At 36.4% G+C, this 72,089-nt stretch overlaps 3 protein-coding genes across 4 annotated transcripts; 1 reads left to right on the forward strand and 2 right to left on the reverse strand.

The window, feature by feature from the left end:
• Positions 1-17,328: 17,328 nt before the first annotated feature.
• LOC108987262 lies at positions 17,329-18,165 on the forward strand. Its single transcript, XM_018960151.2, has one exon. The coding sequence runs from the start codon at positions 17,329-17,331 to the stop codon at positions 18,163-18,165; it is 837 nt and encodes a 278-aa protein (XP_018815696.2).
• Positions 18,166-18,388: 223 nt separating this feature from the next.
• LOC108987263 (syntaxin-124) lies at positions 18,389-19,925 on the reverse strand. The gene has a single exon (XM_035689763.1). The coding sequence runs from the start codon at positions 19,697-19,699 to the stop codon at positions 18,791-18,793; it is 909 nt and encodes a 302-aa protein (XP_035545656.1). The 5' UTR covers positions 19,700-19,925; the 3' UTR covers positions 18,389-18,790.
• Positions 19,926-21,762: 1,837 nt separating this feature from the next.
• On the reverse strand, positions 21,763-32,350 carry LOC108987264 (B3 domain-containing protein Os07g0563300-like). 2 transcript variants are annotated; one of them, XM_018960154.2, is made up of 15 exons: positions 32,010-32,336; positions 29,931-30,012; positions 29,700-29,798; positions 28,619-28,973; positions 28,353-28,486; positions 28,153-28,256; positions 27,713-27,809; positions 26,536-26,710; positions 26,045-26,124; positions 25,635-25,682; positions 25,276-25,539; positions 24,249-24,298; positions 23,710-23,823; positions 23,068-23,138; positions 21,763-22,840 (listed from the first exon to the last, which is right to left on the reverse strand). In XM_018960154.2, the coding sequence occupies exons 1-15, from the start codon at positions 32,135-32,137 to the stop codon at positions 22,068-22,070; spliced, it is 2,574 nt and encodes an 857-aa protein (XP_018815699.1). In that variant the 5' UTR covers positions 32,138-32,336; the 3' UTR covers positions 21,763-22,067. The 2 variants fall into 2 exon arrangements, with proteins under 2 accessions (XP_018815699.1, XP_018815698.1); XM_018960153.2 differs by having other exon boundaries at positions 28,153-28,486; positions 32,010-32,350.
• Between the last annotated feature and the right edge of the window lie 39,739 nt (positions 32,351-72,089).

The raw sequence follows: 72,089 nt of genomic DNA on the forward strand, positions 1-72,089 counted from the left end.
ACAAATTTATGGCCAGACCCCTTATATAGGATGCAAGTGTTACTCATCTAAGTACATGAAGCATTGGTTTAGGTAAGATTGTTTGGAGTAGGTACATGTGTGCTCTAGTAATTAAAAAACAAAGGATCATGTGCATGACTCTAGTGCAAGTGGGTTTGGGATGAAAGCGTTTGAATGCATAAAAATGTGTATCATGTCCCATGATGGTGTGACTCAGGTTAATTATGATTTTATATGTCTATGAGTGTAGGTTATGGGTTTGAGGTTTGTGAACCTTGCATGGGATAGTTGTTGGTTAAACAAGTATATTTACAAGTGTGTATAGATTGTTCTTGGAAGCTCCTATTACACAAACCGTTATTATTAGAAAAATCTATTCTTGAGCTGGTGTGTAGAGCACATCTAATAAAGTACTTATATGACATAATTTGATTTGGAAAAGAAACTTTTAAAAATGAATATTACAAATCAAATATGATCATTTAAGTTATGTAAATTGTACGCCCTACACACCGACTTAAAAATAGAATAACTCTTATTATTAATGCGATGTATGTGATATGTGAAATGTATAGCTGTTGGTTGCCAAATATGTATATGGTGCGATGATGTATGTTTTTTTTCTAATCAGCGATGATGTATGTTAAATGAATGGATTATAAGGAAATGAAAGGCTAATTGAAAATAAATGAAATTGACTTAATGAATGGATGTTTGACTGTCAAGGAAAGTGAATGAAAATGGTCGTGATAGTGAAGACAATACCATGAGATTAAGGGGCGGATTGCAAAGTTGGAATGCATCATCGGTGGTGCTCCTACTGATATCCATTCCTAAGGAAGGGCTAGGTTTTTACTCACTAGCCTTGGATAGAGTCGAGACTGCAAGGGTCGCAAATACTAACACACGAAGGTTAATTGTGTGTAACGACCATTAAGGACATGAGGCTGGAATGTATGTCTTCATAAGGTTAAATATTACATATTGTACTATTATGATGATGATTGAGATTGTTGATGCTTGATGGGAAACTTAACTTGTTATTATGTTTACTGTATGATATAATTCTTACTAAGTATTGGACTCTTCTTTTTTTAGGTATGCCTATTCTAAGTGATGATGTTTATGAGGATGTTGTAGGACAAGATACGACCTAGGGAGACGAGACAGAGGCTTGAGGATCTGATTGCCATTTATTTATTTTATCTTCAAAACTGAGTATTGTAACACGTAATTTTAGATTCTTTTTCAACAGGTGCTACTAAGAACCTTGTTTGGAGTATTTTATTTAAATATTATGCTGATGGAACCTTTTATACTTGGCGCTAAGGAAGTGGGTTAGAGGTTTGTAGCATTCAAATCCTCTAACTTTTAAACCCTAGAGGGACTGAGTGTTTAAAAATTAATATCCAATAGCTCTAGAGCTTTTGATAAATGGTTGGGCCTATAAACAATTGGCATCAAATCAGTGTCCATATCACATGTTTGAGTCACGAAGAGGGCGACCAATAGGATAGATTAAAAGTTTTGATACTTTATATGGCCTTGTTTGCTCAATCAAACTTGAGTTCCGCTTGATTTTTTTATTAAATAAGTCACTTGTGAGTACAAAATTATATTCAGTTGTTGAAAAAAACAACTCATAGAAAACTCAACTCAACTCATGTAAACTTATACAAACTCAAATAACTTTGTATTTATTATTTTTTATAGTAATATTTGGACTTATAATGAGAATATTTTTAATATTTAAAGAAGTTAAAGGAAATCATGATTCTAGTCTTAAGCATGTTACTTGAGTCCTTATAAATGAAAAGGAATTGATCAATCACTACTTAATCAAACTCGGCTCGTTTACACCTTTATTGAATACTGATAAATGAGTGAAACATCCAAAAGAGAAAGTGAAATGGTTACCACGGGGTGAGTAATCGATATAATGGGTTGTCATAAATGTCAGATTTAGAAACATGATAGAGCATTCTGATCCTAACTGTTAAAGACTTACCAAATTAATATCAAGCCGTTCTATAACTTTCAGATAATAGTTAGATCCTTTGACATATGGAATATCAAAACCACAATAGCCAGCTCTGATAGATTCCATTCGGTAGCAATAACTCCTTATTTCTTCCATAGTAGGGCATCTTTTATAGAATTGCAAGGTGAATTGCCAGACTCCATATCTCTCACTGTCCCCCACCATTCCAATAAAAATAAGCCTCAGTTTTGTGACTTGCCCCATCCTGTACATGCCGGAAGTCGGGTAATCTCTATAACAACTAGGAAATTATAGCCACAATCTTAGTCTACTTTCCTAGAATAGAACTTGTAAATCTTGTATTTATGCTATACGAGTCTATGTATCAAGGTGTGTGTTGAAAAGATTGTTGATTGTGAGTAATAAAATTTCTATCAATATTCAAACTTCATCATGGTATCAGGAGAGCCATCCTTTCATGATAACTCGATCCCCAACTCAGAAATTCCATCTTCTACAACACACACTCCTACCACAAATCCATCATCTCCAACCGATACTCCCTTGATTGCCCTAAATATAATTGCTCAAATCAATGAAAAACTCACACCTTTAACTTTTCTCCAATGGTGTGCCCAGTTCGAAGCCATTCTCAATGGATATAATCTTCTAGATTATGTCACAAGCGAAAATCCATGTCCAAACCACACTGGATCCTCCATCTCCTTCCTTCAAAAAATCCACATGGTAAAGCAGGATAAACTCATTCTCAATGCAATTTTGGCCTCTACCGCCACCACCATCACCCCCTTTATCTTTGTTGCTAAAACATCTCAAGAAGCATGGCAAAAACTAAATACCATGTATGCAAGCAAATCATGCACCAGAACAATGAAACTCAAATAGGAGCTCATTGTGATTAAGCGGGGCAATCGGATGATTCAAGATTACCTGCACACTGTGAAGGTGCTTCTAGGTGAGAGTGCCCTCATTGATCATCCAATTTCTGATGATGATCTTACTCTCTATATTCTCAATGGTTTGAGTCCCGATTTTCGCGAGATCGCTGCACTGATTTGAGCTCAGGAAAAACCATTGACATTTGAGGAGCTCCACTATCTTCTCATCGGCCATGAAGGATATTTGTGCCGCCTTGAAGCCACCATGCAGCAGCTGGTTACCACTACAAACTACTCAAATCGCCGCTGTGGTCAAAATCCCTCAACGAGAAACAACTCCTCTTGGAGTTTCTATAAGGAACATGGGCCATTTCATTCTCTAGCCCCATCTCGCAACAATGGTGGCCCACGGGACAATAGAAGTCACCTAGCTCCACAGGAAGACCCACTAGTCAGCAACGCTTTCAGCCCAAGTGTCAACTTTGTGATCAATTGGGCCATACTACAAAAAATTGTCCTCAGGTGCATTTTTCTGAAGCCACTACAAATTGTGTATCCACCTCTCAAACGAATGATACTAAATGGCTCATCAACTCTGTAGCATCTCACAGTTACTGGTGATCTGGCTAATTTATCAGTCCACTCCGAATATGATGGCACAGATGAAGTTGTCAATGGTGATAGTTTAGGTTTGCCTGTCTCACATATTGGTTCCTTGGTATTTCATTCACCTACACGCACATTTCATTTAAATGATACACTTTGTGTTACAAGCATATGTAAAAATTTAATCTTTGTTCTTCACTTTACTAAACAAAACCATGTTTTTGTTGAATTTCACCCCTCTTATTTCCTTGTCAAGGATTAGATCACGGGGGCGATCCTACTTAAAGGTGCATGTGAAAATGGTGTTTACACACTCTCGGACTCACTGGTGGCTTCTTCTCTAAAAATCGTTTCAAATGTGAATGAGTGAACCTCGATTGATGGGTGGCACAAGCGGCTTGGACACCCGTCTCAAAACATTGTTCATCATCTTGTTAATTCCTTTTCTCTTCCAATAATAAAAAAAAAAAAAAAAAACAAGTGCATCATCTTTTTACTTCTTGTTCTAGTAATAAAGCGCATAAACAACCATTTCGTTCAACTAGTCTTCAAAGTCATGCACCTCTTGATCTTATTGACACAGATGTTTGGGGCCCCTCTAATACTATTGGTCTTAACGGTTCACGATACTATTTGATTTTGGTTGACCATTTTACCAAATATATGTGGTTTTATCCTATGGCCACCAAATCTAGTGTAAGTAGCATATTTCCACAATTTAACCATCTTGTTGAAACAAGGTTTTAAAACAAAATCAAAAAGTCTTTACTTGGATAATGGTAGTGGGTTTGTGGCTCTTAAATAATATTTTTCAATTCATGGAATCAGTCACTACACCACAACCCCTCATACATCACAGTAAAATGGGGTCTCCAAACGTCGTCACCGCCACTTAGTGGAAACGGGTCTCACTTTCTTACATGATGCTTCCCTACCATTATCCTATTGGCCTCATGCATTCCAAACCTCTGCTTATCTTATTAATTGTCAACCCACACCACTGTTAAACCACAAATCCCCATACGAAGCCTTATTCGACAGCCCCCAAATTATCTTAAATAAAAAAAAATCTGGTTGTCTTTGCTTCCCACTCACTAGGCCCTATAATACCCATAACTCTAGCCCAAAGCCACTCTATGTCTGTTTGTCGATTACTCTCAAACCCAAAATGCTTACAAATGCATAGACCTCACCACAAACAAGACATATCTCTCTAGGCATGTCTTATTTGATGAAACCCAAAGCCCCATCAAGACCCATAAGACTGAGAAAAAGTGCCCTTCTTCTCCAAAGATTGCTCCACCCATCTTAGTCTTGACTCTACCGTGATCGTCACCGGTGCTGTCGGATTGTGCCACCATTTTTGAATCACCTCCAGGTAACTTCCCTGATTCCTCCTCTTGTGATTTCCCAAATTTACAATCAAATCCATGCTACACTGACCCACTCGCACTGCACGACGGCAAGGTCTCATCGCCAAGTGCCACCACAGTTTTGCCCATCCAGGTCACCTCATCACCTGCATATTCACTCTCTGCACCCGTCGAAACACAAAGAACCCATTCCTTGACTACCCAATCAATGAACCAAATTTACAAGCCCAAACAACTCCACTCAGTCACAAAACATCTCATTCCACCCACCATCGAACCAAGTTGTGTGATTCAAGCACTCAGTGAACCTCACGGGTGAAAGGCCATGTCCAACGAGCTCACAGCTCTGATGTAGCATGGCATTTGGGATTTGGTTCCACCTCTAGCCACTGTAAACCAGTGGATTGCAAATGGGTATTTTGGGTCAAGAGAAAGGCTGATGGGTCTGTTGATCATTTCAAAGCAAGGCTTGTTGCCAAATGGTACAGTCAACGTCCTGGGTTGGATTACAAGGAAACATTCAGCCCTGTTGTGAAACTTGCTACTATTAGGATTGTTTTGACTATTGTTGTGATTCAGGGGTGGATTTTGAGACAACTCGATGTCAACAATGAATTTGTGATTGGTGAGTTGACTAAAAATGTGTACATGGTTCAACCTCCGGGATTCAAAGATTTGTCCAACTTAACTATGTTTGCAGGTTATGCAAGGCCATTTATGGACTAAAACAGGCTCCTAGGGCATGGTATTCGGCTCTAAAGAAAAATATAATGGAGCTTTGGTTTGAGAATTCCAAAGTTGATTCCTCATCATTTATACATAAGAGCAGCTTTGTTATCTGTTATTTCTTGGTTTATATGGATGATTTGGTCATCATAGGCAGTGATATTAACTTTGTTTATTGAATCATTGAAAAACTTAGAGCTCGTTTCTCTCTAAAGGACATGGGTCAGCTTCATTTCTTCTTGGGCATGGAGGTTATCTCTACTAAATCTGGTTTATTCTTGTCCCAACATAAACATATTCGTGAACTCTTATCCAAAAGTGATATGATTGGTGCCAATGATGTTTCTACACCTTTGTCTACAAGTACTACCCTCAGATTGGTTGATGGTACCTCCTCTGTTGATAGCACAGAGTTTCGATGTGTCATAGGTGCTCTTAAATACCTCTCTCTCACACATCCAAATGTCTCATTCACGATGAACAAACTCTTTCAGTTTATGCATAAACCAATCGTCACTCATAGACAGCTGCAAAGAGACTCTTTCGCTACTTGAAGCAAACCATTTTTCATGGCATCCACATCCACAAGAGCTCCAATTCAAATCTCACAACATATTCTGATGCCGATTGGGCTGGCAACTTTGATGATTGTGCATCTACTTCTGCATATATAAGTTTTCTTGGCTCTAAAATCATTTCTTGGAGTTCAAAAAACAAAGGGTTGTCGCTTGATCATTCACTAAAGCTGAATATAGAGCTCTTGCAAATGTTGCACCTGAAACAACATGACTACTGGCACTATTTACTAAACTTGATTTTCCACTTTCATCCCCACCAAAAACTGCTCTATGATAATCTAGGAGCAACAAAACTCAGTTTCAATCCAATTCAACACTATCGGATGAAGCATATTCAGATTGACCTCCACTTTGTTCATGACATGGTTCAGTGAGGCACACTTAATGTTCATCATGTTAATACTCAAGATCAACTTGCGGATCTTCTAACAAAACCATTGTCACGACAACGTACAAGATTGGCCTTGCCAATGGCAGCTTCATCTTGCGGGGGCGTATAAAGAATGATTCCATAAATCAAAGCCAAGATCACACAGCAGCTAATTAGGCAAAAATCATGTCTGTAACAGTCATGAAATCATAGAAAAATAGTCTCTGTAGTAGCTAGGAAATTATAGCCACAATCTTAGTTTACTTTCCTCGAATAGAACTTGTAAATATTGCCATGCATGAATATATGTGTTCACTGATTCTCTTACATGGGATTCTTCTCTCTATCTTTCCTAGTGGGAGGCTGAGGTGAAGTGGGGGAGAGGGGGGACCACACTTTTCCTAATGAAATTGTGGTGGGACGAGGGTACATACGCAACATGAGGGTGGTTATGTAGCAGAGAGGCAGAAGAGCACGGTGGTACACGGAGGAGCAGAGTTCCTTGGAGCTGCTTTGACATCGGGGAAATTGTAGAGGTAGCCTCGGGTGTGAAGGTGAGGGAGAGATTTTGTGATGAACAACTTAGAGGAACAATGGGGGAGGTTCTGTTTGACGGAGGAGGAAAGGGTGAATCTTGTGAGGGGTCAAGGAGGGGGGTTAGGAGATGGATCTGGTGTTGCAGGGGGTGGAAAAGGAGTGAGTTCTATATGGGGGAGTGGACGTTCTTTTGTTCAGGCCCTTCAACGTCCTCTATCGAATGCGAAATTAAGATTGCCTCTGAGAAAACCTGAACTGATCAATGGGGTTTTGGGATTCATTTTCTCGGATGTAGAGATGGATAGGGCGATGGAGGAGCTAAACTTTGCACTGGTACTGAAGTTTGTGTCAAAGAGGCCTTCCATTGATGTTTTGTGGCTTCAAATCATCAAGACTTAGGGATTTACGAAGGTACCAATGATCATTTTTATGGATGAGGTTCATGTGTAGCATTTGGCTAATGAGAAAGACTATCTGCATGCTTGCAGGGGGGAAGGTAGAATGGTTACAGGCAGTCAATGCTGGTTGTCAACTAGTCGGTGGAGTTTGATGTGAATAAGGAATCATCTATTGCACCGCAGTGGATTTTTTTTCCAGGCTTGTCATTGCACTTATATCGTATGGACTGCCTGCAGAGTTTGGCTTCTCGGTTTGGCAAATTTCTTGGTTCTGATAATGCGACTTTATATCGTACTCAAGTGACTGGGGCAAGAATTTGTGTGGAAGTGGATCTCCAAGATAAACCAGTTGATCATTTTCCAATTTTGGTTGGGAAGAAGCAAGCTTTGGCAGAAAGTTAGTTATGAGAAGAGGGGCTTTTACTGTCAGAATTGTTTCCGACAAGGACATACGGCCATTGTGTGCCAATCGGGGGATCGAGCACGGGTTAATATTGGTTAAAAGGATGGGATGTGAGGACTAGGAAATGAGCGTGTGGAGAATGTTTGGAAGGAAGTGGGGCGAAAGGAGGCAGGTGGGAATTCATCCGATGATAAAAAAAAAAAAATAGGGTAGGAGTGAAACAGAGGCTGTTGTGGAAGAGGTACAACTAGAGGGTGTAGTAATGCATGAGGGGGTGGGAAATGAGGGGAGTGTGAGGGAGGAGGAAACTGGTCTGGTAGAGGAGGGAAAGATAGTTCCATCGGAGGTGGTGGTAGTGAGTCATGAGCATAATAAAAAGGTGGTGGAGGAGAATCAACTGCCAAACTGCCCCGAGGTTCCAACAAGGTTTTTTATTTGAGAGAAGGAGGGACCTGCTGAAATGGTGAATACTGAAGAATAGAATAAAAGTGTGGCGCCAGTAGTGTCATAGAATCGAAAAGTGATGAAGAGGAGGTTGAGGAAGTGTGGTGTGATGAGGATATTCGATTTTCACATGATAAGTCTTTGGTGAGCATGAAAGAGAAGGGTGAGATCTGCCTAGATCAGCCAATTGAGGGGCAGCGGGCCTCTAGTCAGAGGAAGGTATCGTTGGACTATTCCTCTGAGCGGGAAGTAGGTGAAGTTTCAGTGTTAAGGGGTAAAGGAAAACTGTATGATTCAGATACGGAGCAACACCTGTCATCAAAAAAGAATGTGGAGGAAAAAGTGCGAGGAAGTCTCAGAAGGCTCATACCTATTCTCATAAGTTGGATTTATGATTGATACAATTTTTTTCTGGAATATTAGAGGGTTGGGCAGGTCTAGAGGAAGGCTAAAAAATTTAATTAAGAAGTTTAAAGTGGAGATGTTTGCTATATCAGAGCCGTTTGCGGCTGAGGATCGTATGGCAACACTGGGTTCTTTTTTGAGTTTCCAACATTTTCTTTCGAATGAAAGTCAGGGTGGTAAATTGTGGATTTTTTGGAATGATTTAAATGCCTTTGAGGTGGTTTCAATGACGGCGCAGATGGTGTCAAGCTGGTTTAGTAAGGACGGACAAAGGATCATGGTGTCTTTTGTCTATGCAAAGTGTTCTTATGTAGATCGAAGGGAGCTAAGGAGGAGTCTGGTAGAGTCACAAGTTTCAGATGTTCCTTGTTTGGTTTTAATTGATTTTAACATTATTCGAGTCGATGCGGGAAGAATTGGTGGAAATCCAAGGCCTCTTGTATTGATGGTTGATTTTAATGATTGTATTCATCACTATGGGCTTTCTGATTTATCAAGCGCAGGCCAACTTATGTCGTGGTGCAATGGACATGAAAGGGTGTCGCATAGCTGGGCGAAGCTTGATAGAGCTCTTATTAATTCAGCTTTCTCAATTTTGTTTGGTTCAGCTTATCTCAGATATTTGGGTCGGAAGTCTTCAGATCATTGTCCGATGGTGGTCTATGTGAATCGACCGTTATCTTTATATGGTCCGCCTCCATTCCAGTTTCAAAACATGTGGTCCTCACATGAAACTTTTTTGTTTTGTGTGAAGGACGCCTGATGTAGGATGGACATGGGATTGGGACTCTTTAAACTGGCTACACATTTGAAACGCAAGAAAATAGCATTACGGGCGTGGAATCAGTGCGCATTTGGGTGGTTAAGGGTGAAGATTCAAGCCCTAGGGGAATGCTTGGATGTTCTTGAAAGTCAGTTACAAGCTAGAATTTCGGTGGAGGATGAAGATGATTATTTGGCTACAAAGTTGGAGTCGCAGGTTTGGGAAAAAAGAGAAGCTAACTGCCTGGGTTAGCTTGCAAAAAAAAATTGGTTAATTGAGGGAGATCAGACTCCAACTTTTTCCATTCTATAATAAATCAGAGGGGCAAGAAGAGTCGACTGGACAAAATGGTGATGGACGATGGAAGGATCTTGGAAGGTGCGGAGGTGGTTCACGAGGAGGCAGCTAAATTCTTTCAGAGTCTATTATCGGAGACGTCCCCCATCATGGCCAGTGACCTCCCAGCTTTAATAAATCAGTAGATTTCAAAGGTTGATAATATTTTCTTGTGTGCAGTACCGAAGGAGGAGGAAGTCAAAAGAGCAGTATTCTCGATTCCGAAATATAGTAGTCTGGGGCCCGATGGTTTTGGATCAGAATTTTATATAGCTTGCTGGGATATTGTTAAAGAGGATCGCAGCACAAGATTTTTTCCAGGGTACCCATCTCTCCAGGTTTTATTCGTCCTCATTTATTGTTCTAATTCTGAAGGTGGATAATCCTTCGAGTTTTGATAAATTTCATCCCATCAGTTTGTGCTCAGTGGCTTATAAAATCTTTTCAAAGATTATTGTTTTCAGACTCACAACTTTCGTTGAGAAGTTGGTTTCACATGAACAAGGTGCTTTTATTCCTGGGCGTAGTATTTTTTAGAATATTTAGCTTGCACTAGAAATGATTCGTTCTTTACATAAAAAAAAGGACAGGTGGTAATGTGATGGTGAAGCTGGATATGGCTAAGGCCTATGATAAAGTTCAATGGGGATTCTTTTGGAGGTGTTGAGAGCTTATGGGTTCTCAGATTGTTTTTGTAAAATCATAATGAATTGTGTGGAGGCCCCGTGGTTTTTGGTCATGATGAACGGTACTTCAAAGGATTTTTTTCAGTCAGCGAGAGGATTGCGACAGGGGGATCCCCTCTCCCCTTTTCTATTTATTCTTATGGAGGAGGTTTTGACGAGGTTACTAACGAGGAATTTTGAGAATGGTTCGTACTGGCAAATTTTATCATCCACTTGGGGCACCTTTGGTATCTCATTTATTATATGCGAATGACATCCTTATATTTTCTAATCGTGGGAAGAGGTTGATAAAAAATTTGATAAAGGTCCTTAAGCTGTATGAGAATTGCTTGGAGCAGAAACTCAGTAAAGCAAAATCTGCAGTTTTTTTATCCAAGCATATATCTCACCCGCTCGCAAAAGGTGTTTTTGCTACGTATTACAGGTTTCGCGGAAGGCAGTTTCCCCGTTACATACTTGGGCACTCCATTGGTTTCTGGCAAACTGACGTCCCGTGTATTGGAACCATCGGTAGATAAGATCAGCAAGAAAATCGCCGGTTGGAAATTTAAATTGCTTTCGCAAGGTGGATGGTTAGTGTTGCTAAGGCATGTCCTATCTAGTTTGCCCATTCACTTGATGTCAGTTCTTAATATTCAGTTGGGCACCTTCAATCGTATTAATTCTCTTTTAGCCAATTTTTGGTGGGGAGAGATGGAAGGGAAGAACAAATTTCATTGGCGTTCTTGGGAGAAAGTGTGTAAACCAACTTACGAAGGGGTTTGGGTGTAAGAGATCTCAAGGAAGTTCAGAAATTGCTACATATGAAACTTGCATTCTGGTTGCTCACCTTTAATAATTTATGGGCGGATTTGTTTAGGGCCAAATATGGTAGTAACAGTCATGTTCTTGCCCAAATGGAGAGGCCAGCATATTCGAGGTTCTGGAGAGCTATGTTCGTTACTATGCCGGAAGTTATGGATAATAGGAAAACGTTGGTGCGGGGTGGGAATTCCTCTTTTTGGTTTGACAGGTGGCTAGCTTTGGGCCCATTGTCGGTAAGCACAGAGGTCATATCTAATATGAAGCTCTGCATTCGTGACTGTTGGCAGCAGAATTCTTGGAATTCGGAGGTTTTACTGGAGTTGTTTGGAGCTGAAAAAACAATTGAAATTGTGCAGAATGTCCCAATTGGTAAAATAGGTGTGGATATTGGCATTTGGAAGCCATCTACTAATGGGAAGTTCTCAACGAAATCAGCGTGGGAGGTAGTGCGAAGTAGAGGAGAAAACCTGGTTTGGCATTATTGGTTGTGGCACCCTCTGCTGCCTAAAAGAATTTCCATTTGTTTATGGAAAGTATGGTTCCGATGTTTGGCTGTGGATGATAGAGTGAAGACAAAGTAATACAGTTGGCTTCGGCTTGTGACTACTGTATGCAAAGGTGTCGGGAGGATATGGATCATATTTTATCTACAGGTGAAGTTGCTACGGATGTTTGGCGTCGAGCTAGCATGTTGTTGGGGATCCCGTTTCACCAAGTCGTTTCTTGGAAACCAAAATGTCTAGCTGGTTTGTTTATGCCAGGAAATCATCTATTAAAGGACTGCTAATTGGGATGATATCGTGTGTGATTACATGGTGCATATGGAAAAGAAGGTGCAAAGCAAGAATGGAGGGTGTGAATTGGAGTGCGGTTCAAGTTTGGAGGCAAGTTAGATACTGGGTGAGTGTTGTGGTAGAACACTCCAACACCTTGCGGAAACTCAAGCAGCCAGATTTGGAGATTGTGAGGGAGTTACAATTGCCAAATCATATTTCTTATGCAAGACCAGGTAGGCTGGTTTCATGGGTTAAGCCTCATTCTGGTTGGGTTAAATTGAATTGTGATGGTAGCTGCCGAGGTAATCCCGGTAATTCAGGCGGTGGTGGTGTCATTCGAGACTGCCATGGCTAAGTAAGAGCAGCTTTTTCTAGGCATTTTGGGCAAGGAATGAATAATAGTGCTGAATTAAAAGCTATCTTGGAAGGAATTCGGTTGCGCAAACGATTTCAGTACCTGAATGTGGTTATTGAAAGTGATTCGCGCATTATTGTGGACTGACTGCGAAAAGGCTCATGTTCTCTTTGGTATCTTTGAAATTTTTGGGAGGATGTTTGGGCGGAATTAGAAGGGGTGAACTTCATGGTGATAGATCAATTTCGAGAAGGTAATAGTGCGGCTGATTTTCTTGCTAGAGAGGGGGGAATTGGGTAGGAGCGTGATTTACGAAGGGGGCCTACGTTACCTTTTCTCCTTAAGGAGATTATTCTTTTGGATAGATGGGGTCTTCCATCCTTTCATAAATAGGATTGAGAGTTTGGTTGTTTTTGCTTGGGTGGTCCTTGTTGGGTTAGTTTTTTACGTATGTCTGTTTTGTTACCATGGTATTCCTCCGCCACAAGTGAAGGTTTCCTAATAAACTTGGGTCGGGGTCACGTCGCAAGTGGCTACCGGCTATTAAAAAAAAAAAGAGTAGAAGAGGTGGATCTGAAAGAGGATGGGAGTGGGTGGGGCAAGTTTCTAAGGGTCCTTATCGACATTGACCTTATGAAACCTCTGGCCAGAGGTAGGACAATCACAATAAGCTGTGAATCCCTGTTAAATATGAAAAGTTGCCCAGATTCTGCTTTGAGTGTGGCTGCTTAATGCATGGCACAGAGGATGTAGGGAAGGTGGGTGAGAAGCTGCAGTATGGAGTGTGGCTGAGGGCTGAAACAAAAATGGGGTCCAAGTAGAAAATCAAAGAAGGTGAATTGGATAGAAAGTGGAGAGTAGAGAGTGAGGAAGCTGGTTGGGAAAGGGTAGACAAGAACAAGGCAGAGGGTGAGAATACTAAACAATGAAGAGGAGCTAAATGGTAGGGAGAGTTCAGAGATAGAAGGTAGGGGAGAGGAAGAAAGCAATGAAGGTGGGATGAGTTACAATGAAGGCACAACTATAAAGGGAATGGAAGGGGTAAATGGAAGGTTGGTAGAAGCAAGTGGGGAAGATAGGTATTTGAAGTTAGAGGAGTCTGTGAAAAAAATCATAACTGATAAGGGCAGGGTTACTAATAACATTCAGGTGAAGGGTAGGTGGAAAAGGAGAATTAGAGAGAATGGGGAGGAAACAAACAAGGGTGGTGGGTATATTACTCGAAAAAGAAGGAAGAAAGAGGAGTTGAGGGGAGAGACAGTTTTAAAGAAGATCAAGAAAGGGAAGCTATGCAATGAAGGATTAGAGAACAATTCTCAATAATTATTGGTGGAGGGTAGTCACCAGCCTCGCCAATCTCAATGAAAATCTTAAATTGGAACTAATGGGGGCTTGAAAACTCTCGGATAGTCCAAGATCTCTACCAAATGGTGGAGAAAAAGAAACCCGATATAGTTTTCTTAAAGGAAACTAGGTTGAATGCTGTTAAGTTTTAATGGTTTGAAGAGGAGACTGGAGTGTGAAGGATGCTTTGTGGTAGAACCTATGGGACGAAAAAGGGGTTCAGCACTTTTATAGAGCAGTAGAGTCCAGTTAGAAGTGATGAATTACACCCAAAGACACATAAATGCATGGATATCAGGTGAGGTGGATAGATTGAGGTGGTTACTGACTTGTTATTATGGCCATCCTGAAGCTCATAAGAGGGCTGAAGCTTGGGATTTACTTTCATCTATAAAACCAAGAGGGTCCCAAGGGTGGTGTGTGCTAGGAGATTTCAACGAAATCTTAACCCATGATGAGAAGGTAGGGGGCAGACCTAGACAAGAGAAACTCATGGAGAACTTTAGAAGGGTACTAGAGAAGGGGAACCTGTCAGATTTAAAATGGATGGGCAGCAAGTTCACATGGAGCAATAGGCAAAAGGATGCTTCTTTCACCAAAGAAAGGCTAGATAGGGCAGTAGCTAACTCATATTGGGTTCAACTCTTTAAGGATTGCTGGGTGGAAGTGTTAACTAGCAGGAGTTTTGATCATAGGCCCATTTTGTTGATCATGAACAGAAGGGACAGAAACATATGGAAGGGATGCAAAGTCTTTAGATATGAAGCAAGCTGGTTTAAGGAAGAGGGATGTGAAGAAGTAATTGAAGGGGCATGGATGGAAAATGAAGGAAGGAGAGGGCTACAAAAACCTATAACACAACAACTAGAAAGCTGCAGAGGGGGGCACTCATGGGATGGAGTAAGCAATTCAGTAAGGATAAAAACTAGGAAATTAAGGAAACATCTGAGGCATTGAAGAGGTTACAAGATGAAGAGAGTAGCCAAAATTCAGCTGAGATAAAGAATCTTCAGAAATAAGTTGGAGAGCTACTTGAGAAGGAGAATATCAAGTGGAAACAAAAAGCCAAAAGAAACTGGTATGCTCTGGGGGATAGAAACACAAAGTATTTCCATGCATGTGCAAACCAGAGGAGACAAAAGAACAATATTAAACAGATTGAAGATGGGCAAGGGAGGATTTACAAAGGTCAATATGAGATTGATAAGGCTTTCAAAGTTTACTTTGAGAACTTATTCTCGTCAACTCAGCCAAGCACATAAGAATTGGAGGACAGTCTGAAACACATAGAACCTCGAGTTTCAAGGGAAGCAAATGGCAAACTGCTTAGGCCATTCTGCAAGGTGGAGATTGAGGAAGCTATTAAGAGCATGGCACCATTGAAGTCACTAGGTCCAGATGGCTTTGGAGCTTGTTTCTACCAAAACCATTGGGGAACAGTTGGAGATGATGTGTGTGCAGCAGTGCATGATCACCTAAATGGTAACACTCCTTTCCAACCTATAAACTTTTAACTACATTGCTCTAATCCCCAAGGAGAAAGATCCCAAAGTAGTCACTGAGTTCAGGTCCATTAGTCTTTGTAACGTTTTCTATAAAATTGTTTCCAAAGTGCTAGTCAACAGATTCAAAGGAGTATTAACAGAAATCATCTCAAGCAATCAAAGTGCCTTCATTCCTGGAAGAAACATTACTAACAACATCATGATTGCTTATGAGGTCTTGCATACTATGAAGGTGGGGAAGAAGGGGAAGGAAGGGAATATGGCCATTAAGCTTGACATGTCCAAAGCTTATGATAGAATAGAGTGGCCTTTTGTGAAAGTAGTTATGAAGAAGCTTGGTTTATGGGATGAGTGGACAGATTTAGTTATGAGTTGTATCACCTCAGTTTCATACTCTGTGTTAATCAATGGAAAGACAAGTGCAAAACTCCTCCCTTCGAGGGGCTTGAGACAAGGGGATCGATCCCCTATCCCCTTACTTATTCATATTGTGTGCTGAAGGACTAAGTTCATTGCTTAAAAATTCATATTTGTTAGGGATTATTACTAAAGGGGTCATAGTTGTGAGAGGGGGCCATAGAGTAAATCAATTGCATTTTATTTGGGAGAGCTAGTGTGGAGGAATGGAGGAAATTGCAAGAACTGTTGTTAAGGTATGAAAGAGCATCAAGGTAATTTCTGAATAAAGAAAAGATAGCAGTTTTCTTTAGTTCAAACACACCATTGGTAGACAGAAATTTGATCCTAAGGGAAGGGGGTCCCTGGTACAAGGTAGCTAAGAAAAATACTTAGGATTACCCACCATGGTTGGTAGATCTAAGTATAACACTTTCAGATGTCTTAAGGAGAGAGTGTGGCAGAAAATTAACAACTGGAAGAATTGCTTCCTTTCGGGGGCAGGCAAGGAGATTATGATCAAGGTAGTATTACAAGCCATCCCCTCTTACACAATGAGTGTTTTCAAGATGCCCAACAAACTTTGCAATGAGATCAATGTTATGCTTTCTAAATTTTGGTGGGGAAACCAACAGAAAACCAATGGGATTCAATGGAGGAGCTGGGAAAAAATGGGGAAAGCCAAGGGAAAATGAGGTTTGGGATTTAGGGCCCGTTTGTTTTCAGAGATGAGATGAGATAAGTTGAGATTAAAGTTAAAAAGTTGAATAAAATATTGTTAAAATATATTTTTTAATATTATTGTTGTTTTGGGATTTGAAAAAGTTGAATTGTTTATTTTATTTTGTGTGGGGATTTGGGAAAGTTGTAATGATGAGGTGAGATGAGATGAGATGAGATGAGATGTTTTTGGAAAACAAACAAGGCCTTAGAGATTTGGCAAGTTTTAACTTAGCCCTTCTTGCCAAGCAGGCTTGGAGATTGCTACAAAGTCCTCATTCAATGGTTGCCAAGATTTACAAAGAGAAATATTTCAGGAACACCTCTATTACAGAAGCTAGTTTAGGGAATGCTCCCTCTCTGATTTGGAGGAGTATTTGGAGTTCTTTGGGGCTTCTAAAGGAGGGGGTAAGATGAAAAGTTGGGAATGGTGCAAAAATCAACATTTGGAGACAAAAATGGTTGCAAACCCCTTCAACCTTTTTTATCCAATCCCCTATCTCAAATCTGGAAGCAAATGCAAAAGTTATAGACCCAATTGATGCTGAATTAAAGGAATGGAATGAAGGGCTAATCAAGTCAGTATTTAATAAAGAAGAAGCTGAGCACATTTGTAGTATTCCAATTATCACATGGGGAGGACAAACTGATATGGGGTCCCTCAAGAAAAGATGTCTTCTCAGTTAAGAGTGCATATTTTTCAAAGAAAATAGAAAGAAGGAAGTGAGGGGGGAGTCTTCAAGAGAGGATGAGAGGGATAGCAGATGGAAGACCATATGGGATATGAAAATTCTTGGAAAGGTAAAAAATTTTATATGGAAGGCAGGGAATAATCTTCTTGCTACCAGAGGTAACCTTTTTGCAAAAAAAAAGTTATTGAAAATCCTTTATGCCCCATCTGTTTGAGAGGTGAAGAGATAGTTATGCATGTCCTTTGGCACTGCCCTACTGCTAGTGATGTGTGGGTCGAGGCTCTTCGAGCAATTCAAAAGTGGAATGTAAATGAAGTTGACCTACTAAAGCTATGGGAGGATTTGGCAGGGAAGTTGAACAAGAATAAGATAGAGGAAGTTGCAGTCATCATGAGGGGTATGTGGTTACGAAGGAACAGATTTATTTTTGAAAATAAATTCTCTACCCCGAGAAGCATCATTAGAACTGCCAAAGATTTTCTGATAGAATACCATGAACTAGAGGAGGGGACAGCAAATCCAGGCAGGCCTAACAATCGAATTTCATCTGAAGATTCCCATAAATGGTTACTACCAGGAGAAAACAGTTTTAAAGCTAATTGGGATGCAGCATGTGATATCAAGCATAGGCAAATGGGGAAAGGAGTCATCATCAGAGATGAAAAGGGGGAAGTCATTGTAGCTTTCAGTGGAGCAAGAGGTAATGTAGATCAACCAGTAATAGCAGAGGGACTTACACTCAGAAAAGCCTTGGAACTATGCAGTGATTTGGGACTTAACAAAGTGACTTGTGAAAGGGATGCTCAGAACATTGTGAAAGCCGTATATACCCTAGATGAAGACCTGTATTACTATGGTAGCATTATTGAAGATTCAAAATCTTTTCTATGTACTTGGTCCAATTGGACAGTTCAATATACACAAAGAAACACAAACACAGTAGCACACAATTTGGTTAAGGCAGCTATACATTCAAATGTAGAGAAAGTATGGATAGAAGAGGCACCAACTTTTATTTCTTCCTGTTTACAGAAAGACAAGGAAGGCTTTGTAGACACTAATATATGAATGAATGAAAGAATGAGGTTTATTTTCAAAAATAAAAATAAAAAAACTTGTAAATCTTGTATTTATGTTATACGAGTCTATGTATCAAGTTGTGTGCTGAAAAGATTGTTGGTTGTGAGTAATAAAATTTCTGTCAATATTCAAACTTCATCACAACCCATAAAAAGGGTTAAAAGGTCTCGGTAACAAGAACCTGAGAGTTTCCATAGTCTGCGCATTTGGATATAGAATAATATAATGCATGTTAAAATTCACTTCGGTATCATTTCAATCTGCGACTAAAAAAATGAGAAAAAAGGAGATGGAAAACTAGTACATGAATGCAAATTGCATTTCAAGAAACGTATCAAATTGCCATTACATTAATGTCTTCCTAGTGTTAAATATGTCGACGCATCCTCATTTCCCTTTGCCATGGCACCTCGATGTAAACAAATGCAAAATAGCTCTTAGGAAAGAGGGGCTGCAGACGAGTTTCATGTAGATCACTACGCAGTACTAGCTCGATCTGGATAAGAAATTCCTTTGTGACATACCTGAATGTTGTAGACTACGCAGTACATGCTTTCTCAGATCGATTGACAAAAAGAAAAAAAAAATTGTTTCTTTCTTTTTCTTCCTATCACTATTGATGCAAAAAATATTGTGTTAAAATTGGAAATAGGAGGACGACTATGACAATAGCAACAAGGGCAATGGCGATGCATGTCCACTTCCGGGAGCTTTTCTGATACTCCCTGGCCTCCTGAAGATTATCGGTGCCTCGTCTCACAAACGAATTAGCATGCGCAACGTGACTCTCTATGTCGTTGAGCTGGTGACCCTGAGACTCCACCAGAGCAGCCATGTCCAAGAATACCTGATGGAGCTCCATCAAATTCTTCTCTATCTCCTTTACAGCATCATGTCTTTCTTGAATCTCTGATATGGTATCCAAGATCCGACCTCTCCCCTGTTCCTGAATTGCCTTTTGCAGAAAACTTTCGCTTTCCCCACTTGATATCATATTCTCAATAGTTTCTTCGGTTGCTTTCTCTCCTGTGATGGTGAAATACCTGCGTTCCACAGTTTCCTTATATTCGAGTGTCATTCTGTTTCTCAGTCCCTGAAAATCATCCATCATGTTCTTGAGCTTCTTCCCCAACCCGTTAACAACCGAGGTCCTGGTTCGATCTGCAGAAGAACCTGGACCGCATCCTGGCAGTTTTCTGTGGGCTACGTTGGAACGTTCTAAGCCTTCGAGTTTCCCCTTGATAACTTTGACGCGCTTGAGGACCTGCTCAACGTCTGAGTCCATCCGGGCTCGTAATTCTTTCATGGTTTTAGCATTGTGGACGATCTTGCACTCTTCATTTGCGTCTTGTAACTTTCTGTACTGCCTCTCAACTTGGCTCATGTCTTCCTTGACATTCTCGACATCTTCAAAGAACCTGTCGAGGTTGATACTCTCTTTGCCGGATTCCATGTCGTCCAGGTAAGCCTGCTGCTTCAGGTCAGTATATTTTTTGAACGAGCTCGAGAACAAGTCGTTCATCTTGGCTCAAGTTTACAAACCACTGTTCTCACTTCTGCAAATGGGGTTCTTTCGATCAAAAAGAATTGAAGAAGTGATCAATAATATGGTCCTTTTTTCTCGTATAACTGAAGTTTTTGAGGGTTTTGGAAGGTGGGAAAAAGCAAAAACTGTCGCAAGAAATGAATGTACGTACGTACGTAAGGCGAAGTTTCCTTATTTTTGGCGGTGTTAATGGATGTATTAGAGGCTTAAGTTTATTTGAGATTAGAACCAGCCAATTTTATCACAGGTTGTTCGTTCATTTATCAACAAGTGGCATTTTTTATTTCATTGGACACCAGTAATCTTGTTGACATGGTCGTCTGCTATCCTAGCAACCTCTCTTCTCTCTCTCTGTTTTTTTCTTCTCTCTTTTCTGCTGGTTTCTTGTTTATTTTCCGGGAAAACCGGCTTGGCGCTGCTTCCAACCTCAAAAATCCCCGCTCTAATTGCAAAAACATCACAGGTTTTCCTTTCGTCTTCTGGATAGTACCATCACAAAGCTAAAACGAAAAAAAAAAAAAGCGTTAGATTTGGTGAAGAAAGAAGCTGAGCCTCTTTAAGATCTGTGAATTGTCTAGTAAGAAAGAATAAAAAATCAGAGAAAATAGTAAAACTGTAACAGCAGCTTGATCTGGCTACACCCTCAATGCACCCGAAACCAAGGGGGAGGGGTGGCAACGGCCAGCAGCAGCCACCGCGCGCCCACCCGTGGCTGGCTGCTCTTTTTTTTCACAGAGTTGTCAAAACCAACTTATTTCTTACGAGTACGTATTACAAGTATCAAGTCTATTGACGAGTCTTAATTGTGTTATTGAATATCTATATTTCAAAGCCTTTTTGAACGACTGGATTTAATTCATTAATTTATTTCAAAGCCTTTCATGAACGATGGTTGATAGTTGTATGTGTACTCATACTAAGAAGACTGGTTATCACTATCATGCCCATGAATGCTAAAGTTCTATTTAGTTTCTATTTGAACATGAACTGGATTTTTAGCTACGAGATTTTTCACGAGCTGTTATTATTTTATTATTTTTTAAAATAAATAAATTAACATTACTTAAGTCTTTTACATTTTCATTAAGTTCCACTTAATAATAAGTCAATTTTCAACCCCAAGGGTTTGGTCCAAGTATTGAAGGTCTTGGTCTTGAGGTTTCACTCCCTTCAAGATCCAAAATTCAACACCTCATGTGTATACAATCCTTTGGGACTACACCTCTTGGTGAAAAGTTAACAATTTAACCACTATCGTGTAAGAAAACTTTTAAGGATGCGGTGCACAGAATCGGGATTTACCTATAAGGATAAATCTGAAGGGTCCTGCATTGAAGAGGTTCCCCGACATAAAAAAAAAAAAAAACTAATTATCATCTTAAAATAATAACAATTAACCTAATTAGGTAGACTAATATATATAGACATATTTTAAGTAGGGGGCAATTTTATAAAATAACTTATAAAAGTAATGTCATTTTATATATATACCCTCATTTTAAAGTAATTGTACCATTTAACAATCTATTACAATTTTTGTACATAATTAGTTCATTTCATAGATGATTCATTCTCAAGCAACTCCTTGAGTAGTCTTTTCATTTTTAACCCTACCTACGCATGGACGACTGAGAAGTTATACAACAAAATGCCAACCAGAAACAAACATCAGAAGACATATGCTACTAAAAAAGGAATGACTGTTCTATTTGCAAGGGAAAAAAGAAACAAAAAAAAAAGGGTCTGGTTTTGGACTATTACTAGCCTGTTACCTGAAGAGGTACTTTCAATCACTACCGAACCTGTGTATGAGAGAACCATGCCAACAGCTAATAGAGTGGGGACTTCTCCATTGCCAATGACTCCCAAAATGCCACCAACTTCAACTTTTCCTATGCAGTTGAAAATTTTTACTTGGTAATAAAATACCAACACACATGAATTAAATTACCAAAAAGCTTTTTTTTTTTTATACCGAGCCGAAAAAACACAAAATAATTACATCCTCAAAGTATGTAGATGAGGGTAGAGAAGTGAGCTTCTAAAAAAGAAACTATATTAGCTTCAACCCACAATAGACTACCCGCTTAAGTTGCATTAGAATTATCTCCCTACCTGATCATTTTTGGTGTCATAGTTATATTAGTGTAGAGAGGAGGAGATCGTAGCACATTATTGGTTTCTCAACCATATGGGCGCTCCGCTCCCTACCCCTCTTCTTATGTACAGACCCGAAGATGGGAAGATGCATGAAGTTGGTATGGATGAATTTACAACAGAAACTTCCCCATCAACCAACAAGAGTTCCACATAGCCGCTGATCAACATCCACAAATGCGAAAATCTAACCAGTTGCTGGAGTGGATCCAGATGATTTTAAAGACAAAGTTGCAGGAAGGTCTTCTTCCGCGTCGGAATGATGGTTGCCAAGGGTGACGAGATTGTTGAGTTTTTCTCCCCCTGGTCCATCTCCACTAGGCTGTGACTGATTGCCAGATGAGTTTCCACTGCCACCAGAGCTTGACAATTTCTGCTGATACCTGTCAGTTGCATCTTGCAGTGACTTCATCATGCTGCCAGAATCAGAACCTGGTGAAAGCTCTTCCTCCCGCTCCGGCTGGATATTCAGGTCAATTTGACCTTTAAAAGGAGAAGAGGACTTCATTCTGTTAGGCTCATCATCAGAAACATCATTGACCTCTCTGATGTGCTTTGGACTATTATTTCCAGTATTACTACATGGCAGTGAATCATCATCCTGCAGTTTCTCAGGCGATGGTAGCTGCTGTTGCTGCTTTTTCCGTGTTGTTTCTGCTTCTTTCTCTGATTGCTTCTTCTCACGCCGCAACATTAGGGTGCGGAAACGGCGCTTCACTGTTAGGCAGACATTACAGGTGCAAGTCTGCTTGTGTTTTGGACCCTTTCCACTAGGTGGCTGAATGCACACAATGCATGAGCAGCCAGGTCTATGTCGGGGGTGTTTTGTCGTGGCTTGGGAGGATGCTGGAAGAGATTCACCCTCTCCCAATATTGCTAGGTTTGCAAGAGTGTCAAGCCCCTCCAAAGCTTCAACATTATCTAGGTCCTGTTTAGTAGCTTTCATTTTCTTGGTAGCAGCTGCCATATCATAATGCACATTTGATGATTGGGAATTAAAACCAATCGACTAAAGGAACACGGCTACACACACAGATAGTGAGAAGGGAAAAAGAATTGGACTCTAGAACCCAAATCTTGAACTCTGGTACTGTGCACGACAATAAACCTAGTTGGTGTCATGCATGGTTTGATGAGCCGTCTATATTGGACAAAAAGATCCAATATTTGTTTCAAGTAATTCATACCTAAATTACAGTGCGGTAGCAGATCTTCAAGTTGTTCTGCCGTCAATTCTTGGGCTGCCGAACACAAAGATCTGATAGCAGAGAGAACCACGGACATATCAAGGGAATGCCAGTGTCAACTCATATTTTCAAAATTTACTATAAGTTTCACTTTTTTAGCTTTGTTGTGCATGTACTGGTTTCTTACACACGAGAAGATTGGCCAACATTTAAGACCAGGAATAGTAGTCTCCTTGCATAGATAAAATGTAGCGACACTTTGTGCAACATCATAATATTTAGGTATAGCAACACTTCCCTAATGATTTAACGAGAAAGATTTAGCTGAATGCCTGGAATTGACATCTTTGCCAAATTTATGTATTTGGAATATTTTCAAGCAGTTCCGACAGCACACTGAATCGGAAGTCCTCCAATATAGAACCAAAAAACAAAAGGCCCACACAATATGATTTTATCCTGGAATGTGCCTCGTGAACTAGCAATCCAATAGCACATAACCCAAATAAATCCTTCATTTGATCAGAGCCTCCAGGCTATAAGATGGTATAATATGCCAAGTGAAGTAGACGGGATGGAAACACAAGTGGCAAAGTCAAGAAACAGATAAGTTATCAGAGTTATGAGAAATATTAACCGTACCTTTCTGGGTCCCACGAGTTATCAGAACAGGTCCACCTTGAGGGAAGCAGAGCATTGGCAGGCAATTTGCGCCACTTGAAACAGTCTTCACATTGAACCCACTGAATCTTTTCACTGACACAGATGAAACACAGCATTGGAATTTTCCAGGCTCAAAGAGTGAACATAATTAGTCCATGTCTATAATGATACAGAGAGAGCTTACAACTGAATAGCTAAAAGGAAAAACAGCAATCACTTTGAACTAATATTCTGTTTAACTGTTTTCTAGAACAGCAGTTAGAAACCAGTTTGACTGCGCAAAAAAAATTGAAATGAGACACGATGCCTAAAAATAATATATATATGCGTTTCCTATCAGAAGTCTAACAGACATTTTCACCCAGGAAAAACAAGTTGAAACAAGGCAGGCACAAAAATTAGGGAAAAAAAAAAAAAAAACACACAAGGTATGCTTGAACTCGATAAAATAACCACAGTATAGGGGGGCATTAAAGGATTAACATGAGACTTAGGAACAAAAGATATAAGTGATTTACCCCACATTACTGGTAGCAAAAATAGATGGCTTCCCAAGTATTGGTGCGTCCTGTAATAATAGAAGTCAGAACTCAAAACATAGAGGCACATAACTTGGAAAACTTTCCGTTATTAATCAAAACAGTGGGAAATGCCAAGGAAAAGTAGCACTTAAAAAAGACAACGAACATGCTACAGAAGCCATTAGAATCAATTTCTATCTTTTCCTCCTCAATATTGGGAGTGTTACCAGGTGTTTTGGCCCACTCTGTTTTTTATAGTAAAATTTAAAATGAATACCAAATCAAGATATCTGTTCTTCATACAAATGAGAAATGATGGGGATCGTTGGTGGCAATACCAAGTTGTTTGAGGAGAAGTCTGTATGAGGGGATATGACTAACACCAAACTGTTTCAAGATTCTTCATTTTTTTTTTTTTTTTGGGATAGGTAAAAATAAAAATTCTTCGTCTGTTGTTTTCTTTGTTCTTTCTTTTCTTCTCAATTCCTTCTTTTTCCTCCTAACAAAGAGTCATGTCTGCATCAAAATTAGTTAATTTAGCAATTTTACATCACTAATAAGGAATAGTAATTATATAACAAAGCAACTACATTACTAACTAGACACTGAAAGTGAGAATCCTTGTGAATCACGGAACAAAATAAAAACAATAAATAAATCCAAATCAATCATGTTCTTTACTTGTCAGATCTTCTAACAAGTGGCCAACCACCAAACTTCTTTTTTTTTTTTTTTGATTGGCACTGGGTGTCTTGAACAAAGTCCCGACTAGGTCAGCCACCCAATTATCAGGCCCAGCAGAGCATGTCACAAATCATGCTATTCAAGTTGGAAAAAGGAAAAGGATATGGTTATGAACACCATAGTTTAAAATAAATAAATAAAAACTTCTTCAAAATTGCAGTCAGAAGCACAAGCGATCATTGACGACCATAAAGAAATATTATTTGGCTAAAGAAAATGTACAAGCAATCATAGGCACTCCTATTTCTTTCTCCATAGCAACAAACATTGACTAAGGTACCTCGTACTCCTCAAACTCAAAGCCTTCAATCACCACTATACTGGGGGCATGGTTAGGAGAAGGGCGGAGTAATCCTTGAGCTTCTTCCCATGTTAGCTTCAGCTCAATCAGGTCCTCATTTTCAATCCTTAGGCGCTTGCTCTTTGGACGCAAGGTGCTGTTTTTCCTCTTCCTAGAGATTGATGATTTACCGCCTATTACTTCTTTAGCTATGTATCCCGACTTATCAACTTTATACCATGAACTAGGATCCGCCAATTCAGCCTGTTTGATTGAAGAAAAGAAAGGTGATTCCGAACTACATCTTCCAAGATGAATATTAAAGCAACTTCACCAGTCTTGGTTTTTGTAACACTTACATCTCCATGCGTGGAAACTCCATTCACCGTCTTACCTGTTTCATTGTCCTGTTGACAAAAATACATATACAATTGATGATGAGAATTGTAAACTAAACCCGTTAATCTTCTGCAAAAAAGATATTTACAGACTACAAAATATTACCATACCAAACTTATGTGACAAAGAAAACAGATAACATAATTGAATTTCTGAATTTGGTCATTGGATTAACAAGTATGCAATTAGATAATCATCCAACAGAAGATCAAGAGCAATAATGAAGTTCTGAAGCACAAAGTAGTCACTTCTAACTGAACAGCTGAAGAACATTTTAACCACCATGTCATAATGCCTAATTGTCTTTACATTCTTACACAAAGATGTAACTAAGAACATGGTGGTGCTAGGCTATTGTATAAGGCAAAACCTGATCAGATGATTGAGCAGTTGAAGCCTTTCTGAATCCCATAACCAATTTTCCTTCTGGCTCTAACCGACTAAATGTTACTGAGAAAAGAAAATTAGTTATCAGTCCAAAAGCAAGAAAATAAAGAAATCATACACTCCATATTGATGAGTTTACACCATGCCAACTAGGGAGATGAACTCAAACATAAAAGCATGAATCTGGTACATAGAAGGCCAACATCTCCTTCCCAAAAAAAAAAAAACATGAATTAAAAAGCAGCCTTTAGCACATAAGTGCTAGACCAAATTGCAAAACTATGCTTGAAATGTAGACTGCAGTAAATCAAAGCCAGCAAAAAACCAAGTCCAAAATAACTACAAGGAAGAAAATTGGCCACAGGTAACATTTAATCCTGAGCTAAAGCATGTTAAGATGCTATTCAGCCCATATAAATTTATCAACCAATCATCCAAAAGCTATAAATTATCCATTGATGTTTGGTTAAGTACCTATATCGCCTGCTTGCAATTGCATGGCCTGTATGCAAGGAGTAACCCCCTCCAAAACATACATTCTGCTATTGTTGTTGGGCCAGAAACGGAACTGAAATATCCACTCCTTGCCCTTTGCATCCTGGACTTTAAGAGGTAATCCCTCAGGCTGAGAAATTGGTGGAAAGTAGGCCTGTCTCAAGGTGAGTAAATATGGTTATAAAAGGATCATCTGCATAAAAAAGTTAACATATATAACAAATACGCCCACTTAGAATAATTTATTCTGTAAATGTGAACTGCCAACAAGCAATCAGTTTTTTAATAAGTGCCATCAAGCAATCCATGATGTGCACACCTAGCCACATACATCTCATGATAAAGAACAAATTTGGTTAAGGTCAAAACTGCCGTCATACCAAACATAATGTAAATCTTTTGAAACAATAAGTTACACTAAATAACATGGTACTAGGAATGACAGCCACCAAAAAAAGCCCTGCTAATTCAACGATATGAAATAGAACTTCTATGCTATAATATATAACAGCAAGTCAAGTATCATATAACTAAGTTCCCTACTGCCCTTATTACAGTTAGTAACTGTCCATGTCCCTACCAATACAATGTTCTGTATACTTCACTAAGCAAACAAGAATAAATAAAGAAGAATACTACCCTAGCATATTATCCTAAAATGGAGTACCATCATAACAGCAAAGAGTATGGTCAAGCAAGGGCACTGTCAGACTGGAAGCCTTTGCATCCAACTGTTACTCGTTTGGTTACACAGATCAGATGAGATGAAAGTTGAAAGTTGAATGTTGAAAGTTGAATAAAATATTGTTAGAATATAATTTTTTAATAATATTTTTGTTTTGAGATTTTGAAAAAGTTGAATTGTTTTTTGTATTTTATTTGGGAGTTTAGGAAAGTTGTAATGATCAGATGAGATGGTTTGTGAAAAGGCCTTAGAAATTGAAACAAGATCACCAATAGATGCCTATTCCTTATAACATTTTATTTCACACAAAGAATAAACAATTTATTAGTTTCTATAGATTGAACATAACAAACACATCAACAGCAGCAATAGTAAACAGAGAAAAAGAGTATTTCTGTCCAATATAAAGTGCTTTAAGAATAGACATGCTGAAAAAAGTCATGGCTTCAGCAGGGGAACCATCAGACTCACCTCTGCACATTTTTTTGGAAGAACTAAACGCCCAATACGCCCAGCATCACTGGCACTTAACATTTTTTCAAATAAAGGAGTGATTACAGAATTCGAGCTTACATGGTTAAGGCTTACATGATACTCAAATGGTAGTACAAAGTATAGGCAGGTATTGCATCTTAAACCATAGACTGATGACACAGACACAAAGACTTGCTTTGCATAAAGGACTTTATTATTTTACAAAAATGCCCTCAATTGAAAATAGAGTTTTAAAAGAGTTGTAAAAAGGGTTGTATCTTTATCACTTTCTTAAACCATACAAAAACAAAGCCAAGCCCATATTCAGAAATCACAATAGATTCATTATTTGAATCTGTAGTCCAAAAGTTTAAGATTTTCGTTTCATTTTCAGAGCTTTAAAATAAAAATAAAATGTTATTTAGTCAAAAGGATACTCTCCAGATATTTGCTGTAGCTCTTGATCAGTAAACCTGGGCCAGTACCGAGAAAGTAAGTGATTCCTTCCTCGTGCATCTACTCTAGGCCTTCCATTTCGAACCTGAGCTTCACCAGACAAGTCAACTCCACTATGTAAATTACCATGAAATTGCTTTGGCAGAGGCGTAGAAGTTGTTCGCAAATGTGTTCCACTAACCCCGATTTGACCATTTGTTTCATTTGAAGATGCATGAGGTACGGTCAAACTGAATTTTGGGGTAGATGGATCCTCCTTTAAAGTGGGGGGCTGTTGAGACAAACATGAACTATGGTTTTCCTCACACTTGATTCCTGAAAAAAAAAATGTTCACATTATTTCTACTGGACAATTCTTGCCAGTAGTATGCAAGCAGGAACTTCACAAATCATCAGAAAATTTCCTGTTTCTTTTTGCTTATTTCTTCCACTTTTTTTTAAACATACCAATAAATTGAGCACCTGCATTCCCATTTTCAAGTATTTCCCGGGCACCAAGCTTCAGGCTTCCATTCATCAATCTTTCAGAAAAATCATCAGTTTTCTTTTTTTCCAGGGGAGAGCTAGGCAATCTTTCACTGCCATTAAGTTTGTTGGTGCCACTTGATATGTCAACTTCATAGGGCACCCTTGACTGTAATTCCTGTGGAGGTATAGAAGAATTGAACAAACTCGGTGCTTGCCGCCATGGTACAGGACCTGATCCAGCCAAATGACTCCAACTTTTGACAGATAGGTCTTTAAGTCTCTCAGGTAAAAGGGAGTTAAAACACAAAGATGTTGGCCATGCTGGATTTGATGTCTGAAATATATTATAGAGTGCATAGTTATAACAAAATCGACAGTACATCAAATGCATCTGGCACATATTGAATATCACTTCAAATGTAAGTATTGTTGCTTGTTACCGATTGTAAGGTTGCCCTATCGAATACAGATGTAGTAGTAGGGCTTCATTTGCTAATTCTTATCAGACAGAATAAGGAAAACTAATTTCAATTCTCTTAACAAATCAAATTTTGTACACAAGTTGTTCATATTTTTTTCCGTTTGCCAACCTTGACACAAATTTTGCACAAGAACCTTAAATTACTGTCACTATCTCCTAGATAAGACATTTCTTCTCCTATTCTGCAAGCAATAAAAGGAGGGACGTTTCTTGAATGAATGTAACAGTTTTAAATTCATTGCTCAAAGCTAAAATTTAGTGCACAAAGATCAATCATGCATACAAGCATCACATTGAGGAAGTCCCATGCTTACTTCTATAGGCCGTCCACTAGTCTGACTAGGGGCAATTTTTTTTTTCTGAACTTGACAGTCGTAAAACATCAGTCAATGGTCTGAATAACAAAAATTAGCGAAATACTCTCAATCAAAGGCGATTAATGATGCATTGTCAAAATTACCAAGGGAAATAATTGGAGAGTATTAAAAAAAAAAAAGGCACCATAAACAGTGAACGAAAAAAGAAAACAATCGTAAAAGCACATAATATATAGATTAGAAAAGCCAAATAAATCCGTACCCAAAGGACATTTTTTCTTGCACACTTCATGCATTCAATCCCTCCAGGATCCAACATTGTAAATACATGACTCGAAACAATACATCCACAATGAACTTGCTGCAAAATAAGATTACTTATTAGAACTTATACAAGAAATCTAAAAAAGGGATTTTAAGAACTCAAAATACAAATTTGACACCTACCACTCCACTAAAGAATATTAATAACCAGAGAAAACTGCCAGCTCACCTTCCCACAAGTCTCACAACACCTCCAACCATTGGCAGTCACGTGGAAAGTCTCACAGAATCTTCCTTCGTCATAAATAGAACTAGTGTCACGTAGAACTAGAGTTAGGATAAAGATATCACAAAACATTAGATTAAGTGATCGTTTTTATATTACTAGATAAGGAACATAACAAAATATTAGTTAGGCTAAGGGCTTCTTTCAAATCAAATTCTTCATGATTCTCCATTCAGAAAACTACCAACAACCATCCAAAATGGCTACCTTCCTTAATAGAACAATTATTCATCTTCACAGTCAATAATTTATAAGTAATTTAAGATTTATCAAAAATAGGCATACAAAGTTAATGGTAAACATAAAATTACAAAATGATTTGCATATCTTATTCTGTCAGAACCAAGACTTTTGCTTGTAAATAGATGCATCCAATGTAGTAGCTAAGTATAAAATCTCAATAAATTCCAGAACTTGTGCTGTGCAAGAAAAATAATCTACTATAAATGCAAGAATTTACGATGTAATATCATGGTATGAAGAATTAATAAAAAGGAGTCAAATGCTCCATGATAGAAAAAGGAAAATAAGTGGGCAGGAGAGGTATGATGTACCCGAGATAAATTATTCTACATATACTAGCCACTTCCTACATCAATTTTCACACTACAGACAGTATCAGCTTTGTTCCCCCTTACCCTCCCCTCGAGATAAAGAGGAGGAAAGAAGAAGAAGAAGAAGAAGACAGGAGACAATTCTTAAAGAAACAATCACACTATGCTTGCAGGGACCAAATTATCGTTATCCCCAAATACTGGAGGAAAAAAATATAATATGATAAGCAAAGTCTTCGATTTCAAAACAAGAAGTGTCCCAGAAGAAGCATGATTAGAGATTGGATTGGTTTCATCCAATCACAATATACATTCCAAGAGAAATGGACTCAGTTAAAAACATTTTGAGGATTGAGACGGGGAATTTCCTGAACTTCAAAAATTTTATATTGACCTTCCAGATACAACTCAGAATACAGAATCCTCCAAGAGAACAAAAACAGGGCGATAATCACATGCCAAATTCAAAAGCAGAAGGACAATGGTTAAGGCAATGAATGGTCATCTGGGAATTGGAGCGGGTCATCTGAGAATTGGACCGATAAAAGGTGCATCTGCTAGTTTCTGCTCATCAAGTACTGAATTAATATGAAAATATTTCAAACAGTACACCAAACTACTTATAAAAAATAAACCAGTGCACCAAACACAAACAAGATTATACTTTTGGAGAGAGCTTCAGAATTAACAAAAACCCTTGAGAAAGAGAAATTTATAGAAGCACTTGCATTAATTAAAAACCACTTGGAATTATGCAGGAGCAAAGCACGCACGCAACTATTGATTGCAATACAATAAAAAGGGAAATATGCCGTAAGAGCTTCATTTTTTAATTCTGTTCACCGACTACATTTCCAGAGAGAAAATCTCAAGGGAATTATACAACTACACTCACATATGGATGATCTTCCTGGACTAAATTATACACATTGACTAGTTACCATATAGATATCGCATCAAAAAGTTCACAGAAGTAGAAGTCCCTTTAAAAGTTCCAGAAAATAACGACAGGAACTATTTTCCCGTTAAGACAAGCCAGTCTACGTAAGGAGTATTTTGCCCAAAAATAACTTTTCCCGTTCTTCACGTAACCTCGCGAGTGCACTGTCGTAAATACAAAAGTCGATTATTCAGATTTCAATCAAACTTCACACCAGCAAACACATAAAACCCAAACCTAATTTCCCGAATTTTCCTTCCAACAAGCCGAATCTCCAGCTCGAAAGTAGTGCAGAAAACCACAACCACATCCACCCAACTGCAACAGAAAGAAAAAAAGGATCCCCAAAACCACTATACAAGAACGCCATCACCACGCAACAGACTCGAAGCTCAAACTAATCCACCACACTCAAAAAACTCAAAATTACTGCCAGCTAAACCTTAAAATCCAAAAAGAGGTGAAAAAGGAGCAAAGGCAACTGTACCAGTCAACAAACAGTAAACAGAGAAAAAAGAGTTCGCTTACGCGCATCGATCACAGAGCTCGGCGTACTCGCCGGTTCGGAGCCTCCAGCCCTTTCTCGGCCGCTCCGATTTCAACTCCTTGCAGTCCAAATTGTAGCACACCTTTGAGGACGACGAAGCAGACGACATCGAAAATTAGGGACAAAGTACAAGTAAAAATGCTACATAAACCCTAGAAACTCAAAGCCCCATAGAACAATTTAGCTAAAAAGTGCAAAAACTCGTAATGGCAATCCCGGCCTGATCTGTAATCATGTGCGTGAGTGAGAGAGAGAGAGAGAGAGACACAGACTGAGAGAGAGAGAGAACGGTATTTCTGACGTGAGACAGAGTAAATGCGCTGCTCTTCATATTATGTATGTATCGATTCTTTAATATCACGTCGAGACGTGTGTTTTCTTATTATTAAAAAATAAATAAATAAATTTTCCCTAACGGACCCGTCATCTCTTCTTTCTTTTTTTTTTTTTTAATAATAATATTAATGATTATCTCAATTCTCATATTTTTTTTATTATATTAGACGATTAAAAATTATTTATTATATTTTATTTATAAATTTATTATTTAATATCTAATAAATAATAAATAATAAATAGATTTACTCTTTTAAAAAAGATAAAAAAAAAAGCACAAAATTAAGTTTTTTGTTATTAATTTCTTTTGAGAAATGATGAGCTTACGATCAGTTTATAATTGTTTTATAATTTATTTTAAATTAATTAATAAAATTGTATCATTTATTAAAAAATAATTTTAATATTATAAAACAATCAAAGTTAGAAAATAGTTGTAGAATATTCAAAAAAAAAATCTTACATTTTTTTAAATATAACATCCTCTTTCTTGAAAGTTGGAAATGCATTTACATGAATTAGCGAAGAGTTCACGTGAAATCTATCAATAAGTTTCGTTAAATGATAACTATTCTTTAAAATTTAATGAGCTTTTGGCTCATGAATTGTTAATTCCTTCTTATGTAGGTAAAAAAATTAAAGATAGAAGTCTTAAAATTTAATTCCCCAAAACCATGCATCCCTTTGTAATAAAAATTAAAACGACGTTAGTAGCAGCTTTTCTAAATGCTTTTGCATAACATACATCATCCAAAAAAACAAATATGTTTAAACTGTATGATAAGTGCAATGTTTCTTATGATATATACTATATTTTACTCTATCGTGTAATGTTAGATGTAGCTGTAGCATGCGTACGTCTCTTTAAAAAACAAAAAAGAAGATAAATTTAAGACTTATTCCAAAAAAAAAAACCTTAAATTTAACTTGTGTCATACTTTTTTTCAAATAAGGTATGCGAGATTTATAAACCTTAAGACTGTATTTAGTATTATTCTATTACATGATCATAAGATATTTTCATCAATTATTTAATGAATTATTTTTTAAAATAATATAATTAATATATAACTATAAAAATCATGAATTTAATAAAATAAAAGTGAATACATAGTAAGCTTTATATAAAATAATGAGATTTTTACCATGCCAACATGATATGACCACGAAATTAATTATGAGAATGATATCATGAATGACAATATGTAACATGACTCATAAATTCATCATGAATACGATATGAAATTAATGATTTTAGATTTGATATAAATATGTTCGAGTCGAAATGAGTTGACTCGTTAAGATATGATTAATAAATGGGTCAACTAGCAATATGCTTACAAATTCTAACTTATCACTCATCTCTCATTCTCTTACACCGCTCTCACTCCTTAATATGTTTATATTTTTATTATTGAGATTCTAATTTTAGACCTATGCTAATATTTGTTATTGTTAAACTTGTAATATTAATGTTATTATATGTTAAAATCTTAATAATATTGATATTTTTTGTTAATAGGTAGTCTTCGGCCCCATTTGGTTTCACTGATAATCTCATCTCATCTCAACATCCAAACACCAATAAAACACAAATACTTTTCAATTTCAAATTTTTAAATTTTTAATTTTTTCATCTAATCAATTACTTAATCATTACAACTGTCCCAAACTTTCAAATAAAACACAAAAAATAATTCAACTTTTTCAAATCCGAAAATAAAAATTATATTTTAACAATATTTTAACTTTATAATATTTTTATTCAATTTTTTCTCTATCCTTTTCCAAAATCCCATAAAATATCTTAATTCAAATAATTTTACTACTATTCATAAACTATCTCCCTATTATTCACAGATTTTCATCTCATTTGTATAACCAAACGAGACCTTATTATTATTTTTAGATATTATGACTACTAATAAATATGGATTTTAACTTTTATGGTAAATTATGTTAATTGGGTTAAATGAATTATATGGATTAATTCAATTCATTTACATAAAACGGATTGAAATTGGTCATGTTGTGTTGATTCATTTCTAATTAATTATTAAATAGGTCAAAACGAGTCATGTCCTGTTTTTCGTTATTTAAACGGATCATGTTAAGACTTGAATGTCTGACTCATTTAGCTTAACAAATTGTATTCAAATTAAGCTATACAATCGAATGTCCATGACTTGACATAACACAAACATAATTTGTGAATACAAATTGCTACCCATAAATAATAATACACATATAATTTTTTATACAATCATGTTTTAAGTTGAGGATATATCTGTAAAAAATATTATTTTTATAAATTATTTTATAAAATTTGATTGCCTAAAAAATTATAAAAATGGTTCTATCTCTATATTTTTATTAATTAATTATTGTATATTTTTTATACAATCATGCTACGGCCTTCCAAATCTTACTGATGGGTTGATTGCTAGTTTACTTTCTTTTTTTTTTTTAACATCTTTTAAACATTAAAAAAAATACACAATTTTACTAATGATAACTTCTTTGAACATTCGAAAAAAAAAAAGGAAAATTAAATACATTAACGGTAAACTTCGGACCAAATACAGAGAGTAACTAGCATTTTCCAATGAACAAAATTACAACTTTTTGAATCATCATATGCATCCGTACACAACCAATGGAATACTCTGCTGACGTAGGGTCAATTTATAGTAAGTTGGGGTCAATAGTAGAAGAAGAACGGATAGAAGGCGAGTGTGGAGGTTCGTGTGCGGTGCGAGAGTAGGAGAAATATCGGGAATATTGTTTTAGGTCTTTTGTGAAAGCGCGCAAGCGAGAACAGTTTTTATCTTTTATCATTTGCATGGGCCCCGCGTCGGGCGAGGGTCATGCAGTCACTACGTAACGCTTACTTCTTTCTGGTTCCGTAAAGATACACGCGCTTTTGTGCCTTTGACGATTCCTAGATCTCCTCCAGACAATTTTGTTTCTTTCTTTCTTTTTCTCTCTGTTCAGACGATTTCTTCCCTTTTTTGAGGTAAAGTTCAGACAGATCAAAGCTAAGCTACAGTAATCAACTAACCTATAAGCTAGTAGTCTATTCTGTGAGTAATTTTTTAAGATTAATGTTACAGCTAGAGAAATTACTGTAGCAGTACACATTTTATACTCACTGTATAGTTATTTTTAGTTGATTATTTCAAACACTCACTTGAAAAGATATGTGATCTAGATGATGCAATATCATGTATGTAAAATAGATACTCTTAATAGTGACTTTTATCTATATTTATTTATTTTTTAATTCATCTCAATTTAACTCATTTTATCTCGTCTTATTTTATTAATATAATTTTTTTAAAATTTTCGTATAAAATATCATAAAAAATTTAATTTTTTTAAATTCTAAAATAATATTAATATTATAAAAATAATATTTTAATAATATTTTATTTAATTTTCATTTTCATTTTAACTAATTTCATCTCATCTCATCTCAACTCACTAATCAAACCTCAACTTTACTCTCAATATATTTTTTTTTCCAAACTTATTGATTAAAATGTGACATTTTTATTATTACGAATTCAATCTTACATTAAAGTTAATCACATGGGCTTTTATATATTTATAGCATGGATTTGCTTCCTTAACAGGAGTTTTCGAGTATCAAATTTCATAGTGGGGGGTATAATGATGTTCGGTTAGGCCCTGCCAGTGACGAGGCCAAGGGGTGGTGTACGTATCAAATTTATTTTTTTATTTCTTATTTCTTATGAAAAATTATTCTCCATTATTTGTCACTTCACGCTCTATATTTTATAAAAAATACTTCCATACTTTATAAAAAAATTATAAATATAAAATATGAGAATAAATAGTGATAAATATATAACATTTCTCATTTCTTATTTATTCTAGAACTAAAAATATTATCTCTCTCCAAATTTATAAAAATGAATTCGTCCCTAATCCCGCAAGATGGTATAAATAACTTATTAAGAAATAATTATAATCGTAATAAAATTAAAATATAAATATTATTTAATGCTAATTCAACTTAATCTATATGCACTAAAAAAATTATTTATTTATTATCAATTATTTTTTATTAAAATAAGTCTATTTTTATTATAAATAATTATTTTTATTATAAAAAATTATTATAAATATTTATTTTTCTTTGTTATGAATAGACTCCCATGCATGCACTCATTTAAGTTGGCTGTATTTGAGAAAACAAGGGGCTTTTTTTTTTTTTTTTTTTTTGAGTAAGAGAAAACAAGGGGCTGATGATAGAAATACACCCAGCATAAAATTAGTCACTATATATATAGTCTGGTAGTGAATTATCATATAAGTACGTACCATTTATCCCTATCTATCTTTTCGTTGAAAAAAATGCTCATCGCAAAAAAGACGACAAAAAGTGCTTATCGTAGCGGCGCCCCCATCTTAGCTTAGACCAAGGGGTACGTTTGATGCAATTAGCAAGTAGCTTGGTTATACGTACGCACACGGATAAAGACAGATATGCTTGAAATTATGGTCGGAAAATGATAAGTTTACTATTATGTCTTTATTTGAATTTGAAATTCACTTCAATTCATTTTAATTTATTATTATAATTTTTTAAATTTTTATATAAAATATAATAAATAATTTAATATTTTAAAATTTTAAAATAATAATAATATTAAAAATAATATTCTAACAATATTTTATTTAATTTATCTAAAATCATCTGAACTCATCTCTAAATTCGAATGAGAAAACTAGTTTGGACAGTGAAAATAATATCATTTTATTTTATCTCATCATTATATTTTTTTTAAATTTTTACATAAAATATAATAAATAATTCAATTTTTTAAATTTTAAAATAATAATAATATTAAAAAATAATATTTTATTTAACATTTAACTTTGATCTAAAATAATCTTAGTCTATAATTAATACTTTACTATTTTATTTAAAATGAATGATAGGTAAATAAAATTGAAATTATATATAGTGTCATAATTATATTGATTAATTTAAAATAAAATATAAATTAATTATAAAAAAGTTGTTGATGTATGATTACTATTAGTATGATCATGCTTCATTCATGTCCACGTACAGTACATGACACAAGTCGTGAATAACTATCTATCTGATCGAGCATGCAAAGAGATTACGAGAGAGACACGCAATGTTGTCGACGAAACAAGACAAAAGAGTGGATATGTATACAAGGTAAGTTTATGATTTATTTATTAATTATGATGTTGTCGATCCATCGGTCATGTGATAAACACTGGACACATAAACAGATTGAATCTCGGCCACATCTAAAGAAATGAAGTAATTTAATTTCCTTGTTGTTTCGTTGCTAGCTAGGAATTATTAGTTAACGATGATGAGATCAGTGCATGGCGGACAGGCACGTGTATGCATGTCTCCTTAAGTATTGCTGTCCAGTACTTGCTACTTGCCAAACTATATGAAACGACGACTTTTCCGCACTTCTTCAACACCACATGTTTGATACGTATGCGAACAAAAGGTAGTAGCTAGTACTGTGGCTACATCCGACACGAAACCGAAACATACATAACGAGGATCCTTCTCATATCATTAAAAAAACGTTTCTCTAGCTGCCAAAACTCGAACGTGTAGAGAAAACTCTTGTTGGAATAACTAACGTCAAAAACAAGTTTTAACTAATATGAAATAAATTTATATTTATCTATTTCATTCGTATCCAATTTTTATAATGAATTATCTATATATTTTTTATATAATAAAAAATAATATTAATTTATTTTGTTTTAAATTCTTATTTTATTTTATTATATTTTACTATTCTACCGATTATATGTTAATTAGTAATAATATTATAGCCTTCAAAAAACTGTTGTAACCAAATCACGGTAAGAAGTAAGTAAGAAGGTAAAAAAAGGAGGAAAAACAAAGAATAACGAAATACAAATTACCGCTGAAGAGGAAGAACACGCGGGAAGAAAGGAAAAGAAGAGAGTTCGATAGAAGCCAAAATCTAGGGAAGAGAGAGGTCACATGGAAGAAAATATTTTTTGTTCCTTTTGCTCATGCTATAGTGACTATCAAATTTGACCTACAATATTAACTTACTGTGGTCAAAAGTCATTGCTTTTACTATATTTGCATAATCCAATGCAGCATTTGTATAATCCAATAAGAGTGCTCTTATTAACTATTCAAAAAGTTATGTGTGATAGTAAAGGACAAATACGAAGTTTGAACACATAAAATATGTGTGTGTGTATATATATATTTAAAAAAATAAGAGAAATACTATAAAGAAGTCTTACACCACAGACTTACACTTAACTAAGATGTGATTTATCATTTTATTTAAACACACACATATTTAAACATTAAGATAGAATGACAAAACTGATAATTAATCGTTGTCTTTTTTCCCATTATAGTCTTACCTGTCGTTCAGGCTCAGTCCCTCGCTCCCGCTCCTGCCCCTAAACTACAATAAATAAGGTCTTTTGGGACAAAAATTTTCGTCCCAAAAGACTGGCATTTCGTCCCAAAACATATTTTGAGACGAAAAAAATGGTCTCAAGTACGTCCCTATAAAACCATCCCAAAAGGTATTTTGGGACGAAAATAACAAATTCATCCCAAAAATATCTTTTGGGACGAAATTAAGCTGGACCGTTCGATCGCATTCGAATGGATTTTTTTTTTGGACAAATTAAATTCGTCTTGGAAATACGTTCGAATGTCTGAAAATAACGTTTGAACAATGAGGAACGGTTCAAACGGGGTATTTCATGACCAGTCGATTGATACCAGTCCGTTCTACCAAATACACATGAAGAAACGTTCGAACAAAAAAATTGATGATCGAACGTAAATAGTGAATTGCCTGTTTGAAAGCGTTTGAACGGCGCGAAATTTTTTACCGTTCGAACTCTAAATTGTGATGTTCGAACGATTGTGTCTGATTCATCTTTGTTCGAACGTTTGATGAGAGTTTGAACGGTTATTATTTTCTTGGACAATACTAATTTAAAACCAAATAGATATTTATATTTCAAAAATACATTATAAATTGTTCAAAATAAATAATACCAATCTAATAAGTTAGAACTAAATAAATAAAAATACTAATAATACTAATAAAATTATCAGTACGTGATATATAATTGTTCAATATGCAAAAACAATTCTAATGAAATTCAATTGTTTTGAGGCCTAAATTGTTGCATAAGCATTTGCATTTGAAGTTGCATCTGTCTTTATTGTTCTTACATTTGGAATTGCATCTCTCTTTATTGATCTTCTTGTTGTTTATTCGCATCTCCATATCTGTTTGCTTCGTCAATTGAGCCTCTAACTCCTGCTGTTTTACCATTAATTTTTCGATCCTAGAATTTTCATTCTCTAACGCAATGACAATAGTGCTTGACGTTGATGAAGAGCCTAAAGGCTTTACACAGCGACCAAAACCCCTTAAGTAGCCCGAACGTTGACTCAGAACTTGTGTAAAAATTTCAACATAACTTGTTAATGAATTATGATCTGATGCAACTTCAGCACGGAGGGCAACCATTTTATCCTACACACAACATATAAAATTAATATTGATCGTGGTTGGACACCAATCTTAGATCAGCGAGAAGAAGGAATGTAGCTCATTTCTTACATTGAGATCGTTACTGAGTTCTATAAAGAGCTTGGCGGTCCCAGCCCAGACGATGGAGGGGCATACAGGATTTGTGTCCGATGAGCTCCTGTTATATTTTCAGCGGACAGACTTGCTGCATATCTGGGTATTTCTAGGCTTCTTGATGCCTATCCGAACCTGCCGCTTAGAGAGTCTGATCTTTCAAGTGATGTAGACTTGTCTCAGGATGAGGGGCCAGTTTACACAAATGAGATCGATACACTTGCTGATCATAAGGTCATAGACTTGATTGTTGGGTGTTTTGATAATTTGCTTTATTTGTAAATTAAATATTTTGTCTTTTCTGGAATAATTATTAATTTATATTATGTGGTATATGGTTGATAATATTTATTTAACTAAAACTTTTATTTAACATAAAAGAAATTATTAAAATATTTTTAAATTAATTACATAAAATTAATTAATGAATTTGTATATATGATATATATTTTTTTATATTTTGAGTTTCGTACTGAGATTAATATTATACTTTCGAATGTATAAATGTGGTACTTGAATATGTTCTAACTAAATATATTCCGTTTGAACGGTTTAGAAACATTCCCGCCAGGTTTTGCCAATAAATATTTTTCATTCGAACACGACAAATTATCGTTCGAACGATTGTGAACTTTTCCTGTCATAATAAATTACTTTCCCGTCAAGATATTACTGTTTGAATGGAAAAAAATTTTTGAGATTTTTTAATTCGTCACAGAAAAATTGTTCGAATGGTTATTTGACCATTCGAATGATTTTGTAAAGTCATCAATTTTTTAAGATGAAATTTAAATTTCGTCTAAAAAAATAGAGCAATGCTAGGTACAGTCCTCAAATGGGGACTGCAATGTAAGCCTAGGCTATTTTAACTTTAAAATTTTTTAAAATTACAAAATTATCTCTCTTAAAATGAAGATTTCTCTCATTTAATAATGTGCCTGCACATGAATCCCCACTTGAAGACTGCAAATAGAATTTCTCAAAAAAATATCTTTTAAGGATGAAATTTTTTTTATTTTTAAATAATTTCGTCCCAAAAACTCAAATTTGTTGTAGTGCTACTAGTGACCAAGGTATTGCCTATGTGCTGATGTTGGTGGCGTTGGCGCTCACGTACCTGATCCACGCTGCGGACCTGTTCTACAGCTTCTAAACTCGACACCAATGGCAACGGTATTATGGGGAATTTAGACATGGAAGGAGTTTTCAGTGGATGTGTTCTACCCTTTTCACTTGATGGGTCTGGGTGTGTATGCAGCGTTCTGACTTTTGACAATTGGTGTTGGGATCTTTGGCTCTTTCCGAATTAAAAAATTTAGTCGAATGCGCAAGAATGCGCGGTTATAAAAGTGATTGAATGTAGTAGAACTTTTGTTGACTCCTGTCTCAAAAAACAATATATATATATATATATATATATATTATATTTGAATATCTATATCTTCATAGAATCATTTATTTACGTATATTTGGATGACCCTCACAATTCACTCCCACATCATGATTCATGATGTACAAGTTTTCAATATTTCATAGGTAATAGATTCCTTAGAAACTCTTGTGGACCAAATTCATTTTCATTCTTTGATCTTATCGCGATGAGAAAGACTCTTGTGTTCACTTTTGCTTTTGGTACCGCGTAGTACAGAATATGTTTCTTGCCAAGGAGAAACAATTATATTTTACACGTGAGATTCAAATCAAGACTCGTGTTTTTGATAAAATTCTGAATGAATACATTAACATCCTTAAAATTGTTTTTGATAAGAAACTATGGATCGTTCTCATTGTTAATCACAATATGACGGAATGTCGGCGGGCGGGCGGGCGGGCGGGCGGGCGGGATTTAAGCCAAGGTGTGGTTTAAATAATTTCTTGCATTTTCTGCACGTTGCTAAAAATTTATTATTTATAAACAGTTATTTTCTATTAAAATAGTTATTTTTTATTAAAATAAATTTATTTTCGTCGTAAATAGTCATTTTTATCATAAATAATTCATCATAAATATTCATTTTAGAACAATTTTTAATTATTTGTCTTCTCCTTAGAGGGACAAATTCTTGCTAGACATTGCATGATCACGTATCATGTAACGTGGCATCCTAGTACTGTTCGTTCTTGTGCACCAGCTAGCGGTTCCGAAGTAATTAAAGAACAGTACATATGTACACATGATTGTGGGGCACGATCTGTGCATGCATATGTCTCTTCATTTAATGCAAAAAATAAGTAACTAAATTAGAAAATTTTAGACAATTTATAATTATGTACGTTGATGTGCATGGCGGCCACTTCAAAGCTTGGAATTAATTTGCATACATCCATTTATTGGTAAGTCTTATATATAATATATATATATATATATATATATATATATATATATATATTTTACCTTTTATTGGTAAGATCCATTCTTTTATAAACAATTCACGCTAGACTAGTATATTTCATTATTAATATATAATGAATAATATTAGTATGTTTTTTTTTTTATTTTGATTGTTCATGTATTTATTTTTTTTTTAATTTTTTATATTTATTAATTAAGAAAGTAATTATTAGTATATTGATATTTTTTTTTATTTTTTACAAATATTTAAAAAATAAAATAAAAAACAAAAAAACATGAATTTTACACGTCATGATCAATGCTGGACAATAGCCTGGCATTACCCCATATATAACGGGAAGAAGCACAAAGAAAAACAACGCGGACCAGTGCTGACCTTTTACTGTTTCGGAAATAAGGTGTTCATGAATGCCCGACAGAAATCACCCACTCATAATTAATGTAGATTAGTTTCCTATAAAACACATCTAATAAATGAGTCATTAATGGAACAGGCCACCTATCCTATTTAATCTGCAGTTACCACATTTCCAGATCACAAGCTTATGTTTTGGAGCTTGTTTTTCTTGGTTGATCGCTTGTAAGTTGTAACGTGGCACGTTTACGGAAGTATTAGCTTGGGTCTATTTGGTAAATCAAGTGAATAAAAAATTAAAATATTAAGAATAATTCCATCACACTATTCATATGATATAATTTTATTTAAAAGATAAATTGTAAACTTTAAATCGTATAGAAGAGATTCAAAACTTGAATATTATATATTAATTTGAATATGAATTTGCAATCTTTTTGTTAAAATCAAAACAAAAGAAGATCACGCTAACAAATGCCTTATATATTGATCTAGTAGATCAGATGGACACACTTCCTTTGATTTCTAAAGAATATGTAAGTGCAATACGTTTTCTTTCAATTTCCCAAAGGCAGGTGATTGGCACGTACATTACAAGCTCCCAGACCAATGAACTATGAATCATTCTATGGTTTTCTGTTAGCTACACTTTTTTGCAAAGAGATGGGACTGTCAAAGGTTATACTTGAAGGTATCCATGGCAAACAAGGCTGAAATAGATTTGAGCTTAGGTGGTTTAATAATTGCAGATGTCAAATGTATTTTCATAGCTCTCAGATCATGGTCTGTTGTTCATACAAATAGAGAGGCTAATATGGTAGCTCATATATTGACAAGAGTTGGGCTTTACCTTGAAGAAGACAAGTATACATTGGAAGAAATTCCTTCATGCATTCAATCCACTATATTAAGTGATTTGATGTAATGTCTTATGTTATCAATGAAATTCAATTTCATTTAAAAAATACAAGTATATATTGATGTTGATCTTGGTTTTGTATTTAGTATCCATTTCCACATATATTTCATTTATATTCAAAGAAAAAAATACATTCGAGAAATGATTTTGGGCGAGAGTGCATATGTAATCCCTTAGCCTAGGACTAAAAAACTAATTGATTAGTGCACGGTTTCAGTCCAAAACCGACACTGATCGACTGCCCATTTTGAGTAGCCCAAACTGTTGTGTCAATCAAAGGGAAGGTAGAGAACTAATCAGTCTGGCGTGGCTGAGCTGCATTTGGTTCAATGGTTTGGAACATCAACAACAGGGATGGCGAGAAGCGAGGAGCAGCTGCTTGTCGGAGGAGTAGCTGCTTGTCGGATAGTCGGTCTACGGTTTTGGGCAACTGCTAGAATGATAGTCTATAGAGGGAGAACTGAGAGTGAGAGACAAAGAGAGTGTGTGTGTGAGGACTAAACTGAAATAAGGGAAGAGATCCCGTCCAAGGACAAAGGGTTGGTGAAGAAGAGACAATTGGGTAGGCAACGTGCGACCAAACCAAAAGTAAGGCAAGTAGGATGTTATAAAAAGTCTAGCTAACAAGGTCCGACACTGGGTGATAAAAGACTTTTCACCTTGTGCCAGGCAGGTAAACACTGTGTCAACCATACAAGGGCAAGATCGATGAGTTGAAGAGGTTGGTAGTTTTGAAAATGAGCGGCTCGCATTACAAGGGCAAGCAATGGTGAAGGACAAGAACGATATGGATATCTCCAAGATAATACGGAGATGCTCTGAGGTGATAGGTGTCGTACGCACAGGCCCATACTCCAATATGTCATGTCCGGAGTGAGGCCGGGTAAAAAAGATTACGATCTTGCAGATATATCGTTTGACCTCATAGGTATGATCTAGTGTCACATGGGAGACCATCAGTAGGGGATGGATCGCGGGATTTGAACAAAGGCAAACTACAGAGGATGGGCACACAATGTTCTCGCCAGTCTTTGCAGGGTTAAAGGGCAAATGGATGTACGAGATTGAATGTCTCCTATTCGAGTATATCTGGAGTTAGACCGATGCTAGAGAGACAACTGGCGGTACCCTAGTTTAAAAGGCAATTAATAAAAACCAAAATCTCACTTTGTGATTGTCAAGTGTTTACCCTTGCATCCAGTCCAAGTCTTCGAGAAAACAAGTGACTTCAATGGATGCAATGGAAAGAGTGACCCCAGCGCTACCGTAGCAATAGAAATACTATTCAGGTAAGTTAGCTCCTATGACCATGCTGTGAATGTGGGTTAATTTTGAGAGTATATCATAAAATTAGGCTTTGCATATTTTGTAACCCCCCATTTTTTACATGCAAATAATATATCTTCTTCATTATGTTTATTGATTATTTTTATGCGTGATTTTGAGATTATGAGTTTGAATGATGCAAATTGATGATGTTGTGGTTTCTGAGTATTAAGTCTTATCATGTGTCGATCATCATGGATGGGTTGAGGAGTCCCCACACCATTCCTACGACGCATTGCCATGAGTTTCATACGGGTATAGAGATTCCCCATGATGATCGGGGTGAAGCGTCGTCGTATTGGGCTCACTTGATAACACAGGTAGAGAGATTCTCTAGGTTGATCATGCATGGTGTCTTCAAGTCGGTTGACTGGGTAGAGAGATTCCCTGCTTTGATCATGTTTGTTGTCTTCGGGCGTGTTGACTGGGTTGAGTGATTTTTCGAGTCGGTTGGTTTGGATTTGGTGAATGAACTCACGCATTGGCCAAGTAGAAGTCTCCAAGTCGAACAGGTGGAACGACTTCCTACTATGATTTATATGATGAGATATTGTGAACTTTATGAGACTAGACAAGAGGGTGGTTCCTCACCTTGGTAATGGAATGCGTACATAAGTTTTGCTAAGAGGGTGATTACTCGCCATGCTTATATATTTGAATTTTATTCAGATGGTGATTCTTCGCCATGCATAAATATGTGTTCATTGATTCACTTACATGAAATTGTGCATGTATATTCATCACCATTTCTCTCATTAATAGTATTGTCATGAATTTTAACTTACTATAATTTCTTAGAAGTCTCATTGTGGTGATCCTACCTGCAATTTGGTTTACTAGAGTGTAGACCTTGGCGCAGATGTAGACTAAGCAGAGTTTCTTAAGAAATAAGGACCAACCCTTCCCAAGTTGTAGATACGGATGCCTATCTTCGATGATAATTGTTTATATTTGATAACATGTATATCTTAGTTAGGCAACGCACCATGTTTGGTTTGATGTATTTGGCAATGTTTTGAATACCGTACCGGACGTCGTACCGGTCAAGGTACTGGAACGAAATATTTCGTTATCGATACCGTTTCGAAATAGTATTAAGGGATAACGTTTCGGGATAGTCGATATATAAATAAATTATATATATAAATATATATAAAAATTATATTTTAAAATAATAGTCTATATATAAATAAATTATATATAAATACATATATATAAAAATTATAAATAGTCTAGTCTGAATTAGGGGTTAAAAAATAAGTTTGTAGTTTGAAAAAATGAAAAAAAAAAGAACATACAAGCCGAAATATCGGCCGGTACCGGTCGAAATATAGGCCGGTACAGGTCGAAATTTAGTCCAGAATGGCCGGTACCGGCCGGTATTTTAACCAGTACGAAACAGATATGGTACCTGTACTGGCCGGACGGTCGAAACGAAAAATTTTGGCCGTACCGGCCGGTACGGTACGAAATTTAAAACACTGGTATTTGGTCATAAATAATTACCTGATGAGGGTGTATAATATTATTTGGGAAGAAGTGACAATGACATATGGATATTACTATTATTAATACATGAATTTTTTAATGATATAAACCTCTGGTACAATTACTGTTAGTCTTTGACTAATTTCTTACTTATTTTGCTACGACTTATTTCGCTTACCGTATACTCGATCCATAATTACGTGCCTAGACCCAAGAGAAACAACGGGGTGTTGTCGCCAGCTAGTATCCTGTAACGCCCGTCCTTGTTGTTAGACATTTTATAAAAATGATTTTAAAAAAGACGACATGAATTACCGTTCGATTTAAAACTTTTTACTCCATACCCAGAGTGCAAGACTCTACGTTACAAAATAAAATGTGTTTTGAGAATAAAAGAGGTTTGCAGCGAAAAACATTAATCTTACAATAAAAAGACTTCTCTTACAATTAAAACTCATGCCTAGACTTCTGTGCTCTTCCACATGGGGCGTGTTTGTCCTGACGCGTACTTCTTATTCGGTTCTTGTGGGGGGAGGGGCACACATAAAAATTAAAATGAGTCGATAACTCGTAAGCATTACTTCATACAGTTAAAATATAATAACATAGGTTTTCATGCATGCATTCATCATTCCATACATACTTTACATACATGCATACATGCGTTCATTTGAAAATATCACTGGACGGAGTTTTTCTTTTAAAAAAGGGACTTTCTTTTCGTAAAACATATCTCCCGTCAATGCCTTCACTTCTTCAAAAATGCAATGCATTCATATGTTCATTCTTATCATTTTCATTGGCTAGTATACACTATTACGCTCCGTGTGTTGGGGTTAGCGGTCTTCCTTTAGACCCAGACTCCGCCTATGGCCACAGGTTGGGAATCCTTTTTCAGTCTGGGGCAGCACTGGGTGCACTACCAATACTACTTATCCGGCATTGCAATCTACCCATTCATTGGTACCCTTTCCATTCATTCATGCAGCCGTTACGTATTTTCATGCATTTCAGTTCAATCCTTTCTTTTAGTTCATTCAGTTCAGTACTTTCATTTTTAGTCCTTTTCATTTAACAGTTCATTCATGGAGAAATATCATTTAAGAGCATGGGCTTAAACATTATCTTTCATGGCATCATTTAAAGCATTAGTTCATGGGGCATTTTAACATCAGTTCATGGGGACCTTTTAAAACACTTTCTTCGCATCAGTCAAAGCATCAGTTTAAAGCTCGAGGCACATGCCTCAACATTTCTTTTCTTTTCTTGGAAAATACATACAATAGATGCATCGTATAGTAATCCATTCACATGTATACAATTAATACTTTTGGTTACGTAAAAAAGGGGGAAGGAGGGCCGTACATACATATACACTTGAACACTTATACTTAGCACGTTTTTCGTAAAACGTCTTTCGTGTCGTTTCGTAAAGCATTGTAAAGGAAAAGCGTTTCGTTTTCATTTCATATATTTTAGAAAACTCTAGAAGAGTATGAATGTAATACTTACCTGGACTCCATGCTACTTTCATATCATGCAGTCCATTCAAGTGCGTGTCAGATGACAACCTACATGCATACACATAACCTTGATGTCATTTTCTATCTAATGCATAAGCAACTTAAACTAGAAATAGAGCTACACTTCACTTAGAACACTCTCATTCTATCCTGTGCTCTTACGTGCTCTTTACTATGCTAAAACCTTCATAATTTACTTACACTCACTATATCTTCCAAACTCAAGGTCTTACCTCGAGTTCTCATTCACTAAAGTGAACCCACTTTAGGATTAAGACACTAAGACCTTCCTCTTATTCTTCCTGTTGACCACATTCTGATGCATGATTCTGACCGACGGAGTCACGCATCCCAATCTTAGACAATACACCCGTCACTGCCTCCATGCATCGTAGCTCACACTAAATCCTCATTCCCATCCATACACGCCACACGTCACCTGACATCCCGCTACATCATTTCTACGCCAACTCCTAACTCATCGTGAGTACGATCCCTCACGTACTCCTGTCACATCGTGACATTTCATCATGTTCCTGCTATGCCATTCTTACACTAACTCCTCACCCATAACAAGCACGACTGCTAGTAACCATGTCACTACATGCCACGTCACAACTACCTTGGGACACTGTTCCATAGTTCCCGACACTACTCACCACGCTATACGCCCATCAACCACAGAACCATCCTTATCTCTACGACACGTCACATGGTGTGTCGCTTCACCTCATGGAGTACACTCCACGTGTACTCCTTCTCACACGCTACGCCAGATCACCATTATGGCATACACGCCATATGGTGCATCACTCCATTACATGGAGCATGCTCCACGTGTACTCCCTTCATACACACTACGCCACACACAGAGTACACTCAGCCTGTACTCTTCCCATTCCACAATACGCCAGGAGGGTATATTTTATATATACTCTCCTTATCCCACACTACGCCATGAGAGTACCCACTCTTTTCCAAATCCACATGATGCCACACCACCATTACAGCATAGTCCACCACATTACACAGATACGCTCAACACTTCACATACACAGCACATCACATCTCCATACTGCACAGCGAACTCCACAATACTAACAGCACAATACACAACCTAACCAATCAACTAATAACATAAATAACGAGGGATAGAGGGTTATACCATCGATGGGATAACCCGTGCGTTGCTCGCTAATCGTCACAGTCGATGACGTCGGAAGGATTGTACGTGGCGGCTAACCCACGTACGGTGGCTGTCCACCATGTGTGGTGACTATCCACCACATAAAGTGGCGGTTTGGGCTTAGGGCTAGGCTAGGGGAGGCCAAGGGAGGCTAAGGGTGGTCTTCATGGTGGCTGGGGTGGCAGAGCACAGCGGAGCCGTGGGTTTCCAAGGGAAACCCGTGTGCCTCAAAGCATGGAAATGGAAGGAGAAGGCTTGGCTGGTTGTGGTTGGCCATGGAGGGGCTGAGGGAGGTGCGGTGGAACTTGTGGTGGCGCTGGGGTCTAGGCCATGGGGGTGGCTAGGGGAGGTCGCCACGGTGGCCTACGGCAGCGGATCTAGGCCTTGAAGTGGATAGGAGCTGTGGGAGAGTGAGGGAGCTAGGTGGCTCAGCTGGACGTGGGGGTGGCTAGGGGAGGTCGCCAGTGGGAGGGGAAGCTCTTGGTGGTGGTGCAATGGCCGTGGGAGGCAGAGCTCCACCGTGGGTATGGAGAACCTGTGTGTTGGAGGAGCTTTGTGTGGCTGAGGAGAAGGCTACCGACTTCAGGTCAGAGGGAGGAGGAAGGGGGATGTCAGGGTAAGCCCATGGTGGTGCTCGGTGGCAGTGGGTGGCCGCGTACAACCGTCCTCCCCCAAGCGTGCACGCAGCCTCTCACGCACGGTGAAAGCGAGGTGGGAGCTAGGTTTGCCGGTGGGAGCTCGCCGGCGTGAGAGGAGGCTGTTGGTGGTGGCAGTGAGGTTGGGTGGCACACGGCGGCGCCTAGCTGGGCTGAGGGAAAATCGGCTATGGAGAGGGGGCAGCGTGTGACGTACGCTGGGGGAGAGGTAGGAGAGAGAGAGAGAGAGAGAGAGAGGTAAAGGAAAAGGAAAAGTGAGGGAGAAAAAGAGAGGGCTGGGTTTTAAATCCTGATCCCTTTATCTTGGGATCCTCAAAACGATCTAACGGTGGAGGATTAAAATAGTGATTTGAAAATGCGTAAACATTAACTTAATTAAAAGCACTGAGAGGAATTAAGGTAGAATATTATTTAAACTAAACTTTAGTTTATAAAATAATATTCCTTCATCATTACTAAAATGATGAAATCTTATTTAATATATTTAAAAGAATAAAACCATTTAATTAATTAGAGTTTTCAACATAATTTAAATATCATAATATTTTAAACAATTGGAATCATTTTAATAAATGATATTAAAATGATTTCTGACAATTATAATATTTTTGGAGCTCTTCAAAAATATTATAATTGTCTTATTTAAAATCAAGTTTAGTTCAATAACACTGGAAATACCCCATATAAATATTTTCAGTGCATTTAAAACACTGGGCGTACTTTAGAAATTACATAGTATCTTTTAAACCACGCCATCGAGGTTCAGCACACATAAAAAGGCTCGCAGTCGCTAGAGAGAATGACAGACTGTTGCATAATTTCCGCCCTCGGAATTTGCTTACGTCAGAAAGGTGCGGGTGTTACATAACCCTAGCACCATAGATCCTCGCCAAACTCTTTATTGAGGAACATTGGCTTGAATTGTAGTACAGTACCAGAGAAATAAGGATTGATCGATAGCAACATAGGCTTAAATATTAGTACAGTACGTTTGATCTGTAGTAAATAGGCAAGAGATAAACTAGAAAGTAATAGATTTGGGTTGTGTGGTAGGATTTGATTATGGTGCGACTGAGAGTTCCACGAAATGGATAACCAATGGGTAATAGTGAGGGAGATCAACCTCGTGGTGAAGGAGACAGTGAAGTAGCATGGGCAATTAACCGTATCACGGATGTGCTATAGCAGTAACATGAATTCTTCCAACAAAAAATGCAGATACAAGAAGTTAATCATGCTAGAGATAAGCAACATGGGTGTACACATGAGCCATTTTTGATCTATCGTTACTCGTGATTCTTTGGCAACGAAGGAAGAATCAAGGCTAAAAGGTGGATCATGGAAACTAAGTGGACTTTTGAAGTGTGTGGTTGTAGGAGAGTCAAAAAGTGATATTTGTGATCTATCTGATCTAATGGGAAGCGGCGATAAGGGGGGTGCCAAAAGGTTGTCATGGAATTGGATCCATATAGGTGATTTCTTGGAAAAGGTTTAAGAAAAAATTCGAAGATCGGTACTTTTTCACCATTATGAGACAATAGAAATCAAAAGATTTCGCTAACTTCATCCAGGGCAGCATGATAGTCTAACAATACGCTGCTAAATTCATGGAGTTGGAGAGGTTTGCCCTCACCTTATCTCTATGGAAGAGATGCATACTGAGTAGTTTCAAGATGGATTACAGCCACATATACGGATGTAAGTGGCTTGTAATCAGATAGAGGATTTCCAAAGGTTCATGAATGTGGCCTCTATCGCAGAATGCGAGCATCAAAGTCTAGTGGCTGTTATGACGGGCCAAAAGTGGAGGACGTTTATGAGAGAAGGAAGCAATTCGAGTTCCCCCCAGAAGTTTGTGACAAGGACAGGGGTACGACCACAAACTACTCTCGGGGTACATATGGGAGGCAGGACACCGGTGTGCGGTCATTGTCATAGGTCTCACAAGGGAGAGTGCTTGTCTCACAAGGGAGAATGCTTAGGCCTCACTCTTATGCTATAGATGTGGACGTGTAGGATATTATGCTGAAGATTGCCCTCAGGCAATTCGTGTATGGAGGACCAACCCTATAGGAGGAGAGGGAAACCAAAGATAGGCGGTACAAGCTAGAGTGTATACCATAACACCAGGTAAAGTTGATGAAGATGCCCTAGGGACTCAAGAGGCAGACATCACCACAAACACAAAACCCTAACCTTAGCTAGTGTAACACCTCGCCTAATTAACCATTAGGATTAACCCTTAAATGCTCTAGATTAAGCTTTTAATTTTGGGTTATTACTAACATCAATGTTGACAATGAGGTTAGCCTTAACTTTGACACTTAGTAGGGGTGAAATTTAAACCGAAAAATCGGTCCGGTCCGGAACTGGTTCTTGAATTATGCAAACCGGCTGGAACCAGCCCGGTTCCGGTTCTGGTTCTACGATTTCTGGGATCGGATCGGACCGATTGGGGGAAAAAAATATAAAAATTAATATTTTATATATAAGTTTTATATATAATATATACTTATATGTGAAATTTTTATATATAATATATATAATTATATATCTTATATGAAATAATTTCATATTATAATTTATAAATTATAACATAAAATGTTAATCTTAAATATGAACATTTGTAATTTGTTTGATCATATGTTATTAATATAATTATATATAAGATAATGTTATTATAATTTATAAAATAAAAGTTTAATCTTGAAGATGAGAATTTAATTAATCATATGCTTTAAACATGAAATATATATATATATATATTAAATTATATTATATATAGTCTAATATATTATATAGCTATACTAATATATAAGTTTATGACTAATACTAATATATAACTATTCAAATAGTAAAATATTAATACTATTATATAGTCTAATATATTATATAGCTATATTAATATATAAGTTTATAACTAATATTAATTTTTTTACTAAAACAAATTTTTTTAGTAGTGTAGATTTTGTAATAGGAACAATTTTTAGAACATATTTTTTTATTAACAGATTTTTATTTTTTAATGACAAACTTACATTTTAAAAAATCGAAAAACCGGACCGGACCGGAAACCGGTAAAACCGGATATACCGGTTTAGGAGGGTAACCGGAGCGTAATCAGTTTTGAAAAATACAAAACCGGTACATACCGGTTTGGTCCTAAATTTTGTCCAAAACCGGACCGGACTGGTTACACCCCTAAGACTTAGTATCATTAAGTAAAGGATTAGAGAAGCAAATCCATTAGTAAACTTAGTGAGACTTTTAGGACCTTAAAGCATTCATGGGTCTAGCCCAAGAAGCCTTGAATCAAGCCCTTAGGGAATTCAAGACTTAGTAGCTAGCTTTGGCCCAAGCATAAGGAAGGCTTAAGGCCTTTTGGCCGAACTTGGTGTAGAATTGACCCATGGCCCAATTAGGCCAAGTCAAGCCCTTTCAAGCTCATCTTAGTGGATCTTGAGGTCTCTCAACCCTCAAAATCTGGAAATGAGGCCCCCTCTCATTCAAGTCTAAAAGCCCATAAGCCATCAACCCACACAGTTCGCCCTTTTAAGCCCATAAGGCCCAAAGTCATGTTTGGGTTTATTTTACTATTTAAGTTGAAATCCCAATATACCATACCATGAGTTTCCTTAAACCCATATCATACCCTAAAAGCTTAAATTAAGTTTTGAAAGTTGGCTAAGACCATTAATCAACATACATGAGATTAGGGATCTTTAAGCCATGCTTTGAAATTTAATTTTGTCTTAATCTTTTCTTAACATTTTAATCCAAAATTTTCTTAGTTCTTACTAATATCCTAGATAAACCTCCCCACATGTCATTAAGGGAAATGACATATCAAACCCCAAAACTTCATCAATCGACTAATGTGTATCCCCTTTGAGTGCATGGATTGTTTTGCGCTTAGGTCCAATATTTTTGTACTATTTCCTCAAGAATAATATGGTCCTTAGACACCTCATGAGACTCATTCAAACCCAGAATGAGCCTTAGATGAAATTGGTTTCAGAAACCAAACCAAGAAGCCAAACCGATTGCACCCTTAGGCTAGTTGAGTGGGAATCGGTTGGGTTGAGATTTAACCAACCATTTGCCTTAACTGAGCCACCATCCCATGCCACCTCCATCACCACCCAATCCCCAAGAGGCCCCCATGGTCATCATGAGAAATTTGATTCAGTTTTTTCCACCAAAAACCACCCAAAACTGAAGCTCAAAAACTGCCAAGTGAAACCACTTGAATCCACAGGTTACCATAGGTGGTTTGCATGACTTTTTGACATATGAACTATGCCCCATGACTTGGCCATCTCCACAAGACGATTGTAGCCACAGTAAGGAGGGAATTATGGTGGTTTCATGCCACTATTCTCCTTGCACAAGGTGACATAAGCCGATGGAAGCAAATCTAGAAAATTTAGCTTCTTACACACTGCCTACCTCTACCAATCCCCTTGAACCAACACCAACGTCTCCACCCCCTTGGCCACCTATAAATACATCTCTTACTTCCTCATTTCCTCCACACCTCAGCTCCAACCTTTCTCTTGAGTCTTGAGAGCACTTCTTTCCCTTAGAGAGCAATAGAGTCAAATTGAGTAGGTTTTTGGAGAGTTCTTGAGTGTTCTTAAGCAAGGTTGTCCTGAGAGCTTTGAAGGACATGAAATTTGTATGTTTTCTTGCTCTTGATCTTAGTTTACATTTCAAGCTTTGTTTTCAAGTATTGGTATGAGATTTGGTGGAGTTTAGAGAAGAACATTATGCTTAGTTCAAAACCGAGTCATTAAAGGATGGTTTGAATGTTTAAATTATTTTAAGTGGAAATTTAGCTATGGTATGTCCTAAGTATAATTTGATATGATATATTATTGTCTTATAGTGATCATGGAAGATTTAATTTTCGATTAAAAGCATGCCATGATCGGATTTAATTCTATCTTGTTTTGATCATTAAAGCATGTTTCGGTTTTGAATAATTTGGTGATTAAGTATTCTTAGCTATGATTAAATGTTGGGATGAACTTTATTATCGAAGAATAAGCCTTCATCATAAAATTAAAGACCTTAGTGATTGTTTTGTGATTAAAGAAAATCTCATATCCATGCATTCATAGGGATCAATAGTTGAAAACACACTTAGGCATAAACTACAGAGCATGCCACGGGTTGAGACTGTTTGAGCAAGTTCCATTTTGATTTTTATAAATACAAGGGTATAGATGGTTTTAGAATGCAAAAAATATGAAGTCCATGAACTTTGGTTAAATTTGGAGTTTGTATGCAATTAGTGAAAAATTAGGGCCTTAATGACAATTTTTGAAAGTTTAGGGGTATTTTTGTAAATATTCATTTATGAAGCCTTTGATTTTGAACCTCATCTATAGTAGTATTAATCCTAACTTAGTACGTACTTGATTTCAGCTGCTACAATATTTTCTCGATTACTCAAGAAGTTTGTAAGTTGATCTCTAACTTACACCTTGATAGATTTTTTTTAAAAAAAAGGAGAGAGTGGTTACATGTCCATGAGTGATCCCCACCCAAGTTTATTAATAAGTCCTTACTTATGGCTAAGGAATACCATATACAAATTCATCAAAGTTGGGGATTTACAAATAAAAACAAAAAAACCATCAACCCAGCTGAAACTTATTTACCTCTAAAATAAACAATGACAACCAATGAAACAAATTACAAGAATCATTATGAACAAACACGAATATAGGAAACACTTCCTATGCCTAGTCTAATTAAACCCTTGATTGAAGCTGGAATCCCATCATTCCCAACCCATAACTTATTTAAACCTTTTGCACCCATTTTTGCTAAAACATCCGCAACGCCATTAGACTCTCTGAAAGTATGATTAATAGAAAACTGAATCCCTTCCAATCTCTACATTATCTCTTCCCAAAAATCTTCCAAAGACCATAAACTACACCGTTTCTTCTTCAGCCAGTCCACCACCGATTTTGAATCTATTTCTATTTCCACCTTTCTAAACCCCATAAGATTGACAATTTGAAGTCCATGCAAAATACTTAGCACCTCTGAAGTGTTATTCGATTGTTCTCCCAAGAAATTCGAAAAACCACAAATAACTTTACCATTAAAGCTCCGAATCACCCCACCAGCACCAGCCTCACCCGGATTCCCCATAGAGCAACCACCAATATTTAATTTCACAAAATCTACTGTCGGTCTCCTCCATTGAACAAATTTTACTATGTTATTAGTAGGAGGTTTAAAAGGAATTCGCAAATTCTTCAAAACCAGTTCATCACATGCACTTATTTTCTTTTGAGTCCTTAATCTTCTAGGCCACCCAAGCCAGCCAATATTTAATCGCTGCAATTACTGATTCAAGAGAGACTCTTCTATCCTCCATTCTTTCTTGACATCTTCTCCACCACAATCTCCAAGAAATAATGGTAGGCAAGATACCAATTAATTGACCCCCCTTAACAGACATTTTTGCCCTTTTGTGGAAGAACTCAACTCTCTCCCGCCATAGCTTTCCTTGCAAAGAAGGCAGTCCCACAACTGAAACAAATCTTGCCCAAACCTATTCAGCCAGCTCACCTTTAGCTAATATATGATCCATATTTTCCTCTTGCCCAGTTAAGTAACAGTTGCATTTCGATACCATGGGGATATTCAATCGTCGAACCTCCTCATCAACTGGAAAAAAATTATGCCAAGCTCTCCACATTGTAACTGAAATTTTCTTTGGTAATGTCGGATGCCAAATCCACTTTGCCCATGCAAACTCTGGAACCTGAGCATGAGTGCACTCCAATGCACTACTAGTAGAGAACTTACCATTACTGTTTGGAAGCCAAATAAGGGCATCAACACCTGGTTTAACTCTGCCAAGCCTCTTAATAATCACTACAGCTTGCTCATTCCCCAACAACCTGGAAAACAGTTCTTTATTCCATCCTCTTTCATCCTTACATGCTTCCAACCGCAAATTCGGTAATTCCATGATTTCTCGCGAAGCAGCCAAAAACCCAAACCCAACCAATTATGCCTCCAAAATGAGATCTTACCATCTCTGACCTTCCATCTAAACTTATCCAAAACCAATGGAATACATCTCACAATCATTCTCCAAAAATCCGTTCCTTTATTCGAATCAATTTCTGTTATATGCCTACCTGCTACATATTTTTTTTAAAAAAATCTACCCAAAGAGACACTTGAGATAGCAAATTCCATGCCAATTTCATATGTAAAGACTATTGGACATCATGTAGACTCCGGTTGCCTAATCCTCCTACTGATTATGGTTTACACATTTCCCTCCAAGCGAACCATTTCCTGTTTGGCTTGCCATCAATGCTACCCCCAAAAAAGGTGCTCATTATGGAATGAAGTTTATTAATGACCTGTTTTGGTGTGTTCAACACCGAAAGAAAATGAATTGGCACACTTTGGATAACATGTTTAATAAGTAACAATCTAGCCCCGCTTGAAAGCATTTTTGCCTTCCAACCTTCCAGCCTTACTCGGAACTTTTGAATCATAAAATCAAAATGCCTGACCAATAATCTTCTTGAGACAATCGGAGCTCCCAAGTATACAAAAGGAAAGTTACCTTGATAGATTATTTATGAATTATTGATAAATATTTCATTCATATTTCAATTATCATTTTGAGCATAAAATATCATGTTATATAATACATTAAGTGCATACGTACATGACATGTGATATTTTTCACCATTTTTGCATATTGCATTTATAAATGTCATTTTTGCATGAAAGCTTGCCACATAAGCACATGTTATGAAAAACATTTTTTAAGTATATCATGAAAATAATTTTTGTCACTACCCCAAAGGCTAGGATGTGGAATTATCTTAGTGGAACTCCTCTTTCCACTCTAGAGTGTTTAAGAATGGTGTGGTAACCCCTGGGTCGACAAAGAACAGTCAACGGGCTTTGAATGAGTTCTTTTTAAAAAAAGCCGGAGCAAAGTCAATATGTTATGACATCTAATGTAACAGTTCACTAGAAATTCATTGGTGGAATTTCTATTGACTTTAGGAATCTCGTAAAAATCCCATAATTTTTTACGAATCAAGCAATCACATAGGTTTTAGTCTGTTAACATAGTCAGTGTTATCACTTACTATGGTGCTAGAAATATGAGTTTTATTTCTTTGAGGTGGTTAGAAGTGTCAGAATGCATTATAGTCTACACTATTAGACTCAGTGGATTATTTAGGATTTTATGGCGCAAAAGCCTATTTTCATAATTCCGGACGAAACGTCTGTTAGAAATTATGAAATTATTTTTTTGGGGCACTTCGAGGTTGAATTTTGGTAAAAGCTTTTCACTATAGGTTAATATGAATATTTCGGAAGTTTTAGTGTTAAGTTTATGATTTACTTTTTCAGAGTGAATAGTAATCTCGGTAAGCGCACCAATTGCAGTGTCTCAAAATCACAATGTGAAATGTCCAAATTAGATTAGAGAAATTTTATTTGGACACTTGGCAAGATCTTAACCACACTTAGTGAATAATATTAGACACTTGGCACCATGAGGAGCGTTTGTTGGATTTGAAGGAATCAATGTGTGAGATCATGCCACCTAAGCAAACTTTGTTTCATCTGATCAACCAAATTGTGCCAGACCAAAGAGGTTTTTAATTCTAGTGAAATCCTCAATGGTGGGAGTCCAATTGAAAGCCCAAAAGCATGGTTGAAATCAGAACCCTAAACGGTTTCCCCAAAATCCTAAATTTGGCCTCTAAATATTTTCTAATCCGATTTATATCATTGTGTTTAATCACTTGATTAAATCACTTTCACATGCTATTAATCCTTCAAATTTGTGTTAAAACATAATTATCCAACCTTGTTAACCTTGAAAAATTGATTGGACCAAGTGAGATTGGATTTGGGCTTAATAGCAACCCAAAACCTTTTTAAACCCCAAAATTTGGGCCCATTCGGTTTAGGCCCATTAAGGCCCACGAATTTGGTCACCATAGGATTGCTTCATGGCTAAGTTTTGTACCCCCACTTGGCTGGCCAGATCTTTATAAGAAGGGCCTAGAAGGTTCTTGAAGTACAAAGCTAAAGGTCCACCTCACTCTTTCACTCTTACACTCCACCTTGAGAAAAGATCTTGGACTGATTTTTATGAGAAGAAAAGGGCAACACTCAATCTTCCTTTCAGTCCTATCACTTTCCATAACTTGTGTAAGAGGCTCTCCAGTCCACTTCCCATGAAAAACAACTCTCATTTACACTTTTCCTCCATAGAACACAAAAGACACTCTCGGACAGTTTTTCTTACCTCTTTTGAACGCTTGTTTCGAAGCTTTTTTAAGTGTTTTCTCGCAAAGTTTCCTTCATAAAAGTTCTTTCTTTTGGAGTCTAGTTTACGTGGATACTTATTTGTTCCATTTGGATTTCATTTGATCTGTAAAAGGTTGTTTAGACCCCAAAAAGGTCATTCTAGGCGATAAACTGGAGAGTGTGTTATATTTTGGAGTTTTGGACCAAGCTAATGAATAGATCTTGGTCCGAAATTTTTATGAAGTACTGTTAACATGTGTATATGATTATTGGTTGAGGATTTGTTGCATGATTAAAAGTTTTGATGAAATATTTTCTTAGGTCTAGAAACTTAGAAACTGGAAGAGGAAAAACAGTTTCTCTTTTGAGAAAGTTTAAATCTTTTATAGTTTAATCTTACTCCAATGGCTTTGATATTTTTATTGGAAGATCCTAAGCCTCTTATATACATTTTAGAATGTTATTTTGAATATATTTGATGTTAATTTCGAAGATATGAAATTTTATGCAAGGAGATATTCGGTTAGGCCAAAGTGATGATGTTCTTGGCTAAGTTTATGTTTTGGTTAATGTTTAACCATGTGATCTTGAGTTTGATGCTTGGATCTGTTTTAGAACATCTTTTTAAACCATGTGATGTTTTGGTTTGAAGATCACATATTTATAAGTCATGGATCAAGATGTTGATCAAAACTAGTTAGAAACAAATATATGTTTTGAACTTAGAAGAGAAACCAAAAAGTTCAAGTATGGTTTTAGTGATTTTGATGACTTTTGTTCATGATTAAAAACCTGATTATTCTTAGGAATATGTTATGAGTATAGTAGAAGAAAAATTTTAGTTTAATCATGAGTTTTGAATTTTGAAAGAATTACAAGAAAATCAAAGGAAATAGCCTTGTAAGTTTCGGCCATATAGAGTTTTAATGGTTGTATTTAGTTTTAAATTTTTCTGAATTAATATTTGAGTTTAGGATAAAATTTACATAAGGTTGGTGATTTTTGGAGTTAGGATGCAAAATCCTTAAGTTAGGGGTAAAATGGTCATTTTCCCACATGTAGAGGGTAAAATGATAATTTTACTCTAAGTTGATATTTTTCCTTATTCCTAATTGTTAGTGATTAAGTTATAATTTTTAGAAATCACTACTTTCAGTTTCTCTTGATCGCACTTGAGTCTTGTCTCAAAGCGCGAAGATCGAGATAAGTTAGCTTTTAACTTACTATCAGTTTAATGTGTATGAGTGATAAGTAAAGGAACTAAAGTGTATATGTGGATGTTATCATATGTGCCATGCCAAGTCATTACATATTTATATGTTACACATAATTTATTCTATCATGAATTATTCATCTGTTACACAAAATATTATGTCACGTATTGTTATACATTGCAAGTATGTCATGTTAAGTATGTCATCTGTTACATGTATTTCATGTAACGTAATATTCACTGTCACATGTTACGTCATGTTAAGAAACGTTGTCTGTTATATGGTATGACATGTTACGAAATGTTGCATGTTACATGTATGCCATGTTATGAAATATTCTCTGTTACATTTATGTCTCGAAGTATGTCATGTCTGTCGTCTTAGTTCATGTCACGTTATGCTACATCAGGACTCCTGTCTTTTATGTCACGTTCATGTTACATCACGTTATGAAATGTCATGTATATCAGTAAAGATATTCATGTCAATCACGATCTTAAGCGCTAGGATGAGGTAATATCCTAGTGGAACTCGTTTGTTCACGCTGGAGTGTCTAATAGGTGTGAAATTCCATGGGTTGACGAAGTACAGTCAACATGTTGCGAATGAGGCCTAATAAGCTGGTCACCGGAGCACGCCAGACACTAACTCCGATGGTGCCACACATTATATTACGTGTGTCCACAACAAGTGTGGCACAAACAAATAAGTCATGGGGCCACAACAACTATGGAGCATGAAGTATGGGGCCATAACAACTGTGGAGCATACACTACGTGAGACATAACAATTGTGACATGTAGAATACGTGGGGCCACAACAACTGTGGAGTACGTATTAACGCACTCACAGCTAGTATAGAAACCTATGATGTGATGCGGTAATCGGCAAGGACACACGGCTCAAGGGGACTTGTGTATCACCCATATGGTCACTTTAATGATTAAGTCTATTGAATAAGATTCCAAGTTCATGCATTTCAAGTTCAAGTCATGTTTCACGTTATGTTATGTTAAAGTTTACGTTCACGCAATCATGGTAATCCCATGAGACAAGAATATGTTTCAAGTTCATGTTATGTTATGTTCACGTTTACGTTATGTTCCAAGTTCACATTTATGTTATGTCATGCTCAGGTTCAGGTTCATGTTATGTTTCAAGTTCATGTTCAAATTATGCATGTTCACGTTCATGTTATGTTTCAAGTTCACGTTCATGCTATATTTCAAGTCCATGTTATGTTTCAAGTCACGTTTATGCTAAGCTTCAGTTTCAGTTTAAGTTATGTCAGTTATGTTATGTTGTATGTCAATTTATGCTATGATTACTTATGATTTGATTATGCATTCATGCTTTTACTGCCATGCATGCATCATTAACCTGTGTGGAGTTTCCTGTTAACTTGCTGAGATTTGTAATCAAATCTCACTGTGGTAGTCCCAATTACCATTCCCCCCGAATGGTAGATCTTGTTACAGGATCTGAAGGAGAAACGAGAATCTACCAACTAGAAACGACCGACTAAGTGATGGTGCGACGTAAATGGTAGTACAGTAGTTACCTCAGGTTACTACTTGTATTTATGGAGTTAAATCTCCAGCACTCTTTGATCACAACCATATGGACTATTATTGTGATCTTAGTTGTTTAGTATGTCGTTAAGTATGAAGTATGTTTTAGGTATTTGGGATATTTCAGTTTGGTGCATAGTATTGCTAAAAAAAAAAATTTATTATCCGCTGCGAATATTGCATAATGCTAGATGCATGTTAGGAATATTGCATCTTATATGTCATGAACGTGGGCAGGTAACCTTGTGTTGCATGTCTCGATGCTTCAAATGTCTGTCCGATCCCAAGCGAAATTTGGGGGCGTCACACCTAATGCTGGTGGGTGTACATGTTATGATGTTATGTTATATATACCAATGCATTGAGAACGAGTTTATAGACAACGTAGTCTCAGCATGAGTTGTACTACAGTCACTGGTAGGTACTCACATTGCATATGGAAAGCTGTGACATTACCACACGTTATGATGTTATATGAATTGTTAATAATTTTTATGATGAAGTTATGTTTTCAAAAATGGAAATAAAAATGTTCATTGAATGAAGACATGTGTCTCTATTTCTTTGAAGATGTTAAGGAATCTAGATGAGAGACATGCATACTGATTTTTTTGCATTTCATGCATTGCATATTTATAATTTTTTATACTTAATTTATCTTTGTGCACATTGGTTGTTTGATTTACTGAGATTTCGAGTAAATGTCACCCCTTGTGGGACCACTATCATTCCACTCGGAATGGTAGAAGTTGTGTCAGGTCTCAAAGAGGACGAGCTGGATGGAGCGCTGGATCTGACTGATTGAGGAGGAGCCGGACCTTGAGAGGAGAATGGATTTAATCTTGATGTTTATAGCTCAAATCCTTCATGCCTTAGAACGCATGAAGCGGATGATTTGATTTTGACCCTTAGTTGGACTATGATTATGCTACATTTGGTACTTTGAACTTGATGATCACTAATGAATTGAGATGTTATTAGTTATTCTGGCATAAGTTATACTTTCACCTTTATTTCCGCTGTGATTATTGCATACTGCTAGTTGCATACTAGGATGCATTATATAATAACTGTCATATACGAGATTATGTAACCTTGTGTTGCATGTCTTGACACTCTAAGTCTCCGTTTCATCCCAAGCGGAGGTTGGGGCAATGTTTTGAATACCGTACCGGACGCTGTACCGGTCAAGGCACTAGAACGAAATATTTCAGTATCGGTACCGTTTCGGGATAGCGTTTTGGGATAACATTTCGGAATAGTCGATATATAAATAAATTATATTTTAAAATAATAGTCTATATATAAATAAATTATAAATAGTCTAATCTGAATTGGAGGTCAAAAAATGAGCTTGTAGTTTGAAAAAAAAAAAAAAAATCAAGACCGAAATATCGGTTGGTACAGGCCGAAACACAAGCCGGTACAAGCCGAAACACAGGCCGAAACAGCCAGTGCCGGCCGGTACAGCCGGTATTTCGACCGGTACGAAATGCAGGTAGTACCTATACCGGCCCAATGGCCGGTACGGCAAATACCGGCCGTACCGGCCGGTACGAAACGATTTTCAAAACATTGGTTTGAATACTATGTGAGTAATTTATTTGATTTGGGTGTGCCCCGATCATTCATGTCTACTATGTTTGCTAGGATAACTGACCTTTGGGCGAAGCCAATGCAACAAAAAGTCTTCGTAGCACTACCAATCTATAAGGGTGTAAAAAAAACTGAAAAACTGGTTGAACCCACTAAATTGGACCAAATGGATGGGTTGGGTCTGGTTCGTAATTGGTACGGTTTGGTATTAGTTCTTAAGAATCAAAACTAGTCCTAAATCAGTTCGATTAAAACCAATTTTCAAATCGGTATCGAACCAGACTAGTATATATATTTTAATATTTTATATTATATATAAAATATTTTTATATTATATTATACATATTATGTTCTAAATTACTAATCAATATAATATATTATATATTTTTTTATATAATAGTCTAATGTTTTGCAAAGCATCTCTCAATGAAAGTGAAGCAGTGCACAGAATTTTGGAAACTTTTGAGAAAGCATCAGGTCAGAAAATTAATAGAGACAAGACATCAATGGTGTTTAGTAAGAATGTTAATGCATCTACTCAGGCAGAGATTCTATCCCACTGGAATATCCAAGAATATCAGCAGTATGATAAGTATTTGGGGCTCCCACCTATGATTGGCAGATCTAAAACCAAAGCTTTCTTAGACATAAAGCATAGAGTGTGGCAGAAATTGCAATGTTGGAAGGAGAAGCTCTTGTCACAAGGAGGAAGAGAAGTGCTTATTAAAGTAGTGGCTTTTTCCATCCCTACTTACTCTATGAGTTGCTTTAAACTCCCACTTTCTTTATGTAATGAGCTGGAACAAATGATGACAAAGTTTTGGTGGGGTCAGAAAATGGAGGAGAAGAAAATACATTGGGTTAGTTGGCAAAACATGTGCAAGCCTAAAGAAGCAGGTGGTATGGGGTTTAAAAAACTGAGTTGTTTTAATGATGCACTTCTTGCTAAGCAAGGATGAAGACTCATGCAAATGGAAGACAGTCTATTATATAAGGTGTTTAAGGCCAAATATTTTCCCAAAAATGGTTTCCTGGAATCTAAAATGGGTTATAACAACTCCTATGCATGGAAATGAATATGGGCTGTGAAATCAAGAATGGCTAAAGGTTGCAGATGGAGAGTTGTGAATGGAAAAGATATTAATATTTGGAATGATTATTGGATTCCAAGTTTCCAAAATTTAAGGATGCATAGGAGAGAAGGCTGTGAAAGAGTCAATGAGCTGATTGATCCCCATAGCAGATGGTGGGATGTTCAGAAAATAAGAAGAATGCTACCTCTTACAGCAGCAGATGCAACTTTAAAACTGATCATAAGCCCATCAGGTCATTGAGATAAAATGATTTGGGATAGGGAGAAAAGTGGAAAATTCAGTTTGAGAAGTGCTTATAAACTGTTTAAGAGTATGGAGGAGCATCCATAGGGAGAGACCTCAAATGCCAGCAACCAAAGACAGTTCTGGAAAAGCTTATGGAGCATGAGAGTACCTAACAAAATTAAATCTTTGCTTGGAGGGCTTGCAGGGATAGTTTACCAACAAAATTGAATTTGAGCAAGAAGAAGGTTGTTTTGAATGACATATGCCAATTTTGTTCTAAACTAGGTGAAGAGACGATTCATGCTTTATATCAATGCCCCTAGCTTTTAACTGGTTGGATGAAGTTCCTTCCAGATTTATAAGTCAAGGATAGAAGCCTTACTTTTGAAGATATAGCCAAGCGAGTACACGATAGTAGCAAAGAAGGAGCATTGGAAAGAGTTTTCTTGTTAGCATGGGGTAGCTAGTATAGAAGAAATCAATGGCCATTTGAAGGAAAAAAAACTCTCTACAAAGGAAATTTTTGACCAGGCCTTGAGTTTGCAGTAGAGTTTTTAGGAAGTTAAGGGCAGATCTAGAGGTAATATGAATAGGAGGTTTAAATGGCAGCCTCCACCACAAGGTGCTTTTAAACTTAATATTGATGGAGCTATGTTTCATGAACAAGGGCATGCTGGAATTAGAGTGATACTTAGGGATTTTGTAGGGGAGGTTATCATGACAGCAACAAAAAGAGAGGTAGCAGTTCAAGAATCTTCTGAGATAGAATTGCTGGCTATCTTAAGAGGTTTACAGTTATGTCTTCCACTTGGTATAAACCACTTGATCATTGAAAGTGATTCTCTTTTAGTGGTGAATGAAGATAATGACTTACAGCAATCTGATTCATTGTTGGGGAATCTGGTTTTAGATGTAAGATAGATGATGCAAAGATTTCAGACTTGCACAATAGAACATGTTTACAGATTTTCAAATGTTGTAGCTCACACACTTGCTAGATATGCAAGGAATATTGATGATTTAATTGTTTGGTGGGAGTCTGTTCCCCCGTGTATTAAGCAAATCATTTGGACTGAAAGGTCTACGGATTTTTCCATTTCATGATGACATAAAATTATGTCTTCAATATCAAAATATATATATATATATATATAATATGAAATTTTAATCATATTATTCACGTCTATTAATCTTATAACTAATAAGTTAATCTCACTAATAAGTTAAATATTAATTATATTATACTAGTATAATTAGACACAAATGAATTGGTAATTGTTAATAATAAATATTAAATTATTACAATTAAATTTAGTGTTGAAAAAATTATAGTACTAAACATATGTAGTGCCACACGTGTAAAGGGTAAACCAGAAAAACAGGACCGAACAACACCAAAACCAAAAAAATTGAAAGTTCTAGTTTTGATTTGGTTCTCTAATTTTCAAAACTGGTGTATACCAGTTCAGCTCCAAAATGTTTCCAAAACTGGACCGGTTACAATATTGCCAACCGGAGAAGTAGTGTCGTGTACTAAAATAGTTGCGAGTTGTCCACTAGAAATAGGCAGTCATTATAAAGGTGGATTTGATAGTATTCAACTTATCGGGATTTGATATTATCCTAGAAATGGATTAGTTGTTTCGACCTTATATGAGTATTAACTATCGACAACAGACAATAGCGTTTCAAGTGCTTGGGAATGAAGACAAGGTATTCCAAGGCAGTCAATTATGATCAATACCAAGAATGATTATATCATTGCAAGCCAAGAAGGATTTGGAATGTAGTGCCAAGGTTTATTTAGTGCACTTAGTTCTTAAGCCAAATACAAGGAATACCAGTGGTAGACAAATTCCCAGAAGTATTCGAGAAATTGCCAGGATTACCCTTTCCCTTGCCTAGGATAGATGACTTGTTCGATTAGTTGCAAGGAGGCTCCATATTCTCTAAGATTGATCTTAGGTTCGGTTATCACCAATTAAGGATCAATGAGGGTAACATACCAAAAATAGCTTTTTGGACGAGATATGATCATTTCGAATTTACGGTGATGTTGTTTGGGTTAGCTAACACCTTCGCAGCATTCATGGACATCATGAACATGGTATTTAGAAAATTCTTAGATATGTTTGTGGTAGTGTTCATAGATGATATCCTAGTATACTCCAAGGATGTCGAAGATAATGTAAACCACTGGGGAAACTTAAGGAACATCGGTTGTTTGCCAAACTCAACAATGTGAGATCTTGTTAGAGGAAGTTAAGTTCCTCGGTCACAGGAAAGGAGCACAGTAGATCCTAGTAAGAGCAATACACAATGTACTAGAAGTATTATATCTCAAAACATAAACATATTTCATAAATTTACATAATAAACAGATATCCAGAAGATTACAACACGTGTCCAAAAGGTCCGTAACAAAATAAGTATTGGAGACAGAGCTCTATAATACGAACTGGAAATGAAACTATTGCACTAAATTGCAGAGCTGCTCATGCAGCTCGGCTCTTATATCTAAAATCACATCCAAAAGATGGACAACTGAAGCTATCAACTCCTTGTCATTGTCGTCGCGTTGTGGACTATTCAACTTCGTCCAGTCTGCTGTGGTGGGTTTTCTAAGATCCTAATACATCATCTACCATTTTGAGGGGAATGGTAGTTGGGACTACCAACTGAGATTTGTTTACAAATCCCAGCAAGTAAGCTATTAAACTACCAACAATATACATACACATGCATGACTAGTAAAATGACATGGATGCATTATGACATGGACATGAACATGCGTGACATGACTTAGAAAATAACATGACAAGTGCTCTACTTGAAAAATAACGTGAATACACATGGACATAACATGACTTGACTGAACTGAACGTGACATAGCTTGACATGAGCATGAAATGAACATGAGACCTTGGTCAACATATACATGGTTGATTAAATGTGGAACTCTGGATGCTACATGGGTCCCCTTCAGCCTTGTGCTCCTGTTGGTACATCATCACATCACAAACATCTGCGCCAATTGTGAGTACATCATGATAACTGAATGAATTTAAAACTCATATACATGTATTTGGTACTACAGGCATTGGGTGCCTGACTTCACTCTAGTAACCAGTTACTTAGGTCTCATTTGAAACTTGATGATACTTTGTGAACTAAATGATTTTCATAACTAGTTTAAGCACACTAGCGTGAACAAAGAATTTCTATTGAGATAACTCCTCATCCTAGCACTTGGGGTCATGATAAAAAATAAAAGACTCCAAATGCTTGAAAATATACTCAATGCTGTGACATGGCATGGAATGTAACAAAATGAACATGTGATAGATGACATGCATATTGTAATAATTTAGAATAATCATAATCGATAAGAATATAATAGTAATAGTATTATCACCCCCGTACATACATAAATACACCAAGAGTAAGTTAGAGGCTAACTTATAGTGATTAGCATTACAAACAATGAGCGTAAAAGCCGTGAACTGAAATGAGATATTTCTAAGGTTAAAATATCTCACTAAATACTTGAAAACTTAAAAATTACTGACTTATAGGAAAAATTGCAAGGTTACTCTCTACTTGTGGGAAATCACAATTTTGTCCCTAATAAAACCAAATATCAAATCATAAACATTTAAAAAAAAACAGAAATATGAGAACTACTCCTTGGCCGATTTATATATAGGCCAAAAACATTATTTTTGTTGCAATTTGACCAACCATCAAACTAACATGCTTAAACCAAATTTTAAAACACTAAAAAATCCTATCCGTAGTTCTAAAATCATTCTAAGACATTAAAATACACATTGAACAAAAATCTTAAGCAGACTACATCAACAAAAATGCCAAAACACCAAGTTGAGATCAAATAAAACCAACCCTTGATGTTCTTGGTATAATACTTCTAAATCAACTCCAAGAACCCCAAAAATAGATAACTACACTCCTAACATGTTCATTATTCAAACCTAAGTGATGGCATGCTTGATTAAACAACCAAAATCACAAAACTACAGCATACACAATCGACTTACACTAAAACACCAAAACTGAGTATATCATACTTTAGACTTAAAACAAAATAGTAGGTCCTTGGTTTTCATGATATAAATCTTCAAATAATAAATTCATATACCTCACATTTAACTTCTAACTTAATCTAAGCATTAAATCTAGCATGACTTGGAAAACATTTCATTTAAACAATACCTTATACTTGGGAGCCTCTAGATTGAGTTTTAAACAAACTCTTGCAGGTATAACAACATTCCTTCAGAGATATAAACCTATAGTCTTCAAAAATAAACTCATCCACAACATATATCAAAGCCTCAAGAAAAACATATATGAAGATCAAATCCATTAGATGAAATTTCTATAACTAAAAATCACAACTTCACCAAAATAGAAATTGTTTTGAGTCATCTAGTTTTAACACTTCAAAAACTTGCAAAAACATTTTATAAAAATATTAACATGCTATGAATCCAAACCTAATTTTCATATTAAAATTTAAAACTTCAGTATTGCAAGATCTACCCAAAATCTCACAAAAAACTTCACAAAACGTTCAAAAGTTTACACAAACATCAAAACTGTCACCATCATGACCTTTGCATCATCCAACCAAAGTTTCACCAATCAAAACTAAATGAAAATTTTCAAAACATATACCCATGTAAATTGGACTCAAAATGGAACAAAACACATGAAGACTGGAGTCATAGGAATCAAATTATAGGCTGGAAATGCAAGGAAAAAAATGCCAAGAAACTGCCTCAAGCTCTTTCTCGGTTTCTCTCTAGAAAAGTGGAGAGAAAAATGCTAAGTTTGGGACAAAAACGAGAGAGGAGTGTGATGTAAGGGTAAGGGTAAGGGAGAGGCTATGTTGAGGGTGGCCGAGTGACCCTTGGATGAGAGAGTGGCAACGAAAATGAGGGAGACAAAAGGGCTGCACAACTGTTGTTTCCAGTTGCTATCTAGCTAAGTGGATGGCTAGAGTTTTTGTAGCCTTTTATATTCACATCAAGTGACTATTGGAGGCTAGCAAATGAGTGGTATGTCAGCTATAGACTTGGCCTTGGGAGGAGAAAGAAACTTCTTCAAGAAGCTTGGCTTGGTGGTGGTTTTCGATGAGCCAAAGATGAGCCTAACCGAGTGGGCTTTAATTTGGGGTATAGATGGAGTTTCGTTTAGGGTTTCAGTTGGATCAAGTCCAAATCAACATTTCTTGATCCAAAGTAATTACCAACATGTAAGAGAGTGATTTAGGATGTATGAATATATAATTGAGTGTTTAATAGTTTGAGGAAGTGATTTAACCAACTTATAAAACACTTAAAGCCCAGTTTGGATATAAGAAGTGTTTCATCCCACTCATCATTACAACTTTCTTAAATTTCCACACAAAATATAATAAACAATTCAACTTTTTCAAATCCCAAAACAATAATAATATTAAAAAATAATATTCTGACAATATTTTATTCAACTTTCAACTTTCATCTCAACTCACTATCCAAAATGCAACTTAACCAAAACCAAGTGGTTTAGGGTTCGGAAACCAAGTTTTCGGTTTTGGCAAACACATGAGATTTAGGATTTCGGTTGGATTCCAATTATTTATGGTTTCATTAGGGTTGAAACCTTGATTTACCCATGATTTCATCACACTTCATCCTCTACGTGACAAGTGTCCTATTACTATTCCTATGAATGGTTAGGATTGTGTCATGTGTCCAACCAAAAATTAATCCTAGTGATTCTAAGTGGATTTGGGAATTTTACATAGTGATTTGACAATCGTTGGATTCAATTGCCATTGGCGCTATCTCGGGTATTACTATTCACCTAAAAAATTACGAAACTTTTTATTGTACCTTAAAATCCTAAATGTCTCTATGAGTCTAATGGTGCAATTCATTTCATAAAATCCAACTCCTAAGTGCCTTAATTAAATAAAAAGACACTGCTAGCTATTATTCATTTAGGAAACGAGAATCGTATTATTGAGCCGTAAAAGCTTGAATATTCATTTGAGGCTATGGTGCAATGTGTTTCGAAAATTTATATTCCTAAGTGCCTTAAATAAATGGAAACGATACTCTGTCACCATATGGGTCGGGATCTAACTACGTCGACAGACTAAAACTGTAACGCCCTGGTTCCAGAGGTCCGAAGAGTTAGCTCTTGTAACCTAAATCCATCTCTTATAATATATTTATATATTTCAAATTCCCCATAAAACATAAATTCATTGATTCAAAATTAAAAATATATGTTCCTCCACGAAGACTGGAGACACTAAAGAAATACCTCAATGAAATAAATTAAAATCTTCCCAACGATTCGGAAATATCCATGGCTCAAAATGCCAAAATAACATAAAATAATAAATCTACTAAATAAAACTCTCCAATAAATACCTGTACCCTTTGGCACTTATTTTTCTACGACCATCAAACCTTACTAACACTTCCTACTCATGACTTCAAGCTGAGGCATCAAAATTATCTGAAAAATATTGTGGAGATAAATTGTGAGTTATCAACAACTCAGTAAGCAAAAAATACATACTTGTATGTAAACCTGAGTATTTATAGAGTTCAGAATGCAGAACAAAATATTTTTATTTTTAGAATGTAAAATAAGAACATGTTATAAAAAATATCAAAGCGAAAGCTCAAAAATATTCTTATTAAAAATTCCTTTGGCATAGCATAATTGAAACATTACATCAGAACAGAATTCCATGTTTAAGCCCTGTGGTAGGGTTGTGCAAACCTTGACAGCCAACCGAGCAGAAATAGAATGTGCAATTTTCCTCTTATTATTCTCGGAGTCTTGAGTGTGCACACATGAAAGACCATATAGAAAATCATTTTGCTTCCAAAGTGAGTGCACCGGAAAAAAAAAAGTTGGTACCAACCCGAACAGAGGCCACAATTTTAAACTTGTGGTAAGGTCAGAATAGAACAAAAACATAATGTCATGCCAAAGGTTTTCATAAGTCATATCATATCATATCAGAGTACAGAACATACTCAGAACCCAACCAAATTAGATCATAATCATAAAATTATGCACAAAGTTTCATATTCGCTCCTTTTTACACAATTAATAAACAAAATACAAAAAATAAGTTCATGTCTATATTAGTCATAATAGAAAATACTTTCTT

The sequence above is a fragment of the Juglans regia genome, chromosome 4, assembly GCF_001411555.2.
Source record: "Juglans regia cultivar Chandler chromosome 4, Walnut 2.0, whole genome shotgun sequence".
NCBI lineage: Eukaryota > Viridiplantae > Streptophyta > Magnoliopsida > Fagales > Juglandaceae > Juglans > Juglans regia.

Coding starts and splice junctions, on each gene's coding strand:
- LOC108987262 (XM_018960151.2), top strand. CDS start 17,329: ATGCATGTCCTTTGGCACTGCCCTACTGCTAGTGATGTGTGGGTCGAG.
- LOC108987263 (XM_035689763.1), bottom strand. CDS start 19,699: ATGAACGACTTGTTCTCGAGCTCGTTCAAAAAATATACTGACCTGAAG.
- LOC108987264 (XM_018960153.2), bottom strand. CDS start 32,137: ATGTCGTCTGCTTCGTCGTCCTCAAAGGTGTGCTACAATTTGGACTGC. Junction 30,013..32,009: donor GAGCTCTGTGATCGATGCGC/GTAAGCGAACTC, acceptor ACGTGACACTAG/TTCTATTTATGACGAAGGAA. Junction 25,683..26,044: donor CTGCTCAATCATCTGATCAG/GTTTTGCCTTAT, acceptor TTTTGTCAACAG/GACAATGAAACAGGTAAGAC.